The 68,234-nt window shown below is 44.9% G+C and overlaps 4 protein-coding genes across 4 annotated transcripts in view; all 4 read right to left on the bottom strand.

Moving 5' to 3' along the window:
- Positions 1-17,987: 17,987 nt before the first annotated feature.
- On the bottom strand, positions 17,988-21,303 carry LOC143958041 (olfactory receptor 5V1-like). The gene has a single exon (XM_077467487.1). The coding sequence runs from the start codon at positions 21,208-21,210 to the stop codon at positions 20,293-20,295; it is 918 nt and encodes a 305-aa protein (XP_077323613.1). The 5' UTR covers positions 21,211-21,303; the 3' UTR covers positions 17,988-20,292.
- Positions 21,304-46,380: 25,077 nt separating this feature from the next.
- On the bottom strand, positions 46,381-47,567 carry LOC143958109 (olfactory receptor 1M1-like). Its single transcript, XM_077467560.1, has one exon. It carries the CDS (start codon positions 47,358-47,360, stop codon positions 46,443-46,445), a length of 918 nt encoding a protein of 305 aa, XP_077323686.1. The 5' UTR covers positions 47,361-47,567; the 3' UTR covers positions 46,381-46,442.
- Positions 47,568-58,491: 10,924 nt separating this feature from the next.
- LOC143958042 (olfactory receptor 1M1-like) lies at positions 58,492-59,651 on the bottom strand. The gene has a single exon (XM_077467488.1). It carries the CDS (start codon positions 59,554-59,556, stop codon positions 58,639-58,641), a length of 918 nt encoding a protein of 305 aa, XP_077323614.1. The 5' UTR covers positions 59,557-59,651; the 3' UTR covers positions 58,492-58,638.
- Positions 59,652-66,252: 6,601 nt separating this feature from the next.
- LOC143958110 (olfactory receptor 1E16-like) overlaps positions 66,253-68,234 on the bottom strand; it is a 3,068-nt gene continuing 1,086 nt past the window's right edge. Inside the window, exon 1 of the mRNA XM_077467561.1 lies at positions 66,253-68,234. This exon is cut by the window's right edge and continues 1,086 nt beyond it. The gene's annotated coding sequence lies outside the window, so the exon portion shown is untranslated.

Genomic DNA, 68,234 nt, shown 5'->3' on the forward strand with positions numbered 1-68,234 from the left:
CTGCAAATGTATCAGGAGCGAGTCATCGACCATGTACGGTCACATCTGGCGCTCCCAGGACACCGGCACATGGCTCCGCAGTGTGGGCTTTTTTTAACGTGTCCGCTGCTGACAATAGCGTTGCCATCTGCAATCTTTGCAGTCAACGCGTTAGTCGCGGTAAGCCCAATACTCACCTAGGGACGACCGCCTTAAGAAGGCACATGAGCAGCCATCACCGAGCCCAGTGGGAGCAACGGAACACACAAAGCCACACTGCAGGCTCTCACCGTCCAGCCTCGTCTTCTACTTCTCCTTCTCCTCTCTCCTCACAATTGTCCTCCACTCCACCTTCCATCACGCCAAGCTCACATTTTTCTGCAAAAAGGCAGGCTTCCGTGGGCCTAATGTTTGAGCGTAAAAAAATGATGACGCCGGATAACCCTCTTGCCCAACGGTTGGCGGCTGGCTTGTCAGAACTCATAGCCCGCCAACTACTGCCATATAAACTGGTGGACTCGGAGGCCTTTCGCAAATTTGTGGCCATTGGAACACCACAATGGAAGGTCCCAGGAAGGAAGTATTTCTCAGAGAAGGGCATCCCAGAGCTATATGGCCATGTTCAGCGGCAAGTGAATGTATCTCTGGCACACAGTGTCGGTGCCAAGATACATCTGACCACAGACACGTGGTCTAGCAAACACGGGCAGGGAAGGTATATCAGTTTTACTGCCCACTGGGTGAACCTTCTGACGGCCGTCAAGCATGTAACCCGTGGCACCCGTGTAGATTTGGTTTTACCGCCACGGATTGCATGCAGGCCTGACTCTTCTTCTCCTCCTCCTACTCCATCCTCCTCCCTCTCCTCCTCAGCTGCCTCCTCCTTTTCCGCTGCTAGCGTCTCTTCCACTGCACCGCCCAAGCTCCCCAGAACCTATTCCACATGCCAGGTGAGACGTTGCCATGCCGTGCTGCGTCTGTTGTGCCTGGAAGCAAAGAGCCACACTGGCCCGGCACTCCTTTCAGCTTTGCGTTCACAGGCAGATGAGTGGCTAACACCGCTCAATTTGACAGTTGGTAAAGTGGTGTGTGACAACGGTGCCAATCTGCTTAGCGCATTGAAACAGGGCAAAATCACGCACGTGCCGTGCATGGCACACGTCTTAAACTTGGTCGTGCAGCGATTCCTTGTCAAATACCCTGGGGTCCAGGACATCTTGCGGCAGGCAAGGAAAATCTCGGCCCATTTCAGAAGATCTTACACGGCCATGGCTCGCCTTGCTGACATTCAGCGGCGACACCATCTGCCGGTCAGACGTCTTATTTGCGATTGCCCGACGCGATGGAACTCAACCTTCTATATGCTTGATAGGCTGCTCCAGCAGAAACGTGCAGTTAACGTCTACCTGTATGAACTCTGCGAAAGAAACGGTTCTGGGGAGCTGGGTTTTTTTTCACCGCGCCAGTGGCTGCTCATGCGCGACACATGCAGACTTCTGCGGCCATTTGAGGAGATCACCAAACTGGTCAGTCGCAGCCATGGCGCCATCAGTGACATGGTACCTTATGCCTTCTTTCTGGAGCGTGCATTGCGTCGTGTCATTGATCAGGCTGTGGAGGAGCAGGAGCGGGAAGATGAGGAAGTCGCAATGCTGGATGAATTCCCAGGGGGGGCTACTCTATCTGAGACAAGTCAACAACAGGAGTCTGATGAGGAGTCAGAGGAGGATGGTGCCGGGGCGGATGAGCAGGAGCAAGAAGAGCATGCTTTAAACCTTTCTGGGATCCCTGTTGTGCGAGGATGGGGAGAGGAGAATGAAGAGGACGACATTATCCTGGATGATGAGCAGGAGCCAGGCCACCACACCGCTTCCACTTTAGTGCAAATGGGGGCCTTCATGCTCCAGTGTTTTAATAGGGACCCCCGTATAAAAAGCATGAGGGTCAAGGACCAGTACTGGGTGGCAACGTACTTAGACCCCCGGTACAAACACAAAATGGCGGAAATGTTACCGCCGTCGCAGAGGGCTGTCAGAATGCAGCACTTCCAGGCCTTGCTTCGAGAAATGCTGCATTCTGCTTTTGCGTGCGCTGGCAGAGGAGCAATTCCCACTCCCAGAGAAGGATTTGCGGGTACCAATCCAACAGCGCCTGCAAGAAGAGGCCGGTTTGAAGATGTGTTGGTGACTTCGGATATGAGGTCATTCTTTCAGCCGACCCATCGACAGGTGTCATCCGGATCCAGCATCAGGGAACGCCTAGACCGTCAGGTGTCCGACTACATTGGGTTAACGGCCGATGTGGACGCTCTGAGGAGTGATGAACCCCTAGACTACTGGGTGGGCAGGCTTGACCTCTGGCCAGAGCTTGCCCAATTTGCAATCGAACTGTTGGCTTGCCCCTCATCCAGTGTCCTGTCCGAAAGGACGTTCAGCGCAGCAGGGGGGATTGTGACCGATAAGCGTACTCGCCTAGCTCACCACAGTGTTAACTACCTCACATTTCTAAAAATGAATGAGGCATGGATCTCGGAGGAATTCAACACATGTGACCAGTAGACCATGTATATGTCTATAAACTATTTTTTTAATCAAGCACACAGACCTTCTTAATTCATTTGGCTCACTTCCTTGACCCAAAAAAGCACACCGTACTATATGCCCCTACCCTCCTCTTTGAAGAGGTTGAGCGGTGTCATATTTCTACTGGGGCTGCTTATGATATCCCTGTGCTGTGCTGACTTCCTCCTGGGGGTTCTTATTATGAAGGGATCACACTATCCCTGTGCTGTGCTGACTTCCTCCTGGGGGTTCTTATTATGAGGGGATCACACCATCCCTGTGCTGTGCTGACTTCCTCCTGGGGCTGCTTACGGTGCTGCTGTCAGTGCTGTATGTCACGGTGCTGCTGTCAGCGCTGTATGTCACGGTGCTGCTGTCAGCGCTGTATGTCACGGTGCTGCTGTCAGCGCTGTATGTCACGGTGCTGCTGTCAGCGCTGTATGTCACGGTGCTGCTGTCAGCGCTGTATGTCACGGTGCTGCTGTCAGCGCTGTATGTCACGGTGCTGCTGTCAGCGCTGTATGTCACGGTGCTGCTGTCAGCGCTGTATGTCACGGTGCTGCTGTCAGCGCTGTATGTCACGGTGCTGCTGTCAGCGCTGTATGTCACGGTGCTGCTGTCAGTGCTCTGTATTACGGTGCTGCTGTCAGATGCCTCTATCACGGTGCATGTGTCATTCCGGTATGTCACGCTGCTGGTGATCATCTCCTGCACCCTCTTCTTTGCCTACCCTGGTCCCTGACCTTCCCTCTCCTCCATTGCCTTCATTAGCTCCATAGTCCTGAATTGTTAGAACAATTTCCCAAATAAAATAAAAATGCTTGTAGTTATCGATCCCAAATTCACCTCATACATGTATTATGTCATTGTCCAGATGGTGGGACTACGTTTTACCCCCTAATAATTACCACGTGGCCGCAAATTCGACATGAAGGTTTGCAAAGTTCGCCTCCCATTGAAGTCAATGGGGCCCGCGGCGAACGTTCGGTTTCGCGAACGTTTGGGTCCGTTCGCATTTCGCTTTCGCGAAACGTCCCGTCGGAAGTTCGTCCATCACTACTGGGCGCCCTGGTCTGGGGTGGCTCACATGCACCTCCTCCTATCCCTTAGACTCCCGACGGTTTCTGGGGGATAAGACCTCCAGGCCTTGTTTGGCATGGAGCTTTTTGTTCTTGAAAGTTCTCTCACTTCTACGTGCGAGATGTCCTCTATTTTCCTTTTCTCCTCCTGAGGTTCCTACACACCCAGGGGGAGAAAACTCCCTCCTTCTCTATCCCCCTTCCTGTTCCTTCTCTCTTTTCCTTCTTATTTGGAGCCTTAACTAATCTTCCTCTGCTCTTCAGTTTGGATACTCGCCTGGCCTACACGACCTGAGAGACCTAAACGGAGCAGACCAGAATTCCCATTCACTCCCACATGCTGGAACAGACTCCCAGAGGTAAGTAGCGGTGAGCTTTTTTGCTCCCCTCATCTATGGTTCCATGGCTGACCACACATGAAATGCTTTAAAGATAGCTACTTACAATGTCCAGGGCATGACTTCCCCACTCAAAAGGAGAAAAAAGCTCTTTAACCATTTTAAATCCTCAAAGCTAGACATTGTCATGCATCAAGAAACTAATTTTCCCGTTCAGTATATGTCAGGTCACCTTGAGGCGAGGTGACAGATGCACACCGTAGGGATCAGGAGTGCACCGCAAGGTTGTGGACCCTACGGCTGACTGCTGCAGACGGGAGACAGATCCCACTGGGGTTAGAGCGTAAGATTCCCTGGGGCATGGAGTCTAAGAGCCAGCAGGTGTTCACCAGCACCTCTAGTGGTGAGGATGGACTTTGCTGCAACTGGCTCCAGGTCGCGACCTCCAGGGTCCCCCAGGGTCCCCCAGCTCACACCCACAGTAGGCAACAGGAGAATAGGGATAGTGAGGGATAAAGTCAAGGTCGGGGCCACAAGCAGACAGGAATAGTCAGGGACATGCCAATAGGTCAGGATCACAGGCAAACAGGGATAGTCAAGGACATGCCAAAGTCAGTAACGGAAAAACAGACGAGCACACGGCAGGTAACAGGAAGCTAAACACACAAAGGAATACACAATGGGAGATCAGCACTGTTGACTTGCAGTGCACATGTTGATATAAGGTTCCCTGATAGGGCCTGGGGTGGAGCCATGCTTGGAGGAGAGGTTATAAAAACCACCAGGTGGAAGTGGCTGGCCTCTTAGTCTGAACACATGAGGGGAGGTAAGCAAACACAGTAAGATCACTACTGCACAACCATGACAGTACCCTCCCTCTTACGAGACCTCCCCCTCCCCCGCCTGGGTCCAGGCTTAAAGGAAAACTCCAGATGGATCCTCCTCAACAGACGAGGAGCAAAGACCTCAGATGCAGTGACCCAAGACCTCTCCTCAGGGCCCAACCCTTTCCAATGTACGAGGTACTGAAGAATGCCTTTATGGAGCTGGGAATCCAAAACTTGGCTAACCTCGTATTTTAGATTATCCTCAGAGACCGAAACCGAGGTAGGGAGAGGACGATAGGACTTGAGGACTAAAGGCTTTTTAGGAATGGGTAAGGGTATGAGAAGATCAGGAGTCTGAGCAGGGTCCCCCACACCCTCAAAGATGAGCTGGGCATCCGGCACAGGACCACCAGACTGGGCAGGGGTCAATGGATCCCTGAGGTCAGGTTGGTTAGAAGGTGACATGTCACAAGAGTCAAGCTGGATAGCTGAAACACAAACAGAATGCAGAGAGCCCTGAGAAAAAGATTGAAAACCCCACCTGGCCGAATGAGGCAGTCTATCCAAAGGATGGATTGAGCCTCTTAAACGGGTTTGAACGGACATAGTAGCAGTAGGGTGAGGCCAGGTTACAGAAGGTCCTGAACAAGAATGAGGAAGCTCATTGGGCATGGGCTGGACTGGCATAACAGGTGCAAAGGCCAACTGAATAGTATTGTCAGGTGTAACGACCATCTCAATCGCATCACAGGGCATAGCAACTCTGGAACTTGCAGACAAGTTAGCCTGGCTGTGCATCCAAGGGAGATTAGGGACAGGCAAAGGTAAATGGCCATGCAAACTGGAGTGAAAGATCGACTCAGGTTCACAGGTGGGCCCCTCATCCAGAGTACCATATGACCCATAGAGTGCACCAGTCCGACTATTGCAGGACACATCCCAGAGATCGCTATATACAGTGGGAAGAGCAGAAGATACTGGGATGGTGGTAACAGGAAATCTCTCCTTTGGGGTACCCTTGAGTAGGCAGGAAGAGGAACAGGAGGAACCCCAAGCCAGGATCTGACCGGCAGACCAGTCGACGTGTGGAGAATGGAGCCGTAACCAAGGAAGACCTAATATGATAGGAGATGAAGCCTTAGATAAGACAAGGAAGGATATCCACTCCTGGTGGAGTGTCCCTACTGACATCTTAACAGGAAGGGTCTGGAAGCGGATAGGGCCCCCTGGGAGAACAGTGCCATCAATCGCCAAGACCACCAATGGCGTTGTAAGGGGCAAAAGGGTAAATCTCATGGAGGATGCAGTTTCCCAATCCATGAAATTGGCAGCGGCTCCGGAATCCAGATGTGCTGAGACCGAACGAGAGGAAGCACCGACATGAAGCAACACAGAAAGGAGAAGACGAGAAGGTGAAGGTGATATTTCAGGGTCTAATACTCCACCTTCCAGATATTTTAGCCCTGAGCGTTTTTCCGGACGAAGAGAACAAGTGTCACGGATATGACCTTTGGCCCCACAATAGAGGCATAGGCCCAGAGTTCTGCGCCTAGCACGTTCTTCGGGAGATAACTTAGTCCAGCCCAACTGCATAGGTTCCTCAGCAGGCAGGGGGTGTTCCTCGGATCGAAGAGAAGGGACTGGGAGCTCAGGCTGCCTAAAGAACTGAGAGTGCTGGCGTCTTTTTTCCAGGGCCCTCTCCTGAAAGCGAATATCGATCTGGTTACACAAGGTGATGACTCTGTCTAGATCAGCAGGAAGGGATCTTCCTGCTAATTCATCCTTCACTCTATCAGAGAGGCCATGTAAAAAGGTTGCAACTAGGGTCTCATTATTCCAGCTCAATTCAGCTGTGAGGATACGGAACTGAAGAGCATACTGTCCCACAGAAGCGGACTCTTGACGGAGATGTAAAAGAGCGCTAGCCGCTGAGGAGACACGACCTGGTTCCTCGAAGATATTCCAAAAAGTTTCAAGAAATCAGACAGGCTAAAAACCACTGGATCATTCAATTCCCACAGAGGGGCAGACCAAGCTAGCGCCTCGCCGGACAGGAGGGATATGATATATGCGACTTTTGCCCGATCGGACAGGAAGTTTTGGGGCTGAAGTTCAAAATGAATTGTGCACTGGCTAAGGAACCCCCTGCAAGCCTTGGAGTCCCCAGAGAAACGGGCCGGAGCTGGTAGTTGTAATGAATGTGTGGCTGCGACTGATGCGATAGGTGCAGCGGCAGATAGCGGTTGAGTTTGTTGAACCGAGGGTCCTAATGAGGCCTGAAACTATTCAACACGCGATGCCAAATCCTGGAGGAATCGCATCACCTGGGTCTGATGCGATTCTTGGGTCCCAAATCTACGAACTAAGCCCTGCAATGGATCATCTGCGGGTAGTGGCACATCAGCTGGGTCCATGGCTGATCAAACTGTCAGGTCACCTTGAGGCGAGGTGACAGATGCACACCGTAGGGATCAGGATTGCACCGCAAGGTTGTGGACCCTACGGCTGACTGCTGCGGACGGGAGACAGATCCCACTGGGGTTAGAGCGTAAGATTCCCTGGGGCGCGGAGTCTAAGAGCCAGCAGGTGTTCACCAGCGCCTCTAGTGGTGAGGATGGACTTTGCTGCAACTGACTCCAGGTGGCGACCCCCAGGGTCCCCCAGCTTACACCCACAGTAGGCAACAGGAGGATAGGGATAGTGAGGCATAAAGCCAAGGTCGGGGCCACAAGCAGACAGGAATAGTCAGGGACACGCCAATAGGTCAGGCTCACAGGCAAACAGGGATAGTCAAGGACACGCCAAAGTCGGTAACTGAACAACAGACGAGCACACGACAGGTACCAGGAAGCTAAACACACAAAGGAATACACAATGGGAGATCAGCACTGTTGGCTTGCAGTGCACAGGTTAATATAAGGTTCCCTGATAGGGCCTGGGGTGGAGCCATGCTTAGAGGAGAGGTTATAAAAACCACCAGGTGGAAGTGGCTGGCCTCTTAGTCAGAACACATGAGGGGAGTTAAGTAAACAGGAAGATCACTGCATAACCATGACAGTATAGTCCCAGATTCCTACACTCTCACTTCCCTAATTTGTTTTTAGCAAGCGCAAAAAATAAAACTAAGGGGGTGACCATTATTTTTGAAAAATCCTGTAACTTTAACTGGATCTCAGAGACAAAAGATTTATCCTAGTTAAAGGAACGATCGAGGGTCATCTTTACTCTTTCATCTCTTACTACGCTCCTAACAAGAGTCAAGCTGCTTTTTAAGCACCTATTTGATCCCCTCTGCCCCATCCTGGAGGGTACAGTCATTTCCGGGGGGACTCCAATGCAGCATTCGATCAGGGTCTAGATAGATCTAGACCTCCCGCCTCCCAATTGACCCGTCCTACCAGAGAGAGCCTCAAGATTGCCAAAGTCATTCATGCCTGTGGCATGGCTGACGTCTGGAGAGCATTAAAAGAGGCTTCTATTACTTCTCCAGCCCTCACAATTCATACGCCAGGATTGATCACCTTCTAGTCCAGACCCACACTATCCCTCTCATCACTAATTCACAAATCAAAGACACAATCTTGTCAGACAACTCTTTAGTTACCCTGACACTACCCCTGCAACATTCGAGACCAGGTCAAGGACGCTGAAGATTAAACAAATCTCTTCTCTCAGACCCAGTGAGAGTCACCATGCTAGAAAAATCCCTGAAGAAGTACTTCACTCTTAATGAAGCTGAGGGTACAACCGCAGAAACTTTGTGGACAGCCCACAATATGTACATCAGAGGGAAAATCATCAGGATGACCACTCAAATAAAATGAGAAAGGGCAGCCGACATTAAGACATTAGACAAGTAGTACACCTCATTACGTACCCAACACAAACTGCACCCCTCTCCCGTGTTACTTGCTCAACTTGACAGGGCTTGGCTGGAGCTCAACCTAGCGCTCACGGTTAAAGCTAAAAAACAAATCCGCTGGAGCAAAAACAAATTTTATACCCAAGGGGACAGATTGGGTTCCATGCTGGCTTCGAAGCTAACCCCCATATTCCATTCTTTTGTAATTCCAAAGATTAGAGTCCCAGGCCAAGGAATCACAGCCAATCCCGCAAAATTCCTCAAGGTCTTCCATGACTTTTACTCCAACCTATATGGTCCCCTCAAAGCCAAAGATAAAGCTCTCATCTCCGAGTATCTAGACAGCCTCCCCATCCCATCTCTCTCCGCAGAAATACTGGAAGCCCCCTTCTCTTAAGGAGAGGTTCAGGAAGTAATCAAAGCCCTTAAATCAGGATCAGGATAACCCCTACTACAAGACATTTATGAATACCCTGACCCCCCACTTGACAAAATTCCTTAACACAAAGATGCCAGGAACCCCACTTGATCCTCACCTTAACACAGCCTATATTGCAGTCGTTCCTAAATTGGACAAAAACCCAGAAGAGGTTAGCAACTACAGACCCATCTCCCTTATCAATAGCAACTTTAAAATTCTCACCAAAATTCTGGCAAATCATTTAGCTTCCTTCATTAATAAATATATACATAAAGATCAAGTGGGGTTCATCCCGGGAAGGCAAGGCCCTGATCAGATCAGGAGGGCCATAGATATAGTTTCAATTTTCCAAACAAACTGGGCCGGGAGCCCTAAACAAACAGGCATGCTCCTCTCACTAGACCTCCAAAAGGCCTTTGACACAGTCATTTTTGCGATCCTTGAGCGCTGGGGTTTTGGCGAAAGATTCATGGACCTAATGCAAGCTCTTTACTCAACTCCTAAAGCTTACATCAGGCTCCAAGGATATTACTCCAAGCCAATATCTATAGCTAAGAACACTAGGCATGGCTGGCCACTATCTCCGCTTGTTTTTGCGATACCTATTGAGACACTTGCCATTTCCATTTGCCAAAACCCTAATATACAAGGAGTTACTTGTGGCTCTCAGATCCATAAATGTGGCCTCTTTGCGGATGACATTCTTCTATTCCTCACCTCCCCTATAACCTCCCCCCCAACCTGTGTCAATCCTTAGATGAATTTGCCAAGATTTCAGGTCCCCAGGTAAACTACTCTAAGTCTCAAGCCCTAAACATATCCCTTCAGTCTGACACCGTTGCCCTCTCACAAACAAGCTTTAAATTCGAATGGAGTGACTCCTCCATTAGATACCTGGGAATTAACCTCACGGAAAAAACTGGGCCTCTCTGTGCCAGTAACTACCCCCCATGTATCGAAAGCTGGAGTCAGATCTCAGAGAGAGCCTCAAGATTGCCAAACTCATTCATGCCCATGGCATGGGTGACGTCTGGAGAGCATTAAATCCCACCAAAAGAGACTTCCCTCACTTCTCCAGCCCTCACAATTTATAAGCCAGGATTGATCACCTTCTAGTCCAGACCCACACTATCCCTCTCATCACTAATTCACAAATCAAAGACACGGTCTTGTCAGACAACTCTTTAGTTACCCTGACACTACCCCTGCAACATTCGAGACCAGGTCAAAGACACTGGAGTTTAAACTAATCTTTTCTCTCAGACCCAGTGAGAGTCACCATGCTAGAAAAATCCCTGAAGGAGTACTTCACTCTTAATGAAGCGGAGGGTACAACTGCAGAAACTTTGTGGACAGCCCACAAGATGTACATCAGAGGGAAAATCATCAGGATGACCACTCCAATAAAATGAGAAAGGGCAGCCGACATTAAGACATTAGACAAGTAGTACACCTCATTACGTACCCAACACAAACTGCACCCCTCTCCCGCATTACTGGCTCAACTTGACAGGGCTTGGCTGGAGCTCAACCTAGCGCTCACGGTTAAAGCTGAAAAACAAATCCGCTGGAGCAAAAACAAATTTTATACCCAGGGGGACAGATTGGGTTCCATGCTGGCTTCGAAACTAACTCCCATATTCCAGTCTTTTGCAATGCCAAAGATTAGAGTCCCAGACCAAGGCACCACAGCCAATCCCGCAAAAATCCTCAAGGTCTTCCATGACTTTTACTCCAACCTATATGGTCCCCATGAGGTCAAAGAAAACGCTCTCATCTCCGAGTATCTAGACAGCCTCCCCATCCCATCTCTCTCCGCAGAAATACTGGAAGCCCCCTTCTTTGAAGGAGAGGTTCAGGAAGTAATCAAAGCCCTTAAATCAGGATCAGCCCCTTGCCCAGATGGGCTCTCTAACCCCTACTACAAGACATTTATGAATACTCTGACCCCCCACTTGATAAATAAATTCCTTAACACAAAGATGCCAGGAACCCCACTTGATGCTCACCTTAACACAGACTATATTGTAGTCGTTCCTAAACTGGACAAAAACCTAGAAGAGGTTGGCAACTACAGACCCATCTCCCTTATCAATAGCGACTTTAAAATTCTCACCAAAATTCTGGCAAACCATTTAGCTTCCTTCATTAATAAATATATACATAAAGATCAAGTGGGGCTCATCCCGGGAAGGCAAGGCCCTGATCAGATCAGGAGGGCCATAGATATAGTTTCAATTTTCCAAACAAACTGGGCTGGGAGCCCTAAACAAACAGGCATACTCCTCTCACTAGACCTCCAAAAGGCCTTTTACTCTGTCTGTTGGCCATACATTTTTGCGATCCTTGAGCGCTTGGGTTTTGGCGAAAGATTCATGGGCCTGATGCATGCTCTTTACTCACCTCCCCTATAACCTCCCTCCCCAACCTGTGTCAATCCTTAGATGAATTTGCCAAGATTTCAGCTCCCCAGGTAAACGACTCTAAGTCACATATCCCTTCAGTCTGACACTGTTGCCCTCTCACAAACAAGCTTTAAATTCAAATGGAGTGACTCCTCCATTAGATACCTGGGAATTAACCTCACGGAAAAAACTGGGCCTCTCTATGCCAGTAACTACCCCCCATGTATTGAAAGCTGGAGTCAGATCTCATGTCCTGGTCCATGAACAACCTATCATGGCTTGGGAGAGTTAATTCAGTGAAAATTACGCTGCTTCCCAGGCTGCTATACCTGCTTCGTTCTCCTCCAACACCAATTAAAAAATACCAAATTAAATAATTTCAAAGCAAACTACTCAAATTTACTTGGGGTAAGGCAGGTTATACAAACTCTATACCTACACAGAAAAAAGGGGGGACTGGGTTTACCCCCCCTACACAAATATTACCTGGCAGCCAGAATAGCTCAAATATCGGTGATTTACTCCAGATACGAGAAACCGGATTGGGTGCAAATAGAAAATCAGACAGTACCTCGATTTACCCTAGACTACCTGCTCTGGAGCTCCCCGAAAACCCTCCCCCTGATTATGGCCATCACCCTTTCTTTTTTTTAATCAAAACATCGTTTATTGAGCATAAAAAAGTATATAAACATACAGGTGAATAGTGTAACAGGCACTACAATTATGAATAAATCAATTGACATACATAAAGGCATGACATACGTCAGTAAAAGAGCTTGCGTAGTGCGGTCTGTTAGGAAGCATAATAGTGCGAGGCCAATGAGGGGGAAATAAGGGGGTCCCATGGGGGGCCCATGCGATTACCAGAGAGGGGCGTGTCTAGTCCTCTGCATCGCAAGTGGAGGCAACCTCCAGCCATCTATCCCATATTTTATGGTATTTGGTAGGGCAACCCCTATGGATATAGAGTCGTGTTTTTATAAGGAAGGGTGTTATTAACAGCTCTGATCCATTTCTGTAGTGTAGGAGGGTCCCCCTCATCCACGTCTTGGCATGGTAGGGCGTCAGGTACGATCTATGAAAAATGTATAGGTCGGAGAGGTGGTAAGAGAGCTTAGGAGATACGATTTTACAGTTCAGTACAGGTCTCTTCCCAGTGCTCATCGGATACAAAGCCCAGGTCAGGCTCCCATTGAGATTTCAGCTGGTGAGTGGTGGCGGTGACTGCAGGCATCATGAGATAAGTATAAATATGAGAAATTTCATTTTTTATGGTCCTTACCCAGCACAATGTCCACCAGTAGTGGGATTTCGAGAGCTGGGATGGAGTCCCTAAACTGTGTGTTAAGTGCATGTGGAAGTTGAATGTAGCAGAATCATACGAGAAGAGCTGCAAAATTGCACACAAATTTGAGAAATATTATGCCTCCCTATACAACCTCAACTCAAACAACCCAGCCAATCCTTCCTCCCAACAAAGACAAAGAGAAATCCGTGCTTTCTTAGACAACTTCTCTGCAGGGAAAATCCAGTCAGAAACAGCCAAAACACTCGACTCCCCAATTTCACCTAAAGAATGGCAACAAGCAGTGAAGCCACTAAAATCCGCTAAAAGCCCAGGCCCAGATGGACTAACCGCGGCATATTATAAGCTATTCACAGAGACGCTCCAAACCCCCTTTCTCAAGGCATCCAACTCAATCTCTTCTTCCAGGACACTTACACAGGGACTACTAGAGGTCCATATTGCAGTTTTCCCGAAGGCAGACAAAGACCCCACCAACACACCACCCACCGACACTACAGACCGATCTCTCTATTAAATGTCACCATCAGGATATTTTCCAAGATCCTAGCGAAAAGACTTCTCCCCCTCCTTCCCTCCCTCATCACATCAAATCAAGTAGGGTTTGTTTCGCTTTGTTGCCCTTCTTTGTAGTCGCTCCATTTCCAGTACATCCTTCCTGAGGACTGGTGCCCAGAACTGGATAGCATACTCCAGGTGCAGCCAGACCATGGACTCCAACCTAGGTAAGCCCTCATATCGGGTCTGTATCCCTTTTCCACAAATCTTTGTTTCAAAGTAGAAGATTGTGTGACAAAATCCTCCATTCTGGAGCAATTGCGTTGAAGGCGCATAAATTGCCCCTTGGGAATGGATTTTAACCACTGTTGATGGTGGCAACTGTCGACCGGAATATAACCATTGTAGTCTGTAGTTTTGAAGTAAGTCCGCAGGACCAACTCGCGATTAATGACCGAGATTTCCAGGTTCAAAAAGTGTATGGTGCTGGAACTTGCCTCAAAGGTAATATGATGCCCCTGTTATTGGCATTTAGCTCTGCCATAAATGACTGAAGTGATGCATGATCACCCTTCCATAGGAGGAGGATGTCGTCTATGTACCTAGCCCATAGGACCAATTCGGGTCGCTCATGGGCATAGACGACATCCTCCTCCCATTGGGCCATAAATAAGTTGGCTAAGCTGGGGGCATATTTAGCCCCCATGGCTACGCCCTTAATCTGGGAGTAGAACACATCATGGAACCAGAAGTAGTTGTGTTCCGTTGCAAACTTCAATAGTTCCATGATGTAGTTCCTATGTATAAGTGGTAAAGAGGAACCCTTGATCAAAAAAGGATTCAACTGCGGCTACACCTAAATCTAAAGGGATCGATGTATATAAGGCCGATACATCAGCCGTCACTAAAAGTAGGTTATCTTGGTACTCAACCTGCTCAAGTAACCTTATAGTATCACAGGTGTCCTTATGGTACGAGGGTATATTTTTGACCAAGGGTTGCAAATAGAAATCTATATATTTGCCAATCCTCGCGGTGACAGAGTCTATCCAGCTTACTATCGGTCGACCAGGCGGGTTCGTTGGATTCTTATGTACCTTTGGAAGGTAATATATAACAGGAATTCTTGGAGCCACGGGGACCAAGAAGTCCTGTTCTTTCTTATTGAGAATATTCAATGAAAAGCCCTCATCAATCAAAGCTTTGAGAGCTGATTTATATTCCGTTGTGGGGTCTTTCGGAAGGATCTTGAACATGGTATGGTCATCCAATAATGCCTTCATCTGGGTAACGTAATCAGCCTTATCTAAGACGACAATCCCGCCTCCCTTAGCGGCAGGTCTAACAATAAGGTCCTTTCTATCACAAAGAGACCGTAGACCAGATACAATAGATGGGTCCTGATGGACACGTTTTTTGGGCAATGCATTTAGATCTCGAAGGAGTAAACTTTTAAATACACTGATAGAGTGAGAAGAGGTGTTCGGTGGATTAAAAAGAGATGGGCTAGAAAGGCCCGAATGCGAAATAGCTTGTTGTGAATCGACTTCCAGTCCTTTGGATGGATTCGAAAAAAAATGTCTCTGTATATTAAGTTTGCGCACATACTTTTGCACATCAATAAAAGCATGAAACTTATCCAGTTGCCGAGGAGGGACAAATTTAAGCCCTTTATCAAGGATCACTCTTTCATTATCTGAAAGGGTAGCCTTGCTTAGGTTAAAGATGCCCTTTCCTAATGCATTCTTTTTCGTTTTCCTCCACTGAAGGCGCCACCCCCCTCTGCAGCCTCTCTTGGTTTTGGACTTCGAACGTATTTGGAACTGGGTTCGTGAAAACCCGAAGCCTGAGCCCGACCGGGGGTCTCATGATTATATGGGGTCCGTGTATAATCGTCCTCTCTGTTGGCATAAGATTGTTTATAGTGGACATTACAGGGGTCATCCTCATGGAGGACCGCATAACGATTTTGTGTGTACATCGGGATGTTATGCTGATAGCCCGCTTCCCTATTTCTAGGTCTATCGTTAAAATTAGGTGTCCGGTGGTCACTCCATGAAGGCCCCTTTCTATATAGATTGGGTGGATTATCAACCCTCCTATTAAAGTCACGAGCCTTATTTCTAAATGGATGACCACCTCTCTGTATATTGCCCGAATGTCCTCTAAAGGAAGAGTTTGTTTCCTGTTGATAGTTCTTTGGACGGAAATCCCGAGAGGAAGAAATGACCGGAGGCAGGTGTACATTCCTATTAGGTCTTGGCCTATCCATGTATGGAGAAGACAGTATCTGTTCAGGTTTCCTTTTAGGTATCGAAGATGGTGTCTGTTCAGATCTCCTATCTGGTACCAAGGACGTGGGGTCTGTGACCTCCATTTGTGTATTGGGGAAAGCCTGATCATTATTTTGGGCCATCTTTTTCTGCCAATTAAACACCAGACTGGTTTTATAGTCAGTAATGTCCCTATTGTATTTTTCCTGCTTCTTTACTTTCTGATCTTTTTCTTCTTTCTCCAACAAAGTTTTTAAATTCGTGGAGAGGGAAATATATTCAGATATTTTGCTAAAAGCTGCTACTTTATCCTTTAATTCTTTAATTTCCAGGTCAATGGCGGCCAGTCTCACCTGTTTACTTTCGACCAGGAAATTAACTAAGCACAAACCAGCATCATTCAAATATATAAACCAAGGTTCTAAATTGTCATCTCCCTGTTGGGGATGGACGTCCCAACGCAGACCCCGTGGGACCATTTTTTCTTTCAGATATTGCTCAAGGAAAGCAATGTCCCACTGCAAATGTAATTCAGTGGTCATTATGTTCCTGAGTCTTACAAATAGACCACTGAACCTTCTTCTATCACTCACAGTGTTGGACACTTTACAGTCACTAATTTAAAGACTATTTGCCACTATTACTATTCATTTCTTTGTTTTTTGCCAATTTGAGCATTTATATTTGCATTGTGATATTTACAGTGTATGTTGTTATATACTAATATTTGTCACTATTAACCCCATTGGGCTAATGAGTCGCCTATTTTAGTATTTCACACTCACTCATATCCTTACAATTACTGAACTGAACTTACTTGAAACACATTTCTTTGTTCTGCCCATGTCTAGTCACCTCTGATACATTGTACACAAAACTGCAGTGTTAGCAAGATCACTCCTGGTCTCTGTTGTTGGCCAGGAGCTTTTTTCCCCAATAGTCACACTTGGTACCTGTATAATTGGTGCCCAAAATGTCCCCAAAAAGTTGCACTAGTGAGGAAGCCTACAGGATCCTAAGTATGTCAGCTGAGAGTGAAGGAAAAGCCTCACTGTCAGAATACATGGCAATGGCAAAATATGAACCTGTAAAAAGCAGCGGCACCCTGACAGGTATCTCAGACGATGGAGAAGAGGTCCCTGCTCAGGTCAGGCATACAGTACCTGACCCCAGGTTGGTGAAGTGCTAGAAATATATAATTATGCTCATATGCAGTTGGGCGCAGGTACTAGCGCTGTTCTACTTTTTGGTGATCTGGCAAGCACCATTGGCCTTGTACATCCTGGTCTTTTAGACACCAGTGCTGCACAATCTGGCGAGGTCACAAGCACCAGGGCCGGTGTTACCACTAGATGAACTAGACAGCTGCTTAGGGTGCACCCTGGCCAGTGCCACATTCCCCTCCTGTCACCCCCTCATCTCTGGTGGATGTCACCTCTAGAACTGCCTTCCCTCCCCCACACACACCGGTGCACCTGCACACACTGATCAACGTTCACTGCAGCTGAAGTCAGCCCCGATCACCCCCTGTCATCTCCAGCCAGTGTAGAGCTTGGGGTGGAGAAGTCGGTGTGGCCGATCTGCAGGAGTGTACTGGAGGAGAAGAGGGAATGTCCCCTATGGAGGACCATACACAGGCTGCAAGTCAAGACAAAAGGAGTTCTCAGGCGCAGGGTGAAGAGGCACCTGGAGGAGCCCCTCTCCCACCACCACACCTGCAGTGTGAGAACTGGAGCAGGTTGGTGAACTCTGTTGTCAGGTGGAACTGTGGAAGGACTGAGCTGGGTGGCGGGTCTGAGCGGTGACTGACAGACCAGGTACTCCAACCATGCGCTGATCGCTTGTCCGGCAAGGCAGCTCAGGTCAGTTCAATGAGGGGGCAATACACATCATAGGGGGGGGTATAGTCTATACAGGACAGTGTGTGCAGGAAGTGGGGCAGTTTGTGTGGAAAGGGGGTGTAGGGTTAAAGGGGGGCAGTGTGTACAGGAAGGGGGTGTAGGATTAAAGGGGGTGTAGAATTAAAGGGGGGCAGTGTGTTCAGAAAAGGGCTGTAGAGTTAAAGGGGGCAGTGTATACAGGAAGGGGAGTGTATAATTAAAGGGGGCAGTGTATACAGGAAGGGGAGTGTATAATTAAAGGGGGCAGTGTATACAGGAAGGGGAGTGTATAATTAAAGGGGGCAGTGTATACAGGAAGGGGAGTGTATAATTAAAGGGGGCAGTGTATACAGGAAGGGGAGTGTAGAGTTAAATGGGGCAGTGTATACAGAAAGGGGAGTCATACAGGAAGGAGGGGTGTAAGGTTAAAGGGGGAAGAGGGCATTATGTGCAGGAAGGGGTGCAATGTGTACAGTTTTTTGGGGAGGGAATGCAAGTAGCTGGTTTTGTGAAAACAAACAGAAAAAAGCACCACCAGGTCAGGATAGATCAAGTTTAATAAACACACAAAGGTATATGTTCACTTACATACTAGTTAAAAGGAATTCAGCACAAAAGATCCTCCATTAGTGACATCTCTCTGCATGATGTTAGCTCAGTATAATATCCATCCAAAGGCAGACAAAACAGAGTCCCGTCCAGCATTATCAAAGAGTTCTTTGATAACGCCCTGTAGGTTGGCGAAACATGGCGACGTATTTCCGGACTGTGGTCCATTGCACTTCAAAAGTTTTTTTCCCATTGTGGATCAGAACATTTGGCACATTTATTTGGACTTTATTTACACTTTTTTTTTTGCTTTGTATATTCACATCTGCACTTATTTACACTTGGTTACACATGTTTGACAATATTTGCGAGCGCCACATTTCCATAAAGTTATGCAACTGCAGCCACCAAGATTTCAAGCACAGGACCGCAGAGCCTCTGGTACCATCCTGGCATTTCAGGGCTTCGGAACCTGTGGTAGGTAGTCAGGAAGTGAAATCAGGAAATTATGCTCTTTGAAAGACTGAAGGTGGTCATTCGTTTTTGGGCCCCTGTACACAGCTAGGCTCCCAAAAATTCTCGCACATGTGGAATTCTTATTATCGAGAGAAATAGCAGAATGTATTTGGGGTGTAATTCCACATATACCCATGGCATGTGTGAGAAATCATCTCACCCCCCTTATGTATTTATACATGGAGATCATATCCCTCTCTTATGTATTTATACATGGAGATCATATCCCCCCTTATGTATTTATACATGGAGATCATATCCCCCTTATGTATTTATACATGGAGATCATATCACCCTTATGTATTTATACATGGTGATCATATCCCCCCTTTATGTATTTATACATGGAGATCATATCCCCCTTATGTATTTATACATGGAGATCATATCCCCCTCTTATGTATTTATACATGGTGATCATATCCCCCTTATTCTCCTCTTCTCAAGAGAGAATAAATTCAGTTCCTCTAATCTTTCCTCATAGCTGAGCTCCTCCATGCCTCTTATCAGTTTGGTTGCTCTTCTCTGCACTTTCTCCAGTTCCCCGATATCCTTACTGAGAACTGGAGCCCAAAACTGAACTGAATATTCCAGATGAGGTCTTACTAATGATTTGTACAGATGATATCTCTCTCTCTGGTGTCCACACCTCTCTTATACAAGAAAGGACTTTGTTCGCTTTGGAAACCACAGCTTGGCGTTGCATGTTATTATTGAGTTTATAACCTACTAAACACCCAGATCCTTCTCCACCATTGATTCCTCCAGTTGTACTCCCCCTAGTATGTATGGTGCATATTCTTAGCCCCCAAGTGAATAGCTTTACATTTATCAACATTAACCACTTGGCGTCCGAGCTATTGACGAATGAAGGGCACAGCGTGGACCTGAATTTCCGGGAGGCCGTCATATGTCGTCCTGCCCTTTGCACACTCCCCCTGCGTGCTGTGATCACCGAGTCACTGAGACTTGGGTGATCACAGATCCGAGTAAGGGGCCGAACCCGGCCCCTTACCACGTGGTCAGCCAATGACAGATGATGTAAACATGATGTAAACAAAAGCTCGATAATCGTTTTTTATTCTCCTCATGCTGAGAGCGTGAGGAGAAAAAAAAGCCGCTCACCGGCTTATGTGCAAGGGGCATCGGTCCTGCAGAGGAAGAGGCAATTCTGCCTTATCTGTGCCCACCGGTACCTCCTGCCAGTGCCACCTGCCAGTGGCAACAGTGCCCACCAGTGCCACCTATCAATGCCCATGAGTGCCACCTATCAATGGCCACAAGTGCCACCTATCAATGCCCATGTGTGCCACGTATCAATGCCCATGAGTGCCACCTATCAATGCCCACAAATGCCACCTATCAATGCCCATGAGTGCCACCTGTCAATGGCCACAAGTGCCACCTATCAATGGCCACCAGTGGTGCCAATCAGTGCCACCTAGCAGTGCTGCCTATCAGTGTAACCAACCAGTGTCAATCAGGGCCCATTATTACCACTCATCAGTACCCATCAATGTCACCCATCAGTGCCCATCACTGCCACCTATCAGTGCCCATCAATGCCGCCTCATCAGCGTACATCAATGAAGGAGAAAAATTACTGGTTTCCTAAATTGTATAACAAGATATAAATATAAATATTAAAACATTCTTTTTAAATGTCTTTTTAAATGTTTTTAACAAAAAATAAAAACTACAGAGGTGATCAAATACCACAAAGGGAAAGCTCTATTTGTGGGGAAAAAATCTAGATAGATCTAGATCTAAATCTAGTTCTGGATTGGCTTATTATTCAGGGATATAAAGTCCTCCTGAATGCTGCTTTAAGGTCGTTATTCCTCAGGCTGTAGATCAGGGGATTAAGCAAAGGGTTAATGAGGGCCATTATGACTGAAAACAGCTTGTTTATGCCAAACATATTAGTGGAAGTGGGAACCCAGTAAATAAAAATTACGGAGCCGTAGAAGATGAAGACCACCAAGAGGTGGGATGTGCAGGTAGAGAAGGCTTTCAGCTTTCCGGTTTTGCCAGGAATGTGGAGAATTGTACTGATAATTCTAATATATGGAAGAAATGTGAAAAGAAAGGCAGTTAATGAGACACTGCCGCCCAATGCAAAAACCAGCACTATGTTTATTGTTGGGTCAGTACATGAAATCTGGAACAAGTGTGGGAGGTCACAGAAGAAGCTGTGGATGGAATTTGGACCACAGAAGGACAACCTGAGCGAACAAAGTGTATGAACCAAGGAATAAATAACCCCAAAGACCCAAATTATAACAGCTAAATGACTGCACATCCTCCAGGACATAATTTGTGTGTAATGAAGAGGTTTGCAGATGGCGATGTACCGGTCATAGGACATAGCCGAGAGCAAGAGGAGCTCAGAGCAAGCAAAATAGCCAAAGAAAAAGACTTGGGCTGTACAGGCAGGGAGGGATATTGATCTGTTTTTGGTGACCAAGTTGAAGAGCATCCTTGGTCCACTCACTGATGAATAGGACATGTCCAGAAATGCCAAATTGCTGAGAAAAAAATACATTGGGTTGTGCAGATGGTGGTCAGTGAGGACCAAGAAAAATATAATGAGGTTTATGATCAGAGTCATCAGATAGATGAGAAGGAAGAGCACAAAAAGTCCATTCATGGTCGGTGGATGGTCTGATAGACCCACAAGAATAAGAGTGGTAATCTTTGTGAGATTTCTCATATTCACTTACTGTGTAAATGTATCAACAAAACACAGAAAGAAAATTATTATCTGAGAAATGATTAATAGGAAAACATATGTGCCGCACCTCATGCTCAGACCTCCATATAAACATTTGATTCAGTTCTTGGCTTATATAGATATAAAATCCTGACATTCCCACAGGACAGTCTGATGTGTTGTAAGAAAACAAAGCTTTGAGTCTCGTTAACTGTCTCATAAGACATAATTTCAAACACCTTTGTCACCCGAGAGCCTTTCTTTTTATAAAACAAAAGTTTAAAGTTATTATTAAATAAATACGATTAAACGTAATAAAATAATTTCTGACTAAAACTCTGTAATTCCATTCTTCTTCAGTTCCATTTTATTGGCTATTGGAAAAGTACAAAACACTTTAAAGGGTAACTCCCAAAAAAGAAAAAATAATATGGCATATACAATTACGACTCAAGTGAAATTGTAATTGAATGTCATTAAAAATGACCTTTTCTCGCGGTGCGCATGCGCGATGGATCAGTGATGGCCGCCTGATCATGGAGCTCCGCACCGCCTCAGACCAACGTCACCCACAGCACCCGCCAAAGCTGCAATTAACCCGTGATTCCAAGGCGACTTGTAGACAGGCCACAGAGGTTAACTGATCTTCTGTCTGTCGACTTTGACTTTCTCCCTTACCCCAGGATCTGTTATCCTGGTGCACTTCCGGTGCCTCATTACCAGTTATGTTGCCTTTTTTGCATTCTTCCAGTTGCTTTCAGTGACCAGACTTCCAGAGACCCTCTTTCAACTCCGAAAGTGAAGGACAAGCCGTCCTGATCTACTCAGTGACTCATGGTGGGATGTGCAGGAGGGAGATGTGACGAGCAGGGATCTTTGGCTTATTTGAACCCCCTTATGACTGCATCTGTTTCCAACCTATATTTACAGAATTGTTGACTTTGACCTGATCGCCTCGACCCCATGTACTAGAGTCACTCAAAAGTTAACTTTTTTTTTGATATTTTTCTCCGTTCCTGGGCGCCCTGGTCTGGGGTGGCTCACATGCACCTCCTCCTATCCCTTAGACTCCAGACGGTTTCTGGGGGATAAGACCTCCAATCCTTGTTTGGCATGGAGCTTTTTGTTCTTGAAAACTATCTCACTTCTACGTGTGAGATGTCCTCTATGTTCCTATTCTCCTCCTGAGGTTCCTACACACCCAGGGGGAGAAAACTCCCTCCTCCTCTATCCCCCTTCCTGTTCCTTCTCTCTTTTTCTTCTTATTTGGAGCTTTAACTAACCTTCTTCTGCTCTTCAGTTTGGATACTCGCCTGGCCTACACGACCTGAGAGAGCTAATCGGAGCAGACCAGAATTCCCATCCACTCCCACATGCTGGAACAGACTCCCAGAGGTAAGTAGCGGTGAGCTTTTTTGGGCCCCCATCTATGGTTCCATGGCTGACCACACACGAAATGCTTTAAAGATAGCTACTTACAATGTCCAATGAATTCCCCACTTAAAAGGAGAAAAAAAGCTCTTTAACCATTTTAAATCCTCAAAGCTAGACATTGTTATGCATCAAGAAACTAATTTTCCCATTCAGTATATGTCAGGTCACCTTGAGGCGAGGTGACAGATGCACACCGTAGGGATCAGGAGTACACCGCAAGGTTGTGGACCCTATGGCTGACTACTGCGGACGGGAGACAGATCCCACTGGGGTTAGAGCGTAAGATTCCCTGGGGCACAGAGTCTAAGAGCCAGCAGGTGTTCACCAGCACCTCTAGTGGTGAGGATGGACTTTGCTGCAACTGGCTCCAGGTCGCGACCCCCAGGGTCCCCCAGCTCACACCCACAGTAGGCAACAGGAGGATAGAGATAGTGGGGGATAAAGCCAAGGTCGGGGCCACAAGCAGACAGGAATAGTCAGGGACATGCCAATAGGTCAGGATCACAGGCAAACAGGGATAGTCAAGGACATGCCAAAGTCAGTAACGGAAAAACAGACGAGCCCACGGCAGGTAACAGGAAGCTAAACACACAAAGGAATACACAATGGGAGATCAGCACTGTTGGCTTGCAGTGCACAGGTTAATATAAGGTTCCCTGATAGGGCCTGGGGTGGAGCCATGCTTAGAGGAGAGGTTATAAAAACCACCAGGTGGAAGTGGCTGGCCTCTTAGTCTGAACACATGACTGGAGGTAAGCGAACTGGAAGATCACTGCATAACCATGTCAGTACCCTCCCTCTTATGAGGCCTCCCCCTCCCCCGCCTGGGTCCAGGCTTAAAGAGAAACTCCAGATGGAACCTCCTCAACAGACGAGGAGAAAAGACCTCAGATGCAGTGATCCAAGACCTCTCCTCAGGGCCCAACCCTTGAGTAGGCAGGAAGAGGAACAGGAGGAACCCCAAGCCAGGATCTGTCCAGCAGACCAGTCAACGTGTGGAGAATGGAGCCGTAACCAAGGAAGACCTAATATGATAGGCTATGAAGCCTTAGGTAAGACAAGGAAGGATATCCACTCCTGGTGGAGTGTCCCTACTGACATCTTAACAGGAAGAGTCTGAAAGCGGATAGGGCCCCCTGGGAGAACCGTGCCATCAATCGCCAAGACATCCAATGATGTTGTAAGGGGAAAAAGGGTAAATCTCATGGAGGATGCAGTCTCCCAATCCATGAAATTGGCAGCGGTGAAATTGGCAGCGGCTCCGGAATCCAGATGTGCTGAGACCGAACGAGAGGAAGCACCGACATGAAGCAACACAGAAAGGAGAAGACGACGGACGAAGAGAACAAGTGCCACGGAAATGACCTTTGGCCCCACAATAGAGGCATAGGCCCAGAGTTCTGCGCCTAGTGCGTTCTTCGGGAGATAACTTAGTCCAGCCCAACTGCATAGGTTCCTCAGCAGGCAGGGGGTGCTCCTCGGATCGAAGAGAAGGGACCGGGGGCTCAGGCTGCCTAAAGAACGGGGAGTGCTGGCGTCTTTTTTTCCAGAGCCCTCTCCTGAAAGCGAATATCGATCTGGTTACACAAGATGATGACACTGTCCAGATCAGCAGGAAGGGATCTTCCTGCTAATTCATCCTTCACTCTATCAGAGAAGCCATGTAAAAAGGTTGCAACTAGAGCCTCATTATTCCAGCTCAATTCAGCTGTGAGGATACGGAACTGAAGAGCATACTGTCCCACAGACGCGGACTCTTGACGGAGACGTAAAAGAGCGCTAGCCGCTGAGGAGACACGGCCCGGTTCTTCGAAGATATTCCGAAAAAGTTTCAAGAAATCAGATAGGCTAAAAACCACTGGATCATTCAGTTCCCACAGAGGGGCGACCCGAGCTAGCGCCTCGCCGGACAGGAGGGATATGATATATGCGACTTTTGCCCGATCGGACAGGAAGTTTTGGGGCTGAAGTTCAAAATGAAATAAGGGGAAAAAATAGATTTGGCGCTATACCATTTCTAACTCAAACTAGATGAATGAATAAAGATAATTTACATAAATTTTTCAGCGTGCTGGTAAGTAATAAAAATAGTAATAAAAATAGAAATGGAAATGAAAAAAAATAAATAAATAAAAAGGTGAAGGTGCAGAACTCTAAAGTAATTGTTCCTATATATATATATATATATATATACTTGTCAGTAAATATCAATAATCCATAAAAAATATATAAACCATAAATAGTTATTCAAACATGCTATTCCTTAAATTCAAATATTAAAGTGCAAGTGCCAGTGACAAAACATGTGCCGATATTTAAATGCACAAAAAACAGAATAAGTGTCCAATCATATTATATCTCCATGTGTGCATATAATAGATATCATGTGGTAAAAAAGTCTGTGAATAAAAATAAAAATAAAAATGTGTATATCAATAGCACAGGTGAACAAAATAGTGGGACAAATATAATAAAAACTTGATTATAAAATTGATGGAAGAGATTAATATAAAAATTGATATAAAAAGATTAGTGAAAAAATTATAAAGATAATAATATAAGAATAAAAATAAAGATAAAAAATAAAAATAAAAATAAAAGTAATGACAAAAAAGGTGAAAAAATCTTCTATATGTGGGGGAGGGGTGGAGGGGGTGACTTCAATTGCTGCTCCCGGTGCTCGGTGACCACTTATAAAATTTGCTCTCACCAGAGGTATGACCCCATCCGCGGTGGATCAGCCTTCACAGTATGAGCCACTGTGTCGCTCTCTGGCTTGCCTCTGCTGTGGTGCTGGGAGTCCCTCGTTCCTCCGTGGGTGTAGTGTGCCTCGTTTATATACAACAAGGAAGAGGCATATCCATGGTGTAGTACGTTTAAAATATGAATTTTATTTGAATAAGCTTAAAACTACTCACAAGCGATCAGATGCAATCACGTTTGTTTTGTTGTTTGCTTTTAAATGTCCCGCTCGGCTTCCTCGCCGTCTAAGCTAAAGGTGTACGCTGTCTGGCCATGCCCTACGCGTTTCGTCATACAGACGTCATCCGAAGGCTGATCCACCCCGGATGGGGTCATACCTCTGGTGAGAGCAAATTTCATAAGTGGTCACCGAGCACCGGGAGCAGCAATTGAAGTCACCCCCTCCACCCCTCCCCCACATATAGAAGTTTTTTTCACCTTTTTTGTCATTACTTTTTTGTCATTATTTTTATTTTTATTTTTATTTTTTATTTTTTATCTTTATTTTTATTCTCATATTTTTATTTTTATAATTTTTTCACTAATCTTTTTATATCAATTTTTATATTAATCTCTTCCATCAATTTTATAATCAAGTTTTTATTATATTTGTCCCACTATTTTGTTCACCTGTGCTATTGATATACACATTTTTATTTTTATTTTTATTCACGGACTTTTTTTACCACATGATACCTATTATATGCACACATGGAGATATAATATGATTGGACACTTATTCTGTTTTTTGTGCATTTAAATATCGGCACATGTTTTGTCACTGGCACTTGCACTTTAATATTTGAATTTAAGGAATAGCATGTTTGAATAACTATTTATGGTTTATATATTTTTTATGGATTATTCATATTTACTGACAAGTATATATATATATATATATATATATATATATATATATATATATATATATAGGAACAATTACTTTAGAGTTCTGCACCTTCACCTTTTTATTTTTATTTTTTTTTCATTTCCATTTCCATTTTTATTACTATTTTTATTACTTACCAGCACGCTGAAAAATGTATGTAAATTATCTTTATTCATTCGTCTAGTTTGAGTTAGAAATGGTATAGCGCCAAATCTATTTTTTCCCCTTATTTCATTTTACTGTTCCACCCAAGTTGGGTGGAAATTAATAGAGGCCGCTCTTACCAGAACCACATTATATTGAGCTAAGGGTTCCATAGTGCGACCTACCCCCTCTTGCTCCTGAAGTTCAAAATGAATTGTGCACTGGCTAAGGAACCCCCTGCAAGCCTTGGAGTCCCCAGAGAAACGGGCCGGAGCTGGTAGTTGTAATGAATGTGTAGCTGCGACTGATGTGATAGGTGCAGCGGCAGATAGCGGTTGAGGTTGTTGAACCGGGGGTCCTAATGAGGCCTGAACCTGTTCAACACGGGATGCCAAATCCTGAAGGAATCGAATCACCTGGGTCTGATGTGATTCTTGGGTCTCAAGTCTGCGGACTAAGCTCTGCAATGGATCATCTGCAGGAAGCGGCACGTCAGCCGGGTCCATGGCTGATCAAACTGTCAGGTCACCTTGAGGTGAGGTGACAGGTGCACACCATAGCAATCAGGAGTGCACCGCAAGGTTGTGGACCCTACGGCTGACTGCTGCGGGCGGGAGACAGGTCCCACCAGGGTTAGAGCGTAAGATTCCCTGGGGCGCAGCGTCTAAGAGCCAGCAGGTGTTCACCAGAGCCTCGAGTGGTGAGGATGGACTTGGCTGCAACTGGCTCCAGGTCGTGACCCCCAGGGAACCCCAGCTCACACCCACAGTAGGCAACAGGAAGATAGGGATGGTGAGGGACAAAGCCAAGGTCGGGCCACAAGCAGACTGGAATAGTCAGGGACACGCTAAAGGGTCAGGATCACAGGCAAACAGGGATAGTCAAAGACACGCCAAAGTCGGTAACAGAACAACAGAAGAGCACACGGCAGGTAACAGGAAGCTAAACACACAATGGAATACACAATGGTTGATCAGCACTCTTGGCTTGCAGTGCACAGGTTAATATAAGGTTCCCTGATAGGGCCTGGGGTGGAGCCATGCTTAGAGGAGAGGTTATAAAAACCACCAGGTGGAAGTGGCTGGCCTCTTAATCTGAAGACATGGGGGAAGGTAAGCAAACAGGAAGATCACTGCATAACCATGACATGCAGCATCTCTTGGTTTTGGACTTCGAACGTATTTGAAACTGGGTTCGGGAAAACTCGAAGCCTGAGCCCGACCGGGGGTCTCATGATTATATGGGGTCCGTGTATAATCGTCCTCTCTGTTGGCATAAGATTGGTCATAGTGGACATTACGGGGGTCATCCTCATGGAGGACCGCATAACGATTTTGTGTGTACATCGGGATGTTATGCTGATAGCCCGCTTCCCTATTTCTAGCTCTATCGTTAAAATTAGGTGTCCGGTGGTCACTCCATGAAGGCCCCTTTCTATATAGATTGGGAGGATTATCAACCCTCCTATTAAAGTCACGACCCTTATTTCTAAATGGATGACCACCTCTCTGTATATTGCCCGAATGTCCTCTAAAGGAAGAGTTTGTTTCCCGTTGATAGTTCTTTGGATGGAAATCCCGAGGGGAAGAAATGACCGGAGGCAGGTGTACATTCCTATTAGGTCTTGGCCTATCCATGTATGGAGAAGACAGTATCTGTTTAGGTCTCCTTTCAGGTATCGAAGATAGTGTCTGTTCAGATCTCCTATCTGGTACCAAGGACGTGGGGTCTGTGACCTCCATTTGTGTATTGGGGAAAGCCTGATCATTATTTTGGGCCATCTTGTTCTGCCAATTAAACACCAGACTGGTTTTATAGACAGTAATGTCCCTATTGTATTTTTTCTGTTTCTTTACTTTCTGATCTTTTTCTTCTTTCTCCAACAAAGTTTTTAAATTCGTGGAAAGGGAAATATATGCAGGTATTTTGCTAAAAGCTGCTACTTTATCCTTTAATTCTTTCATTTCCAGGTCAATGGCGGCCAGTCTCGCCTGTTTTCTTTCGACCAGGAAATTAACTAAGCACAAACCAGCATCATTCAAATATATAAACCCAGGAAATTGTCATCTCCCTGTTGGGGATGGACGTCCCAACGCAGACCCCGTGGGACCATTTTTTCTTTCAGATATTGCTCAAGGAAAGCAATGTCCCACTGCAAATGTAATTCAGTGGTCATTATGTTCATGAGTCTTACAAATAGACCACTGAACCTTCTTCTATCACTCACAGTGTTGGACACTTTACAGTCACTAATTTAAAGACTATTTGCCACTATTACTATTCATTTCTTTGTTTTTTGCCAATTTGAGCATTTATTTTTGCATCGTGATATTTACAGTGTATGTTGTTATATACTAATATTTCTCACTATTACCCCATTGGGCTAATAATTTTAGTATTTCACACTCACTCATATCCTTACAATTACTTGACTGTGTTCCCTAAGGACCCTAAGTTATAATCTACTGTTTTTTCTATTCCATTCTATTCTCTTCTATTATTTGATATCCTATTTTGTTCTGTTTTGCTTTATTATATTCTATTCCTTTATTTTCTGTTCTATTATATTCTCTTTAGAAATTGGAAAACTTTTTGAATTCTAAAAACTATTCAAATTTGAAAACTATTTGAAATTGGTTGGAAAACTTTTCAAATCGATTCAAATTTGAATATGAATAAACAAGACTAATCCCAAAAACAAATTAAACTAATTTATGTAAATAATGAATTGAAAAACAAAACAAAATGAAACACATTTCTTTGTTCTGCCCATGTCTAGTCACCTCTGACACATTGTACACAAAACTGTAGTGTTAGCAAGATCACTCCTGGTCTCTGTTGTTGCCCAGCAGCTTTTTTTCCCAATAGTCACACTAGGTACCTGTATAATTGGTGCCCAAAATGTCCCCAAAAAGTTACACTAGTGAGGAAGCCTACAGGATCCTGAGTATGTCAGCTGAGAGTGAAGGAAATGCCTCACTGTCAGAATACATGGCAATGGCAAAATATGAACCTGTATAAAGCAGCGGCACCCTGACAGGTATCTCAGACGATGGAGAAGAGGTTCCTGCTCAGGTCAGGCATACAGTACCTGACCCCAGGTTGGTGAAGTGCTAGAAATATATAATTATGCTTATATGCAGTTGGGCGCAGGTACTAGTGCTGTTCTACTTTTTGGTGATCTGGCAAGCACCATTGGCCTAGTACATCCTGGTCTTTTAGACACCAGTGCTGCACAATCTGGCGAGGTCACAAGCACCAGGGCCGGTGTTACTACTAGATGAACTAGACAGCTGCTTAGGGTGCACCCTGGCCAGTGCCACATTCCCCTCCTGTCACCCCCTCATCTCTGGTGGATGTCACCCCTAGAACTGCCTTCCCTCCCCCACACACACCGGTGCACCTGCACACACTGATCAACGTTCACTGCAGCTGAAGTCAGCCCCGATCACCCCCTGTCATCTCCAGCCAGTGTAGAGCTTGGGGTGGAGAAGTCGGTGTGGCCGATCTGCAGGAGTGTACTGGAGGAGAAGAGGGAATGTCCCCTATGGAGGACCATACACAGGCTGCAAGTCAAGACAAAAGGAGTTGTCAGGCGCAGGGTGGAGAGGCAGCTGGAGGACGTGCCGCACCTGGAGGAGCCCCTCTCCCACCACCACACCTGCAGTGTGAGAACTGGAGCAGGTTGGAGAACTCTGTTGTCAGGTGGAACTGTGGAAGGACTGAGCTGGGTGGCGGGTCTGAGCGGTGACTGACAGACCAGGTACTCCAACCTTGCGCTGATCGCTTGTCCGGCAAGGCAGCTCAGGTCAGTTCAATGAGGGGGCAATACACATCATAGGGGGGTATAGTCTATACAGGACAGTGTGTGCAGGAAGGGGGGCAGTTTGTGTGGAAAGGAAGTGTAGGGTTAAAGGGGGGCAGTGTGTATAGGAAGCGGGTGTAGGATTAAAGGGGGTGTAGAATTAAAAAGGGGGCAGTGTGTTCAGAAAAGGGCTGTAAAGTTAAAGGGGGCAGTGCATACAGGAAGGGGAGTGTATAATTAAAGGGGGCAGTGTATACAGGAAGGGGAGTGTATAATTAAAGGGGGCAGTGTATACAGGAAGGGGAGTGTATAATTAAAGGGGGCAGTGTATACAGGAAGGGGAGTCATACAGGAAGGAGGGGTGTAGGGTTAAAGGGGGAAGAGGGCATTATGTGCAGGAAGGGGTGCAATGTGTACAGTTTTTTGGGGAGGGGATGCAAGTAGTTGGTTTTGTGAAAACAAACTGAAAAAAGCACCACCAGGTCAGGACAGATCAAGTTTAATAAACACACAAAGGTATATGTTCACTTACATACTAGTTAAAAGGAATTCAGCACAAAAGATCCTCCATTAGTGACATCTCTCTGCATGATGTTAGCTCAGTATAATATCCATCCAAAGGCAGACAAAACAGAGTCCAGTCCAGCCTTATCAAAGAGGTCCTTGATAACGCCCTGTAGGTTGGCGAAACATGGCGACGTATTTCCGGACTGTGGTCCATTGCACTTCAAATGTTTTTTTCCCATTGTGGATTAGAACATTCGGCACATTTATTTGGACTTTATTTACACTTTTTTTTTTTTGCTTTGTATATTCAAATCTGCACTTATTTACACTTGGTTACACATGTTTGATAATATTTGCGAGCGCCACATTTCCATAAAGTTATACAACTGCAGCCACCAAGATTTCAAGCACAGGACCGCAGAGCCTCTGGTACCATCCTGGCATTTCAGGGTCTTCGGAACCTGTGGTAGGTGGTCAGGAAGTGAAATCAGGAAATTATGCTCTTTGAAAGACTGAAGGTGGTCATTAGTTTTTGGGCCCCTGTACACGGCTAGGCTCCCAAAAAATTCTCGCACATGTGGAATTCTTATTATCGGGAGAAGTAGCAGAATGTATTTTGGGGTGTAATTCCACATATATCTGTGGCATGTGTGAGAAATCATCTCATTACAGTGACAACTTTGTGTTAAAAATACATTATTTTTTGTCATTTTCCAAAAACTTGTGGCATTAAATAAAATCTCCCATGGACTCAACATGCCTTTAAGAAAATACCTTGGGGAGTCTACTTTACAAAAGGCAGAGGCGGTGGGTGTTTTTTTGTTTGGGGGGGTGGCAAACAATCAAACCCCTCCCCCCACTGTCTGTCGGTTGGTCCACCAGCACTTACCCCATCTAGGCAGCGGGCATTCGAGGATCAGGCATCCAAGCACCTTCTCCTCCCCTCCTCCTATATGTCCAATAGGATTGCCTGTTCTTTCAGACAATCAGGTGACAGGTATCAGACCCACTTCCTGATTGGCTGGGAGGAGGATCAGTGTTGCAACAGAGAACATTCATTCACTGTTGCAACACACCTGGGTGGGCTCTGGATGCATCCTCTGCGACCTGAGAACACCCTAATTTGAAGCCTATTTGAGCCTCTGGCTCTACACAGTACTTTTTAACACAGTAATTTTTGCGTCCAACATCCTGAAAGGGGCTGGATGCATGAGATGGATAGATAGATAGATTCCTGCAATGCCTAAATCTATTCATTGCATATAGGGGGTGGCATGGAGAGAGGGGGCGGAACCTGGGCACCCCTCTAATGGACGGGCCACCTTTTACCCTCTTTAATCTGCAATAGTTCAGGGGGGGCAACCTGGGGCCCTCCAGCTGTTGCAGAACTACAAGTCCCATCATGCCTCTGGGAGCCATTGTAACCACCAGCCTTGAAATTCCTCATGGGAAATGTAGTTCTACAACAGCTGGAGGGCCCCTGGTTGCCTACCCCTGATCTAGTTCAACCAATAAAAGGGAGGGAAAAAAAATCATACAATCCTATATACACAATCGTATCCCACAGTTAATGTAGAGCAGTAGTTCCAAACTGCGGCCCGGGGGCCAGATGTGGCCCTTTGCTTGCTTTTATAGGGCCCTTGGGGCATTATTTCATCCATTGACACCAACAATGGGGCATAATTCTCCCCACTGACACCAATGAAGTGGCCCAATTCCTCCCAATAATACCAACAATGAGACACAATTCCTCCCACTGACACCAACAATGGGGCCCAATGACATCAATGATGGGGCACAATTCCTCCCAAATAATGGGGCCCAATTCCGCTCACTGAAACAAACAATGGGACCTTATTTTTTCCCACTGATGTTGAGACCTTAATTTCTCCAACCGACTCCTGAAGTCTGAAGAACAGTAAGCTGGCTCCTTGTTTAGAATGTTTGGTGACCCCTGATCCAGAAGAAGGCAAAAAAAAACAGCAAAGCATGATCCAATTTGCTACAGCCGGGGAAAAAAATCCTTCCTGTTCCCCCGAGAGGCTATCAGAAATTCCCTGGATCAACTTTACCTATAAATGTCAGTTATATTATGTACATTTAGGAAAGGACTTTTTTACAACCAGCTCTTGGGGAGTCTATTCCACATCTCTTACTGCGAAGAAACCTTTCCGTATTTTGTGATTGTAAGGTGCGCCCCTCCTTAGCTTGAGCTGGACTTTAGTGATCACTGGAAAGCCCTCTCAATCGATTGGGTAAAATCAGACAATCACACGAGTTGAGGATTATCATGACTACGAGTTCTTTATTTCCTATATACTACTTTTATGTGCTTCAAACATTGCATTGTCAGCCAATCAGGATTAGACAAGACATTCAAGACATAACCAATCATGAAACATTGACATTTAGAGCATCATACATTAAGCAGAATATTTAGGGGAATTTTTGATAAAAGGTCCCCAGACACATATTTATAAAAATATATTTCATGACCTTTAAAATTGTCTACATTAACCACTTCCTGACCAGCGCACGCCGATGTACGTCGACAGAATGGCACGGGCAGGCATATTGGTGTACAGGTACGTCCAATCTTCAATGCCGCCCTGCCAGCGGGAGCGCGCTGTCGGCGGCGCGCTCCCGCGCTGGTCGGGACCCCCGTGAGTTTGTTCGCGGGACCCGCGGACTCGATCGCCGCGGGCATCCCCACGATCGTCTCACGGGACGGCTGAATGGAGGAAATGCCGTGTAAACAGCATTTCTCCATTCTGCCTAGCAACTAGTGACACTGATCTCTGCTCCATGTGATTGGAGCAGAGATCAGTGTTCACTAAATGAAAGCCCAACCCCCCCACAGTTAGTAACATACCCCTAGGAACACTTAACCCCTACACTGCCACCCCACTGGTTAACTCCTTCACTGCCAGTGTCATTTACACAGGAATCACTGCATTTATATAGCAGTGATTACTGTATAAATGACAATGGTCCCAAAAATGTGTCAAAAATGTCCGATGGGTCCCCCACAATGTCGCAGTCACAATAAAAATCGCTGATCGCCGCCATTACTAGTAAAAAAAAAAATAATAAAAAATTATTAATAAAAATGCTATAAAACTATCCCTATTTTGTAAACGCTATAACTTTTGCGCAAACCAATCAATAATCGCTTATTGCGTTTTTTTTTACCAAAAATATGTAGAAGAATACGTATCGGCCTAAACCGAGGGAAAAAAATGTTTTTTTTATATATTTTGGGGGATATTTATTATAACAAAAAGTAAAAAATAATGCGTTTTTTTTCAAAATTGTCACTATATTTTTGTTTATAGCGCAAAAATTAAAAACCGCAGAGGAGATCAAATACCACCAAAAGAAAGCTCTATTTGTGGGAAAAAAAGGACGTCAATTTTGTTTGGGAGCCACGCCGCACGACCGCGCAATTGTCAGTTAAAGCGACGCAGTGCTGAATCGCAAAAAGTGGTCTGGTCTTTGACCAGAAAAATGGTCCGGTCTGTAAGTGGTTAAACCACCTTATGAATGTTTCCTACTTCCTATAAAATTCTAAAGCTACCTCTGACCACAAATGCATCCTGTTTCTTGCAGACTTCAGAAGTAACTTGCAAAGCATGGTGTTTCACTAAACTTCAGTAAATACCTGTTCAAGCAGAGTCTAAATGTAATAAGAAGAGTATAAACTTAAAGGGTGACTCTCCCTACCCTTACAATCCCTCCTCTGATCACGAAGGACGAAGTCCTTTCTTGATCATTCTCAGTACCACCTATGTTCTGAGTAGAACATGGCCATGGCTGTGTCTGGGTCTGAAGTGGAAGGTTTGATTTTGGTAATTCTACCCATTTAAACAAAATACAATCTTAATGGTGGCATAAATTGCAATTCCCAGGATAAGTATGATGATGAGGATCATTCCTACCGTATATACTCGAGTATAAGCCGAGATTTTCAGCCCCATTTTTTAGGCTGAAAGTGCTCCCCTCGGCTTATACTTGAGTCACGCAGATCAGGTAGGCAGACGGCGACCATTCCACTATTCAAAAGCCGCGCCTCCCTGTCTGTGATAGGCGGAACACTCAATTTCCCAGCAGTCAGTGGTCCGCCTATCACGGACATCCGCTCATTCTCATACTATGGACGAGGATGAGAGGATGTCTGTGATAGGCGGAACACTGACTGCTGGGAAATTGAGTGTTCCGCCTATCACAGACAGAGAGGCGCGGCTTTTGAACAGTGGAATGGCCGCCGTCTGTCAGACGAGGAGGAGAGGTGCGGCATGGCACACAGAGGCTGCAGAAGGCAAAGAGACAGGTAGGCTGCGATGGACACAGGGATGGACGGGACACAGGCATGGACGGGACACAAGCATGGATGGGACACAGGCATGGACGGGACACAGGGATGGACGGGACACAGGCATGGACGGGACACAAGCATGGATGGGACACAGGCATGGACGGGACACAGGCATGGACGGGACACAGGCATGGACGGGACACAAGCATGGATGGGACACAGGCATGGACGGGACACAGGCATGGACGGGACACAGGCATGGACGGGACACAAGCATGGATGGGACACAGAGAAGTGAAGGAGAAGTTCATTGGAATTACTTTCTTTTGCCTTATTATTCCATCTCTGAGGTGAGAGTTCTGGGAGCCTGATCTTTTGGAACATTTGGTCCTGTTCTTTCTCCAGTGCTTTTTCACTACACACTTACACTATTGGTGTGTTTATTTTTGAAATATTTACATTGACTCTTGTTTTCTTCACATTTTTATACATTATTTATTTTTTGTGGCATTATTTGCGCAGGACTCTTTTTTAATTATTCAAGTGATAGTTTGTGTTTACTATTTTGTCCCGCTGCATTTTCTGTTTCATTTAGTAGCACTTGCACTTTTGTTATTCCACAGATTGTTACATTATACTTTGTTATGCACGTAGATTTATTTCACGTCTAGCACATAGTGGCGCGAGGGTCCATTTTACACATGGATGGGACACAGGCATGGACGGGACACAGGCATGGACGGGACACAGGCATGGACGGGACACAGGGATGGACACAGGGAGGTATGCAGTTGCAAATGGGCATTGTTGACCCTCTTTTCCACTCTTTTAAGCTGTAACAGTAGCTGCTGCATGTCTCACCCTCGGCTTATACACGAGTCAATACGTTTTCCCAGTTTTTTTGTGGTAAATTAGGGGCCTCGGCTTATATTCGGATCGACCTATACTCGAGTATATACGGTACTTTCTTTTTTTTTTTTTTATTGTATTTTTTATTAGTTTTCAAATCAAATACAAAGTATTCGAGCATTAAAGTAATCAATAGACAGGAATGAAAATAGAACATAGCACAAACAGTGGCTACAAAAGACAGAGAATAGCGTCCATATATGCAGGCACAAGGGTGAACTGCATAACCAAATCATGTAGAATGATCAATAAACAGTTTACTAAAACCAAAATGTTGTTTGACAAAAGGCCGTAGGCCAAACGGAGGCATAGAAACATAACATTTACAGGGTCATCATGGTAAGTCTCAGGGGAGGGGAGGTGGGGGGGTAGTTTACCAGGATTGATACATAAAGAAGAGGTAAATATGAGGGGGGGGTGAGAATAAATGACAGAAAGGGGTAGTTATGATCATAAAGGAAGTACAGGTAAGAGAGCCCCATAACTCGACCGATCCCAGGGCCCCCATACCTTATCAAATTGGGGGATCAAGTCATGCACCGAGGCTGTCAGGTATTCCATTCTCCGAATATCGGACACCAATTGAAGAAGTCTAGGCCATGGGAGGCGTTCCACCCGACAGCCAGCACAGCGGGATAAGCCTCTTAGCTGCCAATAGAATATAGGAAATCAACCTATTTGTAATTTTAGGTAGGCCAGAAACAGGGAGACCCAACAGACAGTGTAAGGGATCAATGGGGAGGGACACCCCCGTCACCTCCGCCACCAGAGACCCCACCGATATCCAAAAGGGACGTATCAGGGGGCATTGCCAGAAAATATGAAATAGTGACCCAATGTCTAGCCCACATCGCCAGCAGCGTGGCGACACTGAGGGGTCATATTTGTGGATGACACATTCCTACTTTCTTAAAGAAATTCATGATACTATCCCAGAAGGAACCAAACCAACCTCCCACTCCAGAGAATGGATTCCAGGAGTCTCCCAGACGTCTCATTCGGTCCTGTAATTTTGCCCTTTCATCATTGTGTCTCTTTATATTTTGCTAACAATATGATTGCTACTATATTACATGTCCCATCCCTCCTCTGGATGTGATACTCAGTAATTGCTGCAACTTGTGCTTTTGACATTATATCTCCTGTCTGTATACAGCAGGGATAATTATAACTCATTCCTGTAAATGTTGCTTTACCCCTGACCCCTATACTGTTATTCCTACTCATTCCGCATGAAGATGTAAGCCAGCACCCAAAAACAGTTAATAAGAATACCTTCATGGTTAATGCAATTGACAAAATAAGAATAATTTTAACATTGCACCTTCTGGGCTTTGTGAATTGGGGCTTGGGGGACCCTAGAAAGAAGGCAGCTTGGCTGTGGGACAAAGGGGGTCTGTGGGGCTGGAGGGGAGAGGGGCAGGGAGTGGTTGGGTCAGTGTCTCTTTGGATCCGTTTGGTCCTGGCTTTGGGTCCATCTCTGGTTCTTGCTGCTGTGGCACTTTCTTTATCCTTGATGCGTGGATCCATTGCGGGCTTTGCTCGGTCAGAATCGCTGTCCTGGAGACCTTGAGGACTTCAAATGGACCTTGGAAGACAGGACCTGGTTGCTTGCGGACTGCAAGTTGTTTGATCAACACTTTGTCTCCTGGTATGAAGGGGTGCCTGGGCTCTGTGGAAAGAGGAGGGAAAGTGACAGCAACCTTATCATAGTTTTCAGTAAGGCTACTTACCAAATGTTTCACGTGCTCTTCCTGTAAGGAATATAAGACTCCTCACCTATTTTAGGGGCTTTTTGTGCTGGCCTACCCATTAGGATTTCAAAGGGAGAGAGACCTGTCCTGGCATGAGGGGTGGTCCTTATCTGGAAGAGTACCCCTGGCAAGAAATGAAGCCAGTTCTTCATAGTACCCTGTGTGGCCTTCTTTAGCTTGTCCTTATTGTTCCTTTTCATCCTTTCCACTACTCCTGTACTCTGGGGATGGTATGGAATGTGAAGCTTCCATTGTATCCCCAGAACTTTCACTAACTCTCGGGTGAGTTTTGCCTGTGAAAGCGGGCCCTTGGTCAGAGTATATGGTAGCAGATAAACCAAACCTACTGATCCAATGATTGATTATGCACCTGGTGGCTATCCCTGCAGTTTCTCCCGTCACAGGGACGACTTCCGGCCAGGAACAAAATTTGTCCACCATCACGCAAAGATATTTGATGTTTCCCTTTTGTTTTGGCATATGTGTGAAATCTATCTGTATATCTTGCAGGGGACCCAAAGGGGGTGGGAGATGTCCATGTAAACCATATTTTGGACCTTGAACATTGTTTTGTGCACAGGTGAGACATGAGTCCACTAGCTGACTGACCAGAGAATGTGCTTTCTGTGTGCAAAAGCTTTGGTTATACAGTTATAAAAGGGGCTTTTTGCCTATGTGTCCAGGACCATGAAGGTATGACAGGATCAAGGGAGCAGCAGCCTCTGGGATCCCTATGATTCCCTCCTTGTTTGACCACAATCCATCCGGATTACGTGTCAAACCTGCATGAACCCAGCAATCTATGTCTTCGGGTTGTGCTTTTCTTTGTACAAGAGAAGCTGTGGAGGGAAAATCAGGAGATAAGAAATCTGGCCAAAAAATAATGAAGTATAGCCTCCCATATAATAACTATTCATATAGAAAGTACCATCATCCAGTAATAATTCAAGGGCAAAGGAGGTAGATTGAAAATTGTGAAGGTAGGGGAGATGTGATAAAGAGCTCCCTATACCAATTCCAAATTCAATCATACCAAAAGCATGTTGGACTATACCGGTACTTAATTCAATACATAAAACTCAGAAAATATATAATAAAATAGTACAAAATTTAATACCTTTAGTAGTTTCTGTTTTGTCATAAGAGTGGCCTTTCACTTTTATAATATTAACCTTGGATGGTAAATGGAGTGCTTGCAGGAAGTTTTCCACCCATTTTTGGTTGGCAATTTGTTTGTTGTCTGCGCTTTTGAACCCCAGATTAGTCCAGATCATTCCATAATCATGGGCCACGTTCAAAGCATATTTGCTGTCAGTGTAAATGTTCACTTTCTGTCCCTGAAATAACTGACATGCCCTAGTTAAGGCATGGAGTTCAGCTTGCTGTGCTGAACTTGCTGTCAGTGGTTTCACTTCAATAATCACGTCAGGCAAAGTAACTACTACATACCCTGTTCTGTATGTACTATCTGATGGTCTGTAACAACTTCCGTCAACAAAAATGTCTAGAAATTCAGGGTTGGGAGTGTCAGTGAGGTCCGGTCTTGGTGAAGTTGTATTAGTCAATTCTTTAGAACAGTCATGGGTGGGAGTGATTGCGATGGGCAGTCTAAGTAAGGAGTGTAACAATCTAACTGCTGGGGTAGTTTCAGACCATGATTTGACTGTGAGTCCGTGTGTGTTTAATAACACAATCTCATAACCACTGGATCTCTGAGCTGTCATGTGTTGAGTTGACATGTTTTGTAGAAGATGCACTACTGTGTGTGTGGTATACAGAGTGGTGTCAGTGCCAAGAGTAATTTTTGATGCTTCCTTTACGGTCATAGCACAAGCAGCCACAGCTTGCAAACAAGCAGGCATGCCCTGGACTTGAATTGGTAGTTTTTTTGAAAGGTAGGCCATGGGGCGGTAGTGAGTACCGTGCATTTGCTAGAACCGCAGCAAATGCAGGGTCCCTGACTACGCAGTATAGTATGAAGGATTTTCTGTAATCTGGCAAGCCCAGTGCTGGGGTACTGGCCAAGGACTGTAACAAAGAGTTAAAAGCTTGTGTCATTTCCTCAGTATATGTGACCTGTTTTGGGGCAGTCAATGCAGTGGCAGGGCGTAGGACTGAGTCATAAAAAGAACAGTCTGGGATCCATTGCCTACAGTAGTTGATAGAGCCGAGGAAGGAAAGGAGCGCTGCCTTATCCTTCGGAGGACCGAGACAGGTCAGGGTTTTGACTCGTTCAGGGGACACCTGTCGTGTCCCGTCTGAGATAATACATCCTAGGTATTCCACCTTGTCCCTGCACCACTGGATCTTTTTCCGAGACGCCAAGTGGCCCTTGAGAAACAGGTGATTCATCAGGCTTTTCAAAGTCCGCTGAGCACTGTGTCCCGCTCTCACTACACAACAGTAGGTCATCTACATACTGTAGTAGGACCGATCCCTGAGGTGGTACCCATCCAAGGTGACTTTCAAAACCATTGAAAAGGCTGCTGGACTGTCCACACATCCCTGAGGGAGACGACGTGTCCAGGTCAGCTGTTGGCCAGGGGCCCCAGGTAAAAGGGATGATTTTCTGAAAATCCTCATGTACATCAATGCTAAAGAAAGCATTGGATAAGTCTAGTACCGTGTAAGTGGTGGATGTGGCAGAAATTTTTAAGATCCCGGTAATGTCTGAAACTATTTGTTTAATCCCCGTAGGTCCTGCACCATCCTCCACTCCCCACTGGCCTTTCTGACAGGATTTATGGGGGTATTCCAGGGACTAATGATGGGTTTAAGAATTCCCCTTTGTAAATACTCTTCAATTTGTGGCTGTATACCCTGTAGTTTTTAGTGTGTATTGTTTTTGAAAGAAGGGTGTAATGTTAGGTTTGAAAGTAGGGACATATGGAGTGCATTTGATATGTCCTACATCTGTCTTGGACTTCGCCCAAATTGGGTGAGTTTCCAGGGGGGCTGGTATGGACATGAAGTAAAATGTCAGGTCCCTTCGCCTAGGCATAGTTAAGTGACAGTTAACTGCTTTAGTCGTTATACCCCCTTGTAAGTCAAATTTGATGGTCAGTCCTAAAGATGACATAAGATCTCTCCCCATCAGACACAAGGGACATTCGGTCAAGATAGCAAAGGTTTGTTTGGTCAATAATTTATCTTCTAGATCTGTCACCTCTAGAGGTGCAGTGATTTTGTGTGTAACATCAGTCCCATTTATTCCCACAGAGCAACCCTCGGTACAATTCTCATTGATAAACTTGGGGTCATTTAAACTACTACTAGAAACTCCTGAATCGATTAGGAAGGTCACCATATGTCCTTCAACTTTTAGAACTACTTGTGGAAGTGTTTTCCAATGAGAAGAGAAAAAGTGCATTACCAAGGAGGGAACATGCTCCGGGCGTCCCTATGGTCTAGGGTGGAAGGGGTTACGGGGATTATTATCCCTGTACCCCGGCTAGTCCATTTGAATTAGATCCACTGAATTTCTTGGCTCTATGGGCTGCCTGTTAGTTGGTTGATTTGGATAAGATTGATTTGGAGGGCGATCGGGAGTTCTACTTTCACTTTGTATGTGAGGAGGTTTCAGTTCTTGCGGATATCCCTGTTGGTGTTGTTGACCTCTTCCCTGATATCTGCCTCTGAAATCAGCTCTCCTTGGACCACCTCGCCGTGGTCTATAGCCCTTCCTTTGAGGACAATCAGATTTCCAGTGGGAAGGATCCCCACAGTTAAAACACCTTTGATTGTCATAGGGCTGAGGCTATGACCCTCGTGGTCGGTCATTCAGAGCAGGAAACATGGCAGAAATACCAGGGGAGATTTCAGGTGTGGTTTGCGTGAATAATCCCCCTTTTGTATGAAAAACCCCGGAGGTTGCTCGTTTTTTAACGTCCTCCATAAAATCTTTAGGACTCTGTGTAGCTCAATCAGAATTAACAAATTGTATAATTTGTGTGACTTTAGGGTCTCCATTATTCATGGCAGTACTGACAAACAATTGTGGGCTATCAATTTCACAGGATGTGTACATTTTAAACAACCGTGGCACAAAGGAATAAAAATCTTCCCCTCTTTGTTGTTTACATGCAAGCAAATCATTTATGGGCATTTCTGGTTTATATGCTTTTCCCCAGGCGGCTAGGAGTTTGTTCCAGAAGCCAGTCCAATCCTCCTCATCTTCATATAACTTACATTCCCGTACCCAGTCTGTGACTTTCAGTTCTGCAGTGGTTTCAGGATCTACAGCAGTTATAATAACTTCCAGATCCTCTCAAGACATCCTTGCCCCTTGACAGTATCTTTTAAGAAAGCTTACAGCTGATTTGGGATCTTTTTTAGGTTTAGGACATGTTTCCTTAATTTCCTTGACCGTGCCTAGGGGCAAGGGAATTTGTACTTGGGTAGTACCCATAGTAATGAGGGGAAATTTAAGGGCTGTTACATCTCTTGACACTAATTCTGTTTCATTTACAGACTTTTGGAGAGGCATTTTAAGGTGACTCATTTTTTAAAGAGAGGTCATCATCTTGTGAGTCCTCTATTCCTTCTTCCTCGCTCTCTGACCGAATAGGAGAACGAGAACGACATCTAGAACTATGTCCCTGAATCCCTTGAGCCGTTTTCGTCTGAAAACGAGTCTTCACCACAACCCTTATATATGCTTCCCCCACCCTTGCTTTCCCCACACCCTCTCCTTTTACTATATATATAGATGTACAAGCTAAATTAATGAGTTATATATTTCCTAATGTTATTACTATAGAGGAGATTTTAGGGATGGTTTAATTAAGTATCTTTTATTCAGGGAATAACCAAGCCACATGGTTGGATCTTGGCCCTGAATTATCTACTTACCTCTCTATACCTTGCTGGTAACAACCTTTCTTTTACCCTATATTATACCAAATCTCCTCCAACCCTAAACTTTGAAACTACAATTTTTCCTATGTATCTAATCCAGTTATTAAACTTTATACATGTTTATCTTTAGCTAAAATGTGTTAAACTAATATATCCCAAATTACATGACTGCTATTATAGTATTCACCTCCTGTTAATATACTGAGAAGCCTCATTTCACACTTTTATACATTCTACTTAACTATAAATCTATTGTATGACTCTTTTTATTGCATTATATTCAATAAAATATTTGAAAAGAAAACGAGTCTTCATTTGTCCTTCTTCTGTTATTTGACTCAAAACTTTCTTATTTTCCTCTTCTATTTCCTTTCTTTTATGTTGTCTTTTTAAATTTTTCTCTTCTAATAACCTTTGCCTTTCTTCCTCCTCCTCGAGTTCCCTCTGTTGCCTATGCATTGTTCTGTTGAATTCTAATGACTTTCTGGTATCCTCCTCCCGTCTCAACCAATTCTCTCCCTTTTGTTCTGCTATGGCTACTAAAGCTCCTATAGTTAATTCATCGGAGGGGTAAAGTTTTGATTTTTAAGTATTGTTTTAGTTTTAGGAGATTCTATATCCGTTTTAACCATGGCATAAGGTGGTGGGGGTGTGAATGGCTCATGATTAGTTACAATTTTTCTTACTTGCCCATAAGGGTTTGCAATAGGAGCGGACGGGATTGAGGGAAGTCTTGAACCTTTGTATATAGTCTGAGGGAATCTCTTTTTATATTCTTTCAGAGCTTTTGACCATATTTTGTAACATTCAATCATGTAATCATTATCATGGGGAAATGGTGGATAATTGTACTGTTTGTGTTGCCCACAAATTTTAGTAACCTCCTTCCAATCCTCCCAATCCTCTTGGCAACAAGGGCCGTCAGTAGTTAAACCCGAAACTTGAAGAATATGAGCTCTGGATAGTAGGTTTGCCCAAAAGGGTTCAGTACAATGTTTTCCATAATTTCCCGACACAAAATCAAATGGGGTGGGCTGTTCCAGCTTACCTCCTGGACCTCCCTTACCCAGCTGATTTCCCATGTTCAATTCTTATACTTTAACTTATAATATGACTTCTATTTATATACATCAGTTGCAGAACACACTCTTAATGTTTTTGGACAGACTATAAATTGTTCACCTGTTCTGAATTCAATGGTACTCCTAACACCTTGAACAGTTAAACCTTCTCGAAACACAAAATTATTATGTATATTAAACCTTAATGTTTGTATCCGTGGTGCACCTTTACGAGACAAAAGACCCTTTTCCCACCTTGTGATAATAACCACCATCAACACTAGCAACCAAATAGGTTTGAGATTATATGTATACAAATAAAAAGCCGGTTAAACACTCGGGGCAGCGTCCTGCCAACAAATACCCACAAGACAATGTCCTGACATTAATTCTAGAGGTTTCCAGTGACCAGTCCTTTGTAATTGGAAACTTACATTTTCAATTATTTGTCTATATTCTTATGCTTAATCCCGGCCAACCTAGCGAGGATTTCAATACTTTATCTTATGCTTGATCCCGGCCAACCTAGCGAGGATCTCAATACTTCATACTCCTTAACTGAGCGAGCTACCTTATTTCAAAGACAGAGACAGTGATTATATCATTGTCTTGAAAACCACAATATCTCTACATCTACATCAAGTGTTCAAGGTACAGCATCAACAAGGTAAGCTTTTCAAAAAGACCTATTATAAGTAATTTTAAAGAAAGCTTACCCGGTTTAATGGCGGTACCCCACTTCTGGTACCATTTCTGTAAGGTGCGCCCCTCCTTAGCTCGAGCTAGACTATAGTGATCATTGGAAAGCCCTTTCAATCGATTGGGTAAAATCAGACAATCACACGAGTTGAGGATTATCATGACTACGAGTTCTTTATTTCCTGTATACTACTTTTATGTGCTTCAAACATTGCATTGTCAGCCAATCAGGATTAGACAAGACATTCAAGACATAACCAATCATGAAAGATTGACATTTAGAGCGTCATACATTAAGCAGAATTTTTAGGGGAATTTTTGATAAAAGGTCCCCAGACACATATTTATAAAAATATATTTCATGACCTTTAAAATTGTCTACATTAAACCACCTTATGAATGTTTCCTACTTCCTATAAAATTCTAAAGCTACCTCTGACCACAAATGCATCCTGTTTCTTGCAGACTTCAGAAGTAACTTGCAAAGCATGGTGTTTCACTAAACTTCAGTAAATATCTGTTCAAGCAGAGTCTAAATGTAATAAGAAGAGTATAAACTTAAAGGGTGACTCTCCCTACCCTTACAGTGATGACCTTAAAGTGAATAACTTAACACCAAGTTCACTATACGGACCACGTATGTATTTATACATGGTGATCTTATCCCCCTATGTATTTGTATATGGAGATCATATCCCTCCTTATGTATTTATACATGGAGATCATATCCCCCCCTTATGTATTTATACATGGAGATCATATCCCCTCTTATGTACTTATATATGGAGATCATATCCCCCCTTATGTATTTATGCATGGAGATCATATCCCCCCTTATGTATTTATACATGGTGATCATATCCCCCCCCTTATGTATTTATACATGGTGATCATATCCCCCCCTTATGTATTTATACATGGAGATCATATCCCCCTTATTCTCCTCTTCTCAAGAGAGAATAAATTTAGTTTCTCTAATCCTTCCTCATAGCTGAGCTCCTCCATGCTTCTTATCAGTTTGGTTGCTCTTCTCTGCACTTTCTCCAGTTCCCCGATATCCTTTTTGAGAACTGGAGCCCAAAACTGAACTGCATATTCCAGATGAGGTCTTACTAATGATTTGTACAGATGATATCTCTCTCTCTTGAGTCCATACCTCTCTTACACAGTAAAGGACTTTGTTCACTTTGGAAACCGCAGCTTGGCATTGCATGTTAATATTGAATTTATAATCTACTAAACACCCGGATCCTTCTCCACTATTGACTCCCCCCAGTTGTACTCCCCCTAGTATGTATGATGTATATTCTTAGCCCCCAAGTGCATAACTTTACATTTATCAACATTAACCACTTGGCGTCCGCGATATAGCCAAATGACGGGTACAGCGCAGACCTGAATTTCCGGGAGGCCGTCATATGACGTCCTCCCATTTGCACGCTCCCCCTGCGCGCTGTGATCACTGAGTCACTGAGACTCGGGTGTTCACAGATCCGAGTAAGGGGTCGGTCCCGGCCCCTTACCACGTAGTCAGCCAATGACAGCTGATCACATGATGTAAACAAAAGCTCAGTAATCGGTAAAAAAAAAGAGCTGATTACCAGATTATGTGCAAGGGACATCAGTCCTGAAGAGGAAGAGGCAATTCTGCCTTATCTGTGCCCACCGGTACCTCCTGCCAGTGCCACCTGCCATTGACACCTGCCAGTGCCCACAGTGCCCACCAGTGCCACCTATCAATGTCCATGAGTGCCACCTATCAATGCCCACCAGTGGTGCCAATCAGTGCCACCTAGGAGTGCTGCCTATCAGTGTAACCAACTAGTGCCGATTAGTGCCCATTATTGCCACCCATCAGTGCCCATCACTGCCACCTATCGGTGCCCATCAGTGCCGCCTCATCAGCGTACATCAATGAAGGAGAAAAATTACCTGTTTGCTAAATTTTATGACAAGATATAAATAAATATTAAAACATTCTTTTTAAATGTCTTTTTAATTGTTTTTAACAAAAAAAAAACAAAAAAACGCAGAGGTGATCAAATACCACCAAAGGAAAGCTCTATTTGTGGGAAAAAGATCTAGATCTAAATCTAGTTCTGGATGGTCTTCTTATTCAGTGATTTATTGTCCTCTTGAATGCTGCCTTAAGGTCGTTATTCCTCAGGCTGTAGATCAGGGGATTAAGCAAAGGGTTAATGAGGGCCATTATGACTGAAAACAGCTTGTTTATGCCAAACATATTAGCGGAAGTGGGAACCAAGTAAATAAAAAATGAGGAGCCATAGAAGATGAAGACCACCAAGAGGTGCGATGTGCAGGTAGAGAAGGCTTTCAGCTTTCCGGTTTTGCCAGGAATGTGGAGAATTGTACTGATAATTCTAATATATGGAAGAAATGTGAAAAGAAGGGCAGTTATTGAAACACTGCCGCCCAATGCAAAAACGACCACTATGTTTATTGTTGGGTCAGTACATGAAATCTGAAACAAGTGTGGAAGATCACAGAAGAAGCTGTGGATGGAATTTGGACCACAGAAGGACAACCTGAGCGAACAAAGTGTATGAACCAAGGAATAAATAACCCCAAAGACCCAAATTATAACAGCTAAATGACTGCACATCCTCCAGGACATAATTTGTGTGTAATGTAGGGGGTGGCAGATGGCGATGTACCGGTCATAGGACATAGCCGAGAGCAAAAGAATCTCAGAGACAGCAAAATAGCCAAAGAAAAAGACTTGGGCTGTACAGGCAGGGAGGGATATTGATCCGGTTTTGGTGACCAAGTCAAAGAGCATCCTTGGTCCACTCACTGATGAATAGGACATGTCCAGAACAGCCAAATTGCTGAGAAAAAAATACATTGGGTTGTGCAGATGGTGGTCAGTGAGGACCAAGAAAAATATAATGAGGTTTATGATCAGAGTCATCAGATAGATCAGAAAGAAGAGCACAAAAAGTCCATTCATGGTCGGTGGATGGTTTGATAGACCCACAAGAATAAGAGTGGTAATCTTTGTGAGATTTCTCATATTCACTTACTGTGTAAATGTATCAACAAAACACAGAAAGAAAATTATTATTCTGAGAAATAATTAATTGGAAAAAAATGTGTGCCGCACCTCATGCTCAGACTTCCATATAAACATTTGATTCAGTTCTTGGCTTATATAGATATAAAATCCTGACATTCCCACAGGACAGTCTGATGTGTTGTAAGAAAACAAAGCTTTGAGTCTCGTTAATTGTCTCTTAAGACGTAATTTTAAACACCTTTGTCACCCGAGAGCCTTTCTTTTTATAAAAATAAAGTTTAAAGTTATTATTAAATAAATACGATTAAACGTAATAAAATAATTTCTGACTAAAACTCTGTAATTCCATTCTTCTTCAGTTCCATTTTATAGGCTATTGGACAAGTACAAAACACTTTAAAGGGTAACTCCCAAAAAAAACAAAAAAAAAATAATAGCAAATAAAGAAAAAAATAATATGGCATATACAATTACGACTCAAGTGAAATTGAATGCGACCTCAGACCAACGGCACCCACAGCCACCCACCCAAGCCGCAATTAACCCATGATTCCGAGGCGTTCAGACCCCAGCACCAACAGAGAGTACCCCCTGCCTGTCAAACCCGGCTTTCAGACAAAATCAGCAGCTGGCCTTCTCAGCCCTCCTACACTTCCCCCCAGGGCCTCACGGACAAAGCCAGCAGGACATGATACCCTCCCCGGCCTCCACAGAGTCCCTCCTTGACCACTCATTTGGGGATCAAGCTTTCTCCCCCCCTCAGGGCCTGCAACGTCTGCCTGCACTGACTTCCCCCACCATGACGCCCCTGCCCAAGGTTGTACTTTTAATGTAGAGGATCTCTACCTCAACTTGTCTGCCCTCCTGGATAAGGGGCTAGCCTCCACAGCAGCTAAAATCACTGTGGAAATTAAAGCAGACCTCCAGAACATAGGCTCCAGGATGGAGGCAATTGAAACTAAGCTGGATCAGACTGCTGCAACCTCACATTAAAACTCTGATCTCATTCAAACCCTTCAAGATCAATTGGATACTGCTGTATCCCACATTGATGATTTAGAGAATAGGTCCAGGAGGTACAACTTCAGGATCAGAAGTTTGCCATATATCCTGGATGTCACGGTGGTGAAACAAGACCTAATGAAAATGCTGATCCCGAACATCCCGTTCCCCCATCTGGAGCTGGATAGAGTCCATAGAGCACTTGGCCCCCCCAGGAAGGATGGCCCCCCCAGGGACATCATTGCCAAACCCCACTATTACACAGTCAAGGATGTGATAATGAAGCAGTCATGAGCCCTGCCCCAGGTGACATGCCAAGGTCACCATGTGCAGATTTTTGCTGGCCTTACACCTTCTACTATCCAAAGCAGAAGTACCCTGAAACCACTTCTACACACTCTCACAGGAGAGATTAAATACAGATGGGCTTTTCCGTTCGCAGTGAAATTTACATTTAAAGGCCAAAACCTCTCCTTCTCCAACTACGGGTGAAAAACTTCTCCTCAGCCTGAAGATAATCTCCCAGGAGATGGACATGGAAACTTCTTCACCCTCCATGGGCTCAAACAAATGCCCTCCACCAGTGAGCCCTCTGAATCCCCTTTGGAATAAGCCCAAGGCTTGCAGATCATCCCATAATGGCCCTCCATGAATTCCAGCCTGAAGCAGAGTTGATATCCTATTTGGAGACAGACCACAGAGATTAACTGATCTTCTGTCTGCCAAGCTTGACTTTCTCCCCTACCCCAGGATCTGTTATCCTGGTGCACTTCCGGTGCCTCATTACCAGTTATGTTGCAGTTTGCATTCTTCCAGTTGCTTTCAGTGACCAGACTTCCAGAGACCCTCTTTCAACTCCGAAAGTAAAGGAAAAACCGTCCTGATCTACTCAGTGACTCTTGGTGGGATGGGCAGGAGGGAGATGTGACGAGCAGGGATCTTAGGGTTATTTGAACCCCCCTTATGACTACATTTGTTTCCAACCTGTATTTACAGAATTGTTGACTTTGACCTGATCGCCTCGACCCCATGCAATAGAGTCTCTCAAAAGTTAACTTTTGTTTTTATATTTTTTCCATTCCTGGGCGCCCTGGTCTGGGGTGGCTCACATGCACCTCCTCCTATCCCTTAGACTCCCGACGGTTTCTGGAGGATAAGACCTCCAGGCCTTGTTTGGCATGGAGCTTTTTGTTCTTGAAAACTCTCTCACTTCTAGGTGTGAGATGTCCTCTATGTTCCTTTTCTCCTCCCGAGGTTCCTACACACCCAGGGGGAGAAAACTCCCTCCTCCTCTATCCCCCTTCCTGTTCCTTCTCTCTTTTCCTTCTTATTTGGAGCTTTAACTAACCTTCCTCTGCTCTTCAGTTTGGATACTCGCCTGGCCTACATGACTTGAGAGACCTAATTGGAGCAGACCAGAATTCCCATTCACTCCCACATGCTGGAACAGACTCCCAGATGTAAGTAGCAGTGGGCTTGTTTGCGCCCCTCATCTATGTTTCCATGGCTGACCACACACGAAATGCTTTAAAGATAGCTACTCACAATGTCCAGGGCATGAATTCCCCATTCAAAAGGAGAAAAAAGCTCTTTAACCATTTTAAATCCTCAGAGCTAGCCATTGTCATGCATCAAGAAACTAATTTTCCCATTCAGTATAGTCCCAGATTCCTCCACTATCACTTCCCTAATTTGTTTCTAGCAAGCGCAAAAAATAAAACTAAGGGGGTGGCCATTATTTTTGCAAAATCCTGTAACGTTAACTGTATCTCAGACACAAAAGACCCAGAGGGTAGATTTATCCTACTTAAAGGAACGATTGAGGGTCATCTTTACTCTCTCATCTCTTACTACGCCCCTAACGAGAGTCAAGCTGCTTTTTTAAGCACCTATTTGATTCCCTCTGCCCCATCCTGGAGGGTACAGTCATTTCCGGGGGGGACTCCAATGCAGCATTCGATCAGGGTCTAGATACATCTAGACCTCCCGCCTCCCAATTGACCCGCCCTACCAGAGAGAGCCTCAAGATTGCCAAACTCATTCATGCCCGTGGCATGGCTGACGTCTGGAGAGCATTAAAAGAGCCTTCTCTTACTTCTCCAGTCCTCACAATTTATACGCCAGGATTGATCACATTCTAGTCCAGACCCACACTATCCCTCTCATCACTAATTCACAAATCAAAGACACAATCTTGTCAGACAACTCTTTAGTTACCCTGACACTACCCCTGCAACATTCGAGACCAGGTCAAGGACACTGAAGATTGAACGAATCTCTTCTCTCAGACCCAGTGAGAGTCACCATGCTAGAAAAATCCCTGAAGGAGTAATTCACTCTTAATGAAGCTGAGGGTACAACCGCAGAGTCTTTGTGGACAGCCCACAAGATGTACATCTGAGGGAAAATCATCAGGATGACCACTCCAATAAAATGAGAAAGGGCAGCCGACATTAAGACATTAGACAAGTAGTACACCTCAGTACGTACCCAACACAAACTGCACCCCTCTCCCGTGTTACTTGCTCAACTTGATAGGGCTTGGCTGGAGCTCAACCTAGTGCTCACGGTTAAAGCTGAAAAACAAGTCCGCTGGAGTAAAAACTAATTTTATACCCAAGGGGACAGATTGGGTTCCATGCTGGCTTCGAAACTAACCCCCATATTCCAGTCTTTTGTAATGCCAAAGATTAGAGTCCCAGGCCAAGGCACCACAGCCAATCCCGCAAAATTCCTCAAGGTCTTCCATGACTTTTATTCCAACCTATATGGTCCCCTCAAAGCCAAAGATAACGCTCTCATCTCCGAGTATCTAGACAGTATCTAGACAGCCTCCCCATCCCATCTCTCTCCGCAGAAATACTGGAAGCCCCCTTCTCTGAAGGAGAGGTTCAGGAAGTAATCAAAGCCCTTAAATCAGGATCAGGATAACCCCCCTACTACAAGACATTTATGAATACCCTGACCCCCCACTTGACAAAATTCCTTAACACAAAGATGCCGGGAACCCCACTTGATCCTCCCCTTAACACAGCCTATATTGCAGTCATTCCTAAATTGGACAAAAACCCAGAAGAGGTTAGCAACTACAGACCCATCTCCCTTATCAATAGCGACTTTAAAATTCTCACCAAAATTCTGGCAAACCATTTTGCTTCCTTCATTAATAAATATATACATAAAGATCAAGTGGGGTTCATCCCGGGAAGGCAAGGCCCCGACCAGATCAGGAGGGCCATAGATATAGTTTCAATTTTCCAAACAAACTGGGCCGGGAGCCCTAAACAAACAGGCATGCTCCTCTCACTAGACCTCCAAAAGGCCTTTGACACAGTCTCTTGGCCATACATTTTTGCGATCCTTGAGCGCTGGGGTTTTGGCGAAAGATTCATGGGCCTGATGAATGCTCTTTACTCAACTCCTAAAGCTTACATCAGGCTCCAAGGATATTACTCCAAGCCAATATCTATAGCTAAGGACACTAGGCACGGCTGGCCACTATCTCCGCTTGTTTTTGTGATACCTATTGAGACACTTGCCATTTCCATTTGCCAAAACCCTAATATACAAGGAGTTACTTGTGGCTCTCAGATCCATAAATGTGGCCTCTTTGCGGATGACATTCTTCTATTCCTCACCTCCCCTATAACCTCCCTCCCCAACCTGTGTCAATCCTTAGATGAATTTGCCAAGATTTCAGGTCTCCATGTAAACTACTCTAAGGCCGCGTACACACGGGCGGACTGTTCGCCCAACTTTGTCCGCTGAACAGTGTTTCAGCGGACAGTGCGCTCGTGTGTGGGCTTCAGCGGACAGTTTCAGCGGACAGTCTGACGAACAAAGTTTTTCGGAATTCCCGTAAGACAGTCCGCTGAAACTTGGTTTGAGCGGACAATCCGCTCGTGTGTAGGCTTGTTCGTCAAACTAAGTTCCGCGCATGCTCAGAAAGGATTTACACGCCGAAGGTTGCATTGCAGTGTATTGGACGTCGTTTTTCGAGTCCCGTCGTACGTGCCGTTCACGTCATCGCGCACGCTTTCAGCGGACTGTTCGTTCATCGTGTGTGGTCAAGTCCGCTCATGCAAATTTTGAGCGGACTGTTTGTCGGATTGTTTGACAAACTAAGTTGGGCGAACAGTCTGCCTGTGTGTACGCGGCCTAAGTCTCATGCCCTAAACATATCCCTTCAGTCTGACACCGTTGCCCTCTCACAAACAAGCTTTAAATTCAAATGGAGTGCCTCCTCCATTAGATACCTGGGAATTAACCTCACGGAAAAAACTGGGCCTCTCTATGCCAATAACTACCCCCCATGTATCGAAAGCTGGAGTCAGATCTCATTTCCTGGTCCAAGAACAACCTATTATGGCTTGGGAGAGTTAATTCAGTGAAAATTACGCTGATTCCCAGGCTGCTATACCTGCTTTGTTAAATCATTTCAAAGCAAACTACTCAAATTTACTTGGGGTAAGGTGGGTTATAGAATCCCTCAACAAACTCTATCTGCTGTGATTATTTGCTTTGCTGAACTGATTCATCCGCTGTGACTACCTGTTACTGCTTAACCAGTTACTGAGCTGATCCATCCGCTGTGGTTACCTGCTTTACTGAACTGTTTCATCTGCTATAAGTTACCTGCTTTACTGAACTGATCTTTCTGCTGTGATTACTTGCTTTGCTGAACTGATCCATCCACTGTGACTGTTAAAGCTTAACCAGTTACTGAACTGATCCATCAGCTATAGTTACCTGCTAAAGCTTAACCAGTTACTGAACTAACCCATCTGCTGTGATTACCTGCTTCACTGGACTTTTCCCCCTGCTGTTGTGCTCCAGTCTGCAAAGCTGAAACCCCACCAATTCATCCCTTACATCTGTTGATCCTGCCAGGCACCTGTCCCCCTCCTTACTCCTGTGTTCCCTGTTGCAATACCAGGAAACCGGTAGTGGGAGTCATAAGGGAGGCCTCTCTCTGTAATTCGGGCTCGCTACCACAAGGTACGTGACACCTTTCAGGTATCGAAGATAGTGTCTGTTCAGATCTGTTCAGATCTCCTATCTGGTACCAAGGACGTGGGGTCTGTGACCTCCATTTGTGTATTGGGGAAAGCCTGATCATTATTTTGGGCCATCTTTTTCTGCCAATTAAACACCAGACTGGTTTTATAGACAGTAATGTCCCTATTGTATTTTTTCTGTTTCTTTACTTTCTGATCTTTTTCTTCTTTCTCCAACAAAGTTTTTAAATTTGTGGAAAGGGAAATATATTCAGATATTTTGCTAAAAGCTGCTACTTTATCCTTTAATTCTTTAATTTCCAGGTCAATGGCGGCCAGTCTCGCCTGTTTTCTTTCGACCAGGAAATTAACTAAGCACAAACCAGCATCATTAAAATATATAAACCAAGGTTCTAAATTGTCATCTCCCTGTTGAGGATGGACGTCCCAACGCAGACCCCGAGGGACCATTTTTTCTTTCAGATATTGCTCAAGGAAAGCAATGTCCCACTGCAAATGTAATTCAGTGGTCATTATGTTCCTGAGTCTTACAAATAGACCACTGAACCTTCTTCTATCACTCACAGTGTTGGACACTTTACAGTCACTAATTTAAAGACTATTTGCCACTATTACTATTCATTTCTTTGTTTTTTGCCAATTTGAGCATTTATATTTGCATCATGATATTTACAGTGTATGTTGTTATATACTAATATTTGTCACTATTAACCCCATTGGGCTAATGAGTCGCCTATTTTAGTATTTCACACTGACTCATATCCTTACAATTACTTGACTGTGTTCCCTAAGGACCCTAAGTTATAATCTACTTTTTTTTCTATTTCATTCTATTCTCTTCTTTTATTTTATATCCTATTTTGTTCTGTTTTGCTTTATTAAATTCTATTTCTTTATTTTCTGTTCTATTATATTCTCTTTGGAAATTGGAAAACTTTTTGAATTCTAAAAACTATTAAAATTTGAAAAACTATTCGAAATTGGTTGGAAAACTTTTAAAATCAATTTAAATTCGAATATGAATAAACATGACTAATCCCAAAAACAAATGAAAACAAATTAAACTAATTAATGTAAATAACGAATTGAAAACAAAACAAAATGAAACACATTTCTTTGTTCTGCCCATGTCTAGTCACCTCTGATACATTGTACACAAAACTGCAGTGTTAGCAAGATCACTCCTGGTCTCTGTTGTTGGCCGGGAGCTTTTTTTTCCCAATAGTCACACTAGGTACCTGTATAATTGGTGCCCAAAATGTCCCCAAAAAGTTACACTAGTGAGGAAGCCTACAGGATCCTGAGTATGTCAGCTGAGAGTGAAGGAAATGCCTCACTGTCAGAATACATGGCAATGGCAAAATATGAACCTGTAAAAAGTAACGGCACCCTGACAGATATCTCAGACGATGGAGAAGAGGTCCCTGCTCAGGTCAGGCATACAATACCTGACCCCAGGTTGGTGAAGTGCTAGAAACACATAATTATGCTCATATGCAGTTGGGCGCAGGTACTAGTGCTGCTCTACTTTTTGGTGATCTGGCAAGCACCATTGGCCTTGTACATCCTGGTCTTTTAGACACCAGTGCTGCACAATCTGGCGAGGTCACAAGCACCAGGGCCGTGTTACCACTAGATGAACTAGACAGCTGTCTAGGGTGCACCATGGCCAGTGCCACATTCCTCTCCTGTCACCCCCTCATCCCTGGTGGATGTCACCTCTAGAACTGCCATCCCTCCCCCACACACACCGGTGCACCTGCACACACTGATCAACTGCCGCTGAAGTCAGCCCCGATCACCCCCTGTCAGCTCCAGCCAGTGTGAAGCTTGGGGTGGAGAAGTCGGTGTGGCCGATCTGCAGGAGTGTACTGGAGGAGAAGAGGGAATGTCCCCTATGGAGGTCCATACACAGGCTGCAAGCCGAGACAAAAGGAGTTCTCAGGCGCAGGTTGGAGAGGCAACTGGAGGACGTGCCGCACCTGGAGGAGCCCCTCTCCCACCACCACACCTGCAGTGTGAGAACTGGTGGCTGCGGGAGCAGGTTGGAGAACTCTGTTGTCAGGTGGAACTGTGGAAGGACTGAGCTGGGTGGCGGGGCTGAGCGGTGACTGACAGACCAGGTACTCCAACCATGCGCTGATCGCTTGCCCGGCAAGGCAGCTCAGGTCAGTTAAATGAGGGGGCAATACACATCATAGGGGGGGTATAGTCTATACAGGGCAGTGTGTGCAGGAAGGGGGGCAGTTTGTGCGGAAAGGGGGTGTAGGATTAAAGGGGGGCAGTGTGTTCAGAAAAGGGCTGTAGAGTTAAAGGGGGCAGTGTATACAGGAAGGGGAGTGTATAATTAAAGGGGGCAGTGTATACAGGAAGGGGAGTGTATAATTAAAGGGGGCAGTGTATACAGAAAGGGGAGTGTAGAGTTAAAGGGGGCAGTGTATACAAGAAGGAGAGTGTATAATTAAAGGGGGCAGTGTATACAGGAAGGGGAGTATATAAATAAAGGGGGCAGTGTATACAGGAAGGGGAGTCATACAGGAAGGAGGGGTGTAGGGTTAAAGGGGGAAGAGGGCATTATGTGCAGGAAGGGGTGCAATGTGTCGTTTTTTGGGGAGGGGATGTAAGTAGCTGGTTTTGTGAAAACAAACTGAAAAAAGCACCACCAGGTCAGGACAGATCAAGTTTAATAAATACACAAAGGTATATGTTCACTTACATACTAGTTAAAAGGAATTCAGCACAAAAGATCCTCCATTAGTGACATCTCTCTGCATGATGTTGGCTCAGTATAATATCCATCCAAAGGCAGACAAAACAGAGTCCCGTCCAGCCTTATCAAAGAGGTCCTTGATAACGCCCTGTAGGTTGGTGAAACATGTCGACGTATTTCCGGACTGTGGTCCATTGCACTTCAAAAGTTTTTTCCCATTGTGGATCAGAACATTCGGCACATTTATTTGGACTTTATTTACATTTTTTTTTTTGCTTTGTATATTCACATCTGCACTTATTTACACTTGGTTACACATGTTTGATAATATTTGCGAGCGCCACATTTCCATAAAGTTTTGCAACTGCAGCCACCAAGATTTCAAGCACAGGACCGCAGAGCCTCTGGTACCATCCTGGCATTTCAGGGTCTTCGGAACCTGTGGTAGGTAGTCAGGAAGTGAAATCAGGAAATTATGCTCTTTGAAAGCCTAAAGGTGGTCATTAGTTTTTGGGCCCCTGTACACAGCTAGGCTCCCAAAAAATTCTTGCACATGTGTAATTCTTATTATCGGGAGAAGTAGCAGAATGCATTTGGGGTGTAATTCCACATATACCCATGGCATGTGTGAGAAATCATCTCACCCCCCTTATGTATTTATAAATGGGGATCATATCCCCCTCTTATGTATTTATACATGGAGATCAAATCCCCCCTTATGTATTTATACATGGAGATCATATCCCCCCTTATGTATTTATACATGGAGATCATATCCCCCCTTATGTATTTATATATGTTGATTATATCCCCCTTATGTATTTATATATGGTGATCATATCCCCCCTTATGTATTTATATATGTTGATTATATCCCCCTTATGTATTTATACATGGAGATCATATTCCCCCTTATGCATTTATACATGGAGATCATATTCCCCCTTATGTATTTATACATGGTGATTATATCCCCCTTTATGTATTTATACATGGTGATTATATCCCCCTTTATGTATTTATACATGGAGATCACATCCCCCCTTATGTATTTATACATGGTGATTATATCCCCCCTTATGTATTTATACATGGTGATTATATCCCCCCTTATGTATTTATACATGGTGATTATATCCCCCCTCATGTATTATACATGGAGATCATATCCCCTCTTATGTATTTATATATGGTGATTATATCCCCCCTTATGTATTTATACATGGAGATCACATCCCCCCTTATGTATTTATATATGATGATTATATCCCCCCTTATGTATTTATACATGGAGATCATATCCCCCCTTATGTATTTATATATGGAGATCACATCCCCCCTTATGTATTTATACATGGAGATCGTATCCCCCCCTTATGTATTTATACATGGAGATCATATCCCCCCCTTATGTATTTATACATGGTGATCATATCCCCCCTTAATCTCCTCTTCTCAAGAGTGAATAAATTCAGTTCCTCTAATCTTTCCTCATAGCTGAGCTCCTCCATGCTTCTTATCACTTTGGTTGCCCTTTTCTGCACTTTCTCCAGTTCCCCGATATCCTTTTTGAGAACTGGAGCCCAAAACTGAACTGCATATTCCAGATGAGGTCTTACTAATGATTTGTACAGATGATATCTCTCTCTCTGGAGTCCATACCTCTCTTATACAGGAAAGGACTTTGCTTACTTTGGAAACCGCAGCTTGGCATTGCATGTTATTATTGAGCTCATCATCTACCAGAACACCCAGATCCTTCTCCACCACTGATTCCTCCAGTTGTACTCCCCCTAGTATGTATGATGTATATTCTTAGCCCCCAAGTGCATAACTTTACATTTATCAACATTAACCACTTGGCGTCCGAGCTATTGACGAATGAAGGGCACAGCGCAGACCTGAATTTCCGGGAGGCCGTCATATGTCGTCCTCCCCTTTGCACGCTTCCCCTGCGTGCTGTGATCACAGAGTCACTGAGACTCGGGTGATCACAGATCGAAGTAAGGGGTCGGTCCCGGCCCCTTACCACGTAGTCAGCCAATGACCGCTGATCACATGATGTAAACAAAAGCTTGGTAATCATTTTTTTTTCTCCTCACGCTGACAGTGTGAGGAGAAATAAAAGCTGATCACCAGCTTATGTGCAAGGGACATCGGTCCTGAAGAGGAATTCTGCCTCATCTGTGCCCACCAGTGCCACCTGCCATTGACACCTGCCAGTGCCCACCAGTGCCACCTATCAATTCCCACCAGTGGTGCCAATCAGTGCCACCTAGCAGTGCTGCCTACCAGTGCCGATTAGTGCCCATTATTGCCACTCATCAGTGCCCATCACTGCCACCTATCGGTGCCCATCAGTGCCGCCTCATTCGCGTACATCAATGAAGGAGAAAAATTACCTGTTTGCTAAATTTTATAACAAGATATAAATAAATATTAAAACATTATTTTTAAATGTCTTTTTAAATGTTTTTAACAAAAAAAACACAGAGGTGATCAAATACCACCAAAGGAAAGCTCTAGTTCTGGATTGGATTATTATTCAGTGATTTATTGTCCTCCTGAATGCTGCCTTAAGGTCGTTATTTCTCAGGCTGTAGATCAGAGGATTAAGCAAAGGGTTAATGAGGGCAATTATGACTGAAAACAGCTTGTTTATGCCAAACATATTAGTGGAAGTGGGAACAAAATAAATAAAAATTGTGGAGCCGTAGAAGATGAAGACCACCAAGAGGTGTGATGTGCAGGTAGAGAAGGCTTTCAGCTTTCCGGTTTTGCCAGGAATGTGGAGAATTGTACTGATAATTCTAATATATGGAAGAAATGTGAAAAGAAAGGCAGTTAATGAGAAGCTGCCGCCCAATGCAAAAACGACCACTATGTTTATTGTTGGGTCAGTACATGAAATCTGGAACAATTGTGGAAGATCACAGAAGAAGCTGTGGATGGAATTTGGACCACAGAAGGACAACCTGAGTGAACAAAGTGTATGAACCAAGGAATAAATAACCCCAAAGACCCAAATTATAACAGATAAATGACTGCACATCCTCCAGGACATAATTTGTGTGTAATGTAGGGGGTGGCAGATGGCGATGTACCGGTCATAGGACATAGCCGAGAGCAAAAGGAGCTCAGAGACAGCAAAAGAGGCAAAGAAAAAGACTTGGGCTGTACAGGCAGGGAGGGATATTGATCCGGTTTTGGTGACCAAGTCAAAGAGCATCCTTGGTCCACTCACTGATGAATAGGACATGTCCAGAACAGCCAAATTGCTGAGAAAAAAATACATTGGGTTGTGCAGATGGTGGTCAGTGATGACCAAGAAAAATATAATGAGGTTTGTGATCAGAGTCATCAGATAGATGAGAAGGAAGAGCACAAAAAGTCCATTCATGGTCGGTGGATGGTCTGATAGACCCACAAGAATAAGAGTGGTAATCTTTGTGAGATTTCTCATATTCACTTACTGTGTAAATGTATCAACAAAACACAGAAAGAAAATTATTATTCTGAGAAATAATTAATTGGAAAAAAATGTGTGCCGCACCTCATGCTCAGACTTCCATATAAACATTTGATTCAGTTCTTGGCTTATATAGATATAAAATCCTGACATTCCCACAGGACAGTCTGATGTGTTGTAAGAAAACAAAGCTTTGAGTCTCGTTAATTGTCTCTTAAGACATAATTTTAAACACCTTTGTCACCCGAGAGCCTTTCTTTTTATAAAAATAAAGTTTAAAGTTATTATTAAATAAATACGATTAAACGTAATAAAATAATTTCTGACTAAAACTCTGTAATTCCATTCTTCTTCAGTTCCATTTTATTGGCTATTGGACAAGTACAAAACACTTTAAAGGGTAACTCCCAAAAAACTCCCCAAAAAAAATAAAAAAAAATAATAGCAAATAAAGAAAAAAATAATATGGCATATACAATTACGACTCAAGTGAAATTGAATGCCACCTCAGACCAACGGCACCCACAGCCACCCACCCAAGCCGCAATTAACCCACGATTCCGAGGCGTTCAGACCCCAGCACCAACAGAGAGTACCCCCTGCATGTCAAACCCGGCTTTCAGACATAATCTGCAGCTGGCCTTCTCAGCCCTCCTACACTTCCCCCCTGGGCCTCACGGACAAAGCCAGCAGGACATGATACCCTCCCCGGCCTCCACAGAGTTCCTCCTCTGCCACTCATTTGGGGATCAAGCTTTCTCCCCCCCTCAGGGCCTGCAATGTCTGCCTACACTGACTTCCCCCACCATGATGACCCTGCCCAAGACTGTCCTTTTAATGTAGAGAATCTCTACCTCAACTTGTCTGCCCTCCTGGATAGGGGGCTAGCCTCCACAGCAGCTAACATCACTGTGGAAATTAAAGCAGACCTCCAGAACATAGGCTCCAGGATGGAGGCAATTGAAACTAAGCTGGATCAGACTTCTGCAAACTCACATTAAAACTCTGATCTTATTCAAACCCTTGAAGATCAATTGGATACTGCTGTATCCCACATTAATGATTTAGAGAATAGGTCCAGGAGGTACAACTTCGGGATCAGAGGCTTGCCTGAATCTATCCTGGATGTCACGGGGGTGACATAAGACCTAATGAAAATGCTGATTCCAAACATCCTGTCCCCCCATCTGGAGCTGGATAGAGTCCATAGAGCACTTGGCCCCCCCAGGAAGGATGGCTCCCCCAGGGACATCATTGCCAAACCCCACTATTACTCAGTCAAGGATGTGATAATGAAGCAGTCACGAGCCTTGCCCCAGGTGACATGCCAAGGTCACCATGTGCAGATTTTTTGCTGACCGTACACCTTCTACTATCCAAAGCAGATGTACCCTGAAACCACTTCTACACACTCTCACAGGAGAGATTAAATACAGATGGGCTTTTCCGTTCGCAGTGAAATTTACATTTAAAGGTCAAAACCTCTCCTTCTCCAACTTCGCTACGGGTGAAAAACTTCTCCTCAGCCTGAAGATAATCTCCCAGGAGATGGACATGGAAACTTCTTCCCCCTCCACGGGCTCAAACAAATGCCCGCCACCAGTGAGCCCTCTGAATCCCCTTTGGAATAAGCCCAAGACTTGCAGATCATCCCATAATGGCCCTCCATGAATTCCAGCCTGAAGCAGAGTTGATATCCTATTTGGAGACAGGCCACAGAGATTAACTGATCTTCTGTCTGCCGAGCTTGACTTTCTCCCCTACCCCAGGATCTGTTATCCTGGTGCACTTCCGGTGCCTCATTACCAGTTATGTTGCAGTTGCATTCTTCCAGTTGCTTTCAGTGACCAGACTTCCAGAGACCCTCTTTCGACTACAAAAGTAAAGGAAAAGCCGTCCTGATCTACTCAGTGACTCTTGGTGGGATGGGCAGGAGGGAGATGTGACGAGCAGGGATCTTACGGTTATTTGAACCCCCCCTTATGACTACATTTGTTTCCAACCTGTATTTACAGAATTGTTGACTTTGACCTGATCGCCTCGACCCCATGCAATAGAGTCTTTCAAAAGTTAACTATTTGTTTTTATATTTTTCTCTGTTCCTGGTCTGGGGTGGCTCACATGGACCTCCTCCTATCCCTTAGACTCCTGACAGTTTCTGGGGGATAAGACCTCCAGGCCTTGTTAGGCATGGAGCTTTTTGTTCTTGAAAATTCTCTCACTTCTACATGTGAGATGTCCTCTATGTTCCTTTTCTCCTCCTGAGATTCCTACACACCCAGGGGGAGAAAACTCCCTCCTCCTCTATGCCCCTTCCTGTTCCTTCTCTCTTTTCCTTCTTATTTGGAGCTTTAACTAACCTTCCTCTGCTTTTCAGTTTGGATACTCGCCTGGCCTACATGACTTGAGAGACCTAATCCTAATGGGACCAGAATTCCCATTCACTCCCACATGCTGGAACAGACTCCCAGAGGTAAGTAGCGGTGGGCTTGTTTGCACCCCTCATCTGTGTTTCCATGGCTGACCACACACAAAATGCTTTTAAGATAGCTACTCACAATGTCCAGGGCATGAATTCCCCATTCAAAAGGAGAAAAAAGCTCTTTAACCGTTTTAAATCCTCAAAGCTAGACATTGTCATGAATCAAGAAACTCATTTTCCCATTCAGTATAGTCCCAGATTCCTCCACTATCACTTCCCTAATTTGTTTCTAGCAAGCGCAAAAAATAAAACTAAGGGGGTGGCCATTATTTTTGCAAAATCCTGTAACTTTAACTGGATCTCAGACACAAAAGACCCAGAGGGTAGATTTATCCTAGTTAAAGGAACGATCGAGGGTCATCTTTACTCTCTCATCTCCTACTGCGCCCCTAACAAGAGTCAAGCTGCTTTTTTAAGCACCTATTTGATTCCCTTTGCCCCATCCTGGAGGGTACAGTCATTTCCGGGGGGACTCCAATGCAGCATTCGATCAGGGTCTAGATAGATCTAGACCTCCCGCCTCCCAATTGACCAGCCCTACCAGAGAGAGCCTCAAGATTGCCAAACTCATTCATGCCCGTGGCATGGCTGACGTCTGGAGAGCATTAAAAGAGCCTTCTCTTACTTCTCCAGTCCTCACAATTTATACACCAGGATTGATCACATTCTAGTCCAGACCCACACTATCCCTCTCATCACTAATTCACAAATCAAAGACACAATCTTGTCAGACAACTCTTTAGTTACCCTGACACTACCCCTGCAACATTCGAGACCAGGTCAAGGACACTGAAGATTAAACAAATCTCTTCTCTCAGACCCAGTGAGAGTCACCATGCTAGAAAAATCTCTGAAGGAGTACTTCACTCTTAATGAAGCTGAGGGTACAACCGCAGAAATTTTGTGGACAGCCCACAAGATGTACATCAGAGGGAAAATCATCAGGATGACCACTCCAATAAAATGAGAAAGGGCAGTTGAAATTTAGAGATTAGACGAGTAGTACACCTCATTACGTACCCAACACAAACTGCACCCCTCTCCCGCGTTACTGGCTCAATTTGACAGGGCTTGGCTGGAGCTCAACCTAGCACTCACGGTTAAAGCTGAAAAATAAATCCGCTGGAGCAAAAACTAATTTTATACCCAAGGGGACAGATTGGGTTCCATGCTGGCTTCGAAACTAACCCCCATATTCCAGTCTTTTGTAATGCCAAAGATTAGAGTCCCAGGCTAAGGCACCACGGCCAATCCCGCAAAAATCCTCAAGGTCTTTCATGACTTTTACTCCAACCTATATGGTCCCCTCAAAGCCAAAGATAAAGCTCTCATCTCCGAGTATCTAGACAGCCTCCCCATCCCATCTCTCTTTGCAGAAATACTGGAAGCCCCCTTCTCTGAAGGAGAGGTTCAGGAAGTAATCAAAGCCCTTAAATCAGGATCAGCCCCTTGCCCAGATGGGCTCTCTAACCCCTACTACAAGACATTTATGAATACCCTGACCCTCCACTTGATAAATAAATTCCTTAACACAAAGATGCTGGGAACCCCACTTGATCCTCACCTTAACACAGCCTATATTGTAGTCGTTCCTAAACTGGACAAAAACCTAGAAGAGGTTAGCAACTACAGACCCATCTCCCTTATCATTAGTGACTTTAAAATTCTCACCAAAATTCTGGCAAACCATTTAGCTTCCTTCATTAATAAATATATACATAAAGATCAAGTGGGGCTCATCCCGGGAAGGCAAGGCCCCGATCAGATCAGGAGGGCCATAGATATAGTTTCAATTTTCCAAACAAACTTGGCCGGGAGCCCTAAACAAACAGGCATGCTCCTCTCACTAGACCTCCAAAAGGCCTTTTACTCGGTCTGTTGGCCATACATTTTTGTGATCCTTGAGCGCTGGGGTTTTGGCGAAAGATTCATGAGCCTGATGCATGCTCTTTACTCACCTTCCCTATAACCTCCCTCCCCAACCTGTGTCAATCCTTAGATGAATTTGCCAAGATTTCAGGTCCCCAGGTAAACTACTCTAAGTCACATATCCCTTCAGTCTGACACCGTTGCCCTCTCACAGACAAGCTTTAAATTCAAATGGAGTGACTTCTCCATTAGATACCTGGGAATTAACCTCACAGAAAAAACTGGGCCTCTCTATGCCAGTAACTACCCCCCCCCCCATGTATTGAAAGCTGGAGTCAGATATCATGTCCTGGTCCATGAACAACCTATCATGGCTTGGGAGAGTTAATTCAGTGAAAATGACGCTGCTTCCCAGGCTGCTATACCTGCTTCGTTCTCTTCCAATACCAATTAAAAAATACCATATTAAATAATTTCAAAGCAAACTACTCAAATTTACTTGGGGTAAGGCGGGTTATGGAAACCCTCAACAGACTCTATACCTACATAGAAAAAAGGGGGTACTGGGTTTACCCCACCTACACAAATATTACCTGGCAGCCAGAATAGCTCAAATGTCTGTGATTTACTCCAGATACAAGAAACCGGATTGGGTGCAAATAGAAAATCAGGTAGTACCTCGATTTACCCTAGACTACCTAACTACACTAGTGAGGAAGCCTACAGGATCCTGAGTATGTCAGCTGAGAGTGAAGGAAAAGCTTCACTGTCAGAATACATGGCAATGGCAAAATATGAACCTATAAAAAGCAGCGGCACCCTGACAGGTATCTCAGACGATGGAGAAGAGGTCCCTGCTCAGGTCAGGCATACAGTACCTGACCCCAGGTTGGTGAAGTGCTAGAAACACATAATTATGCTCATATGCAATTGGGCGCAGGTACTAGCGCTGTTCTACTTTTTGGTGATCTGGCAAGCACCATTGGCCTAGTACATCCTGGTCTTTTAGACACCAGTGATGCACAATCTGTTGAGGTGGCTAGCACCAGGGCCGGTGTTACCACTAGATGAACTAGACAGCTGCCTAGGGTGCACTGCCACCTACGGCGCAGCCATGGCCAGTGCCGCATTCCTCTCCTGTCACCCCCTCATCCCTGGTGGATGTCACCTCTGGAACAGCCATCCCTCCCCCGCACACACCAGTGCACCTGCACACACTGATCAACGTTCACTGCAGCTGAAGTCAACCCCGATCACCCCCTGTCATCTCCAGCCAAAGTGGAGCTTGGGGTGGAGAAGTCTTGTGGCCGATCTGCAGGAGTGTACTGGAGGAGAAGAGGGAATGTCCCCTATGGAGGACCATACACAGGCTGCAAGCCGAGACAAAAGGAGTTCTCAGGCGCAGGGTGGAGAGGCAGCTGGAGGACGTGCTGCACCTGAAGGAGCCCCTCTCCCACCACCACACCTGCAGTGTGAGAACTGGTGGCTGCGGGAGCAGGTTGGAGAACTCTGTTGTCAGGTGGAACTGTGGAAGGACTAAGCTGGGTGGAGGGACTGAGCGGGGACTGACACACCAGGTACTCCAACCATGCGCTGATCACTTGTCCGGCAAGGCAGCTCAGGTCAGTTCAATGAGAGGGCAATACACATCATAGGGGGGTATAGTCTATACAGGGCAGTGTGTGCAGGAAGGGGGGCAGTTTGTGCGGAAAGGAGGTGTAGGGTTAAAGGTGGGCAGTGTGTATAGGAAGGGGGTGTAGGATTAAAGGGGGTGTAGAATTAAAAGGGGGGCAGTGTGTTCAGAAAAGGGCTGTAGAGTTAAAGGGGGCAGTGTATACAGGAAGGGGAGTATATAAATAAAGGGAGCCGTGTATACAGGAAGGGGAGTGTATAATTAAAGGGAGCCGTGTATACAGGAAGGGGAGTGTATAATTAAAGGGGGCAGTGTATACAGGAAGAGGAGTGTATAATTAAAGGGAGCCGTGTATACAGGAAGGGGAGTGTATAATTAAAGGGGGCAGTGTATACAGGAAGGGGAGTGTATAATTAAAGGGGGCAGTGTATACAGGAAGGGGAGTGTATAATTAAAGGGGGCAGTGTATACAGGAAGGGGAGTGTATAATTAAAGGGGGCAGTGTATACAGGAAGGGGAGTGTATAATTAAAGGGGGCAGTGTATATAGGAAGGGGAGTCGTACAGGAAAGAGGGGTGTAGGGTTAAAGGGGGAAGAGGGCATTATGTGCAGGAAGGGGTGCAATGTGTACAGTTTTTTGGGGAGGGGATGCAAGTAGCTGGTTTTGTGAAAACAAACAGAAAAAAGCACCACCAGGTCAGGACAGATCAAGTTTAATAAACACACAAAGGTATATGTTCACTTACATACTAGTTAAAAGGAATTCAGCACAAAAGATCCTCCATTAGTGACATCTCTCTGCATGATGTTAGCTCAGTATAATATCCATCCAAAGGCAGACAAAACAGAGTCCAGTCCAGCCTTATCAAAGAGGTCCTTGATAACGCCCTGTAGGTTGGCGAAACATGGCGACGTATTTCCGGACTGTGGTCTATTGCACTTCAAACGTTTTTCCTCATTGTGGATCAGAACATTCGGCACATTTATTTGGACTTTATTTACACATTTTTTTTTTTTTTTTGCTTTGTATATTTACATCTGCACATATTTACACTTGGTTACACATGTTTGATAATATTTTTGCGAGCGCCACATTTCCATAAAGTTATGCAACTGCAGCCACCAAGATTTCAAGCACAGGACCGCAGAGCCTCTGGTACCATCCTGGCATATCAGGGCATTTCAGGGCCTCGGAACCTGTGGTAAGTAGTCAGGAACTGAAATCAGGAAATTATGCTCTTTGAAAGCCTGAAGGTGGTCGTTCGTTTTTGGGCCCCTGTACACAGCTAGGCTCCCAAAAAATTCTCGCACATGTGCAATTCTTATTATCAAGAGAAGTAGCAGAATGTATTTGGGGTGTAATTCCACATATACCCATGGCATGTGTGAGAAATCATCTCATCCCCCTTATGTATTTATAAATGGGGATCATATCCCCCTCTTATGTATTTATACATGGTGATCATATCCCCCTTATTCTCCTCTTCTCAAGAGAGAATAAATTCAGTTCCTCTAATCTTTCCTCATAGCTGAGCTCCTCCATGCCTTTTATCAGTTTGGTTGCTCTTCTCTGCACTTTCTCCAGTTCCCCGATATCCTTTTTGAGAACTGGAGCCCAAAACTGAACTGCATATTCCAGATGAGGCCTTACTAATGATTTGTACAGATGATATCTCTCTCTCTGGAGTCCATAAATCTCTTAATACAGGAAAGGACTTTGCTCACTTTGGAATCCGCAGCTTGGTGTTGCATGTTATTATTAAGCTCATCATCTACCAGAACACCCAGATCCTTCTCCACCATTGATTCCTCCAGTTGTACCCCCCCCTAGTATGTATGGTGTATATTCTTAGCCCCCAAGTGAATAGCTTTACATTTATCAACATTAACCACTTGGCGTCCGAGCTATTGACGAATGAAGGGCACAGCGCGGACCTGACTTTCCGGGAGGCCGTCATATGACGTCCTCCCCTTTGCACGCTCCCCCTGCGCGCTGTGATCACCGAGTCACTGAGACTCGGGTGATCACAGATCCGAGTAAGGGGCCGATCCCGACCCCTTACCACGTGGCCAGCCAATGACAGCTGATCACATGATGTAAACAAAAGCTCGATAATCGATAAACAGTGCCCACCAGTGCTACCTATCAATGACCACGAGTGCCACCTATCAATGCCCATGTGTGCCACCTTTCAATGCCCACAAATGCCACCTATCAATGCCCATTAGTACCTCCTATCAATGCCCACAAATGCCACCTATCAATGCCCACAAATGCCACCTATCAATCCCCATGAGTGCTACCTATAAATGGCCACAAGTGCCACCTATCAATGCCCATGAGTGCCACCTACCAATGCCCATGAGTCCCACCTATCAATGGCCACCAGTGGTGCCAATCAGTGCCACCTAGCAGTGCTGCCTATCAGTGTAACCAACCAGTGCCGATCAGTGCCCATTATTGCCACTCATCAGTACCCATCAATGCCACCCATCAGTGCCCATCACTGCCACTTATCAGTGCCCATCAGTGCCGCCTCATCAGCGTACATTAATGAAGGAGAAAAATTACCTGTTTGCAAAATTGTATAGCAAATTATAAAAAAATGTAAACATTTTTTTTTAAATGTGGTCTTTTTAAATGTTTTAAACAAAAAATAAAAACCACAGAGGTGATCAAATACCACA

Source organism: Lithobates pipiens, unplaced genomic scaffold (genome assembly GCF_037356315.1).
Source record: "Lithobates pipiens isolate NorthernLeopardFrog02 unplaced genomic scaffold, aLitPip1_a1.2 Scaffold_56, whole genome shotgun sequence".
Classification (NCBI taxonomy): Eukaryota; Metazoa; Chordata; class Amphibia; order Anura; family Ranidae; genus Lithobates; species Lithobates pipiens.

Bases quoted from the DNA above. Each gene is read 5' to 3' on its own strand.
- LOC143958109 (XM_077467560.1), bottom strand. From the start codon at position 47,360: ATGAGAAATCTCACAAAGATTACCACTCTTATTCTTGTGGGTCTATCA.
- LOC143958042 (XM_077467488.1), bottom strand. From the start codon at position 59,556: ATGAGAAATCTCACAAAGATTACCACTCTTATTCTTGTGGGTCTATCA.
- LOC143958041 (XM_077467487.1), bottom strand. From the start codon at position 21,210: ATGAGAAATCTCACAAAGATTACCACTCTTATTCTTGTGGGTCTATCA.